At 35.8% G+C, this 72089-nt stretch overlaps 2 protein-coding genes and 1 non-coding gene across 4 annotated transcripts; 1 reads left to right on the top strand and 2 right to left on the bottom strand.

The window, feature by feature from the left end:
• Nucleotides 1-1569: 1569 nt before the first annotated feature.
• On the bottom strand, nucleotides 1570-1676 carry LOC139869821 (small nucleolar RNA R71). The gene has a single exon (XR_011766398.1). It is a non-coding gene; the product is annotated as a small nucleolar RNA R71 (small nucleolar RNA).
• Nucleotides 1677-22645: 20969 nt separating this feature from the next.
• On the top strand, nucleotides 22646-28090 carry LOC139867367 (uncharacterized). Of its 2 annotated transcripts, XM_071855735.1 has the most exons (10): nucleotides 24603-24736; nucleotides 24819-25070; nucleotides 25153-25215; nucleotides 26043-26098; nucleotides 26264-26330; nucleotides 26414-26494; nucleotides 26594-26659; nucleotides 26738-26782; nucleotides 27279-27356; nucleotides 27834-28090. In XM_071855735.1, exons 2-9 carry the CDS (start codon nucleotides 24924-24926, stop codon nucleotides 27339-27341), a joined length of 588 nt encoding a protein of 195 aa, XP_071711836.1. In that variant the 5' UTR covers nucleotides 24603-24736; nucleotides 24819-24923; the 3' UTR covers nucleotides 27342-27356; nucleotides 27834-28090. The 2 variants fall into 2 exon arrangements, with proteins under 2 accessions (XP_071711835.1, XP_071711836.1); XM_071855734.1 differs by lacking the exons at nucleotides 25153-25215; nucleotides 26043-26098; nucleotides 26264-26330; ... (3 more) ...; nucleotides 27279-27356; nucleotides 27834-28090 and adding exons at nucleotides 22646-23048; nucleotides 23830-23979; nucleotides 24271-24433 and having other exon boundaries at nucleotides 24580-24736; nucleotides 24819-25052.
• Nucleotides 28091-28252: 162 nt separating this feature from the next.
• On the bottom strand, nucleotides 28253-34458 carry LOC139866376 (uncharacterized). The gene is made up of 26 exons (XM_071854603.1): nucleotides 34331-34458; nucleotides 34126-34197; nucleotides 33965-34036; nucleotides 33788-33859; nucleotides 33629-33700; nucleotides 33315-33386; nucleotides 33141-33212; nucleotides 32991-33062; nucleotides 32809-32877; nucleotides 32603-32674; nucleotides 32441-32512; nucleotides 32283-32354; nucleotides 32122-32193; nucleotides 31964-32035; nucleotides 31776-31847; nucleotides 31611-31682; nucleotides 31460-31531; nucleotides 31273-31344; nucleotides 31117-31188; nucleotides 30935-31006; nucleotides 30777-30848; nucleotides 30613-30686; nucleotides 30396-30527; nucleotides 29981-30319; nucleotides 28929-29299; nucleotides 28253-28773 (listed from the first exon to the last, which is right to left on the bottom strand). The coding sequence occupies exons 1-26, from the start codon at nucleotides 34456-34458 to the stop codon at nucleotides 28417-28419; spliced, it is 2838 nt and encodes a 945-aa protein (XP_071710704.1). The 3' UTR covers nucleotides 28253-28416.
• Nucleotides 34459-72089: the final 37631 nt, after the last annotated feature.

The following is a 72089-nucleotide window of genomic DNA, read 5'->3' on the forward strand; positions in this document are numbered from 1 at the left end:
TAAAATTAATAGTTTTATAAACTAAATAATATAAAAATAATATTTTTATAAAAATTGTACTTTTTATAACTTTTAGTATATTTTTATATTTTATCCCTTTTTAATTATTTTAGCGTAACTTTTGTAATTTTTGCTCGTATTTATTTTTAATTCATAGTTTTTGCCATAGTTATTTTTATTTCTAGATTTTTAGGCTTTGCCGTAAAATCCCTTAAGTGCTTTTCCTTTAGACTAAGATTTAAGTGCTTTAGAATTCTGCAACGTTTTTTTTAAATTTTAATACCTTTTTGAGATATTGCCATTTGGGATATAGTTTTTCCTGTAAGCTTTAATATTTTTAGACACCTTTTACCTATGTATCAATTATCATTCCAATTAGTAATCTCAATTTGCGATTATAATTTTAAGTTAGTGATAGTAATAAGGTTGGGTTAGTCGAGTTTTTTTTTAAAGTTTTATAGTCATTTTTTTTCTTTCTTATTTTTCGACGCCTTTTATTTTTTGATCTTTACTTTTTCGACCTTTTTCGACGCGCTCTTTTTCTTTCTTATTTCTCGTCATTCTAGTTTTTAGGACTTAGAATTTTTTTCTACTTCTTATCTATACTTCTTAAAATTACGAAAATTTATTTTAAGTGGTTAAATTGATAGACATCAAAATTTTCTGGTTCGTAGTAATAGTTGGATTTGTACGTGGACCGGGTTATTGGAGCCAAACAGTCCTCAATTATATTGAGACTAAACAAATCCTGCCCCTCTGCTGCATCTTTTGGCTATTCGAAACGTGGGCAAAATCAGAAAAGTCTATTAATTGGATAACTTATATAATTTTTTCTTTCCTTTTAAAAACTAATAGGATATTCAGTGAATGCACCGAGCAAGACGTTCACCACCTTTTGTACGTTCACCACCTGTAACTAGATCAAGACATCTAGCAAATATTATCGCCGTTGATTTTCGTTTAGAATCATCATCCAGTCGACCAAGTACTCCAATTCAAATTTCCGATAATCCATTTTTTGAACCCGACCTCACAATTGAGAATCCGGATAATATTCAGGGACAATTCATAGATCCTGAACCATTAAATTTTCCTCCGGAACCACCAATCATTCAAACAGAGATTGTTGAGGAACGAACCATTAAATCAGAATCCTCTAGTGATTCGGATTCAACAAATTCAATCATGGAAAATCTGGAACCTTTAAGTATGGAAGACCGAATGAGAGCTAAACGCACTGGCCAAGGTCATGCAATTACTCATCCAGACATTAATGCGCCAGATTATGAAATCAAAGGACAAATTCTACATACGGTGACTAATCAATGCCAATTAAGTGGTGCGCCGAAGGAAGATCCAAATGAACATCTTCGTACCTTTAATAGGATCTGCACACTATTTAAAATAAGAGAAGTTGAGGATGAACAGATATATCTCATGTTATTTCCCTGGACTTTAAAGGGAGAAGCCAAAGATTGGTTGGAATCGTTACCTGAAGGGGCGATCGATACATGGGACGTTTTATTTGAAAAATTTCTTAAACAATTCTTTCCGGCATCTAAAGCCTTAAGACTTCAAGGAGAAATTGTTAAGTTCACACAGAAGCCAAATGAAACTCTATATGAGGCGTGGACAAGATTTGAAAAGTTATTAAGAGGATGTCCGCAACATGGTTTAGATACCTGTCAAATAGTACAAATATTCTACCAAGGATGCGACATCACTACAAGGAAAGACATAGATATTGCAGCTGGTGGTTCCATTATGAAGAAAACCGAAACTGATGCTTACAAAATTATTGATAACACGGCTTCCCACTCACATGAGTGGCACCAAGAAAAAGATATCGTTAGATCATCTAAAGCAGCTAGAGCCGATTCTAGCCATGACTTAGATTCCATTTCTGCAAAGATAGATGCTGTCGAGAGACGAATGGAAAAGATGACTAAAGATATCCACTCAATACGAATTAGTTGTGAGCAGTGTGGAGGACCACATTTGACAAAATATTGTCTTAGTATTGAATTAACAATGGAACAAAGAGAGAATATTTCATACATAAACCAAAGGCCTGGAAATAATTATCAGAATAATTATCAACCGCCAAGACCGATTTACAATCAAAATCAGAATTATAACCGAAATATTCCATACAACAACCAACAAGGTCCTAACAATCAACAAGTATCCAATAATACTTACAATCAGCAAAGACCTAATTTTCAAAACAAACCACCACAACCCGATGATAAAAAGCCGAATTTAGAAGATATGATGACGAAGCTAGTTGAAACTCAAACGTAGTTTTTCACATCTCAAAAACAAACCAATGAACAAAATGCTCAAGCATTTAGAAATCAACAAGCTTCTATTCAAAACTTGGAACAAGAAGTAATTAACCTAGCAATGTTAATAGGTGAAAGAAAACCGGGAAGTTTACCTAGTGATACAAATGCTAACCCCCAGAATGAAACAGCTAAAGCCATTACCACAAGAAGTGGTACAACACTTAAACCATCTGAAATACCTGTAACTTCTGATGGAGCTATTCCTACTATAAAAGAACCACAACCTGAACAAGATAAGGAAAAAGAACCGGTAGTTGAAAAGGTTAATGAAGATAACACAGCTAAGGATAAACCTTATGTTAAACCATACCAACCACCACTTCCTTACCCAAGTAAAATGAAAAAAGAGAAACTTGAAGCCGAGCAATCCAAATTCTTGGATATGTTTAAACAGATAAATGTAAATCTTCCTTTCATTGATGTGATTTCAGGAATGCCTAGATATGCTAAATTTCTGAAAGATCTAATCTCGAATAGAAAGAAAATGGAAGAACTCTCGGCTGTTACTATGAATGCTAATTGTTCAGCAGTGCTGTTGAATAAGATACCAGAAAAACTATCTGATCCAGGAAGTTTCACAATTCCATATTTTCTGGGTAGTCTTAGTTCAATAGAAGCATTGGCAGACTTAGGTGCTAGTATAAATTTAATGCCGTTTTCACTATACACTAAACTAGACCTTGGAGAATTGAAACCAACAAGAATAAGCATACAACTAGCCAATCGATCAATAAAATATCCTAGAGGGATAATGGAGAATATGCTAGTTAAAGTTGGTACTTTAGTATTTCCAGTAGATTTTGTTGTTCTGGACATGGAAGAAGATTCTCAAGTTCCTCTCATATTAGGAAGACCATTCTTAAACACGGCTAAAGCAATGATAGACGTGTTTGGTAAGAAATTGACCCTAAGTATAGAGGATGAGAGTGTTACATTTTCAGTTGATAGAGCAATGCAACAACTGCAATCTGCAGATAATACATGTTATTATATTCAAACTATAGATTCACATGCAGAATTGTTAGAAGAATTTCCAGAATTACAAGGAACAGGAGAATGTTCTTTAGGAGAAGGAACTGAACCAATTGATGAAGCTGAAATATTAGCTACACTAATGGCTAATGGATATGAACCAACAATAGATGAAATTCAAATGCTAAAAGAAGAAGACAGATATCGATATAAATCATCGATAGAAGAACCTCCGAAATTAGAGTTAAAGCCACTTCCAAACCATTTGGAATACGCTTATTTACATGGTGAATCTGAATTACCTGTAATAATATCGTCTTCTCTTACTGAAAATGAGAAATCACAACTCATTTCTGTGTTGAAAGCTCATAAACCAGCCATTGCATGGAAGATTCATGATATTAAAGGAATAAGTCCTTCGTATTGCACACATAAAATCCTTATGGAAGAAGATCATAAAACGTATGTGCAACGCCAACGAAGACTAAATCCGAATATGCAAGATATAGTTAAAAAAGAAATTATTAAACTGCTAGATGTAGGTTTAATTTATCCAATCTCTGATAGTCCATGGGTAAGCCCAGTTCAATGCGTGCCTAAGAAGGGTAGCATGACTGTCATTACAAATGAAAAAAATGAGCTTATTCCTACAAAGACTGTAACAGGATGGTGTGTATGTATTGATTATAAAAAATTAAATGACGCCACGAGAAAAGATCACTTTCCCTTACCTTTCATTGATCAAATGTTGGAAAGATTAGCCGAAAATAGTTATTATTGTTTTCTTGATGGATTTTCCGGATACTTTCAAATTCCAATAGCACCCGAAGATCAAGAGAAAACCACATTCACGTGCCCTTATGGTACTTTTTCTTACAAACGCATGTCATTTGGACTTTGCAATGCCCCTGCAACCTTTCAAAGGTGCATGATGGCGATTTTTCACGACATGATAGAAGAATGCATGGAAGTTTTCATGGATGACATTTCAGTCTTCGGTGATACATTTGAATCATGTCTAGTTAATCTGGAATGAATGCTTATTAGATGCGAACAATCAAATCTAGTACTTAATTGGGAGAAATGCCATTTCATGGTTAAAGAAGGCATCGTTCTTGGACATAAAATTTCAAAAGAAGGAATTGAAGTGGATAGAGCTAAAGTAGATGTAATTGCTAAACTTCCACATCCCACCAATGTTAGAGGAGTTAGGAGTTTTCTAGGGCATGCCGGTTTTTACCGATGTTTCATAAAAGATTTTTCTAAAATTGCCACTCCTATGAATAAACTCCTAGAAAAGGATGCTCCATTCATCTTTTCAGATGAATGTATCAAATCTTTTAAAATTATTAAAGAGAAACTCACTAATGCGCCGATCATGATAACACCAAATTGGAATCTACCGTTTGAACTAATGTGCGATGCAAGTGATTTTGCAATGGGAGCCGTTTTAGGACAAAGGATTGAAAAACGATTTCAACCTATATATTATGCTAGTAAGACGTTACAAGGAGCACAAACAAATTATACAACTACTGAAAAAGAACTCCTTGCTATTGTCGTTGCTTTTGACAAATTTCGTTCATATCTCGTTCTAGCAAAAACGGTGGTCTATACCGACCATTCTGCTCTTAGATACCTATTTTCGAAACAAGATGCCAAACCAAGATTAATCCGTTGGATCTTACTCTTACAAGAATTCGATATTGAAATCCGAGATAAAAGAGGAGCAGAAAATCTCGCCGCTGATCATCTTTCTCGTCTTGAAAATCCTGAATTAGAAGTTCTAAATGAATCGGCCAAACAAGACAACTTTCTTGATGAATATCTATTGAAGATAGATTATAATGAAATACCATGGTTTGCAGACTATGCAAACTACTTAGTATGTGGATTCCTTGAAAAAGGATTATCGTACCAAAAACGAAAGAAATTCTTCAGTGATATAAAACACTATTTTTGGGAAGATCCACATCTGTTTAAAAGTTGTCCCGATGGAATAATACGCCGATATGTATTCGGAGATGAAGCTAGTAAAATTTTAAACCATTGTCACACAGGACCAACAGGAGGGCACTATGGGCCTCACCTAACAGCAAGAAAAGTTTATGATGCTGGATTCTATTGGCCTACAATTTACAAATACGCACACCTTCTTTACAAATCCTGTGATGCTTGTCAAAGGGCCGGAAAAATAAGTCAACGTGATGAAATGCCACAAAATGTCATCCAAGTATGTGAAGTATTTGACATTTGGGGTATTGACTTTATGGGTCCATTTCCAAAATCTCATAATAATCTCTATATTCTCGTAGCCATTGATTATGTATCTAAATGGGCGGAAGCACAAGCTCTCCCAACTAACGATGCACGAGTTGTAGTCAACTTTTTAAAATGTCTTTTTGCAAGGTTTGGAACACCGAAAGCTTTAATAAGTGATCGGGGTACTCATTTCTGTAATAATCAACTTGAGAAAGTTCTCAAAAGATATGGAGTAACTCATAAAATCTCCACCGCATATCATCCACAAACAAGTGGACAAGTTGAAAATACCAACCGAGCTTTAAAACGTATTCTAGAGAAAACCGTAGGATCAAATCCAAAGGAATGGTCCATTAAATTGGAGGATGCACTCTGGGCTTTTAGAACAGCCTACAAAACTCCAATTGGAACCACACCTTTTAAACTCGTCTACGGAAAAGCATGTCATCTTCCAGTAGAAATTGAACACAAAGCATTTTGGGCTTTGAAGACATGTAATCTTGATTTACATGAAGCTGGACGTCTACGATTAAGTCAACTAAACGAATTAGAAGAATTAAGACATGAAGCATACGAAAATTCGTTAATCTATAAAGAAAGAACGAAGAAATGGCATGATAAAAGAATCAGAAGTTCAAAAGAATTTAAAGAAGGAGACAGAGTTCTTCTTTTCAATTCACGATTCAAGCTATTTCCTGGAAAATTGAAATTAAGATGGTGTGGACCATTCATAGTCAAAAGAGTTTTCCCATACGGAACGATAGAATTAATAAATTCAAATGGAATTGAATTTAAAGTTAATGGTCACAGAGTTAAACATTACATAGATAGTCCGATGGAAGTCGACAATGAAATTAATCACAATTTCGATACCACAGCTAACTAAGTGTGAGGAGAATCAAGTCTTTTAAGGATTTTATGTATTTCTGTTAGAGTTAGATTATCTGTTTTCGTGTAGTTCTCGAAAATGGAACCCGAATGGTCTTTCCCTAGCAGACCCTAAAGAACTAGTCTTCTCCCCCATTCTGAATTTTTATTTTTTTTAGGAAATGAAGACTGTCTGTGAACTAAACCATGGTCTAATGCTACACGCTTTGATCACTAAACATAATAATGACACACTTCTGAGTGAAATAGTATCAGTAATCAGAGAAAGATTGGACGGAGTAAGAAAAGAATCCAGATGCGAAGATAATAAGTTGCAATTTGGTAAAGGAAAATCAAAATCCGCAGCGAAAAGAAGAGCACGACACCTAGAAAGATGTCACAAATGCGGAAAATGGTCACATGGAGGTAAATGTTCAAATAATCAAACCTATTCAAACACCGAATTTGTTACTTTATGCAGAGACGGACCGTTCATATGTTTAGAAGAAAAAACACTGAATGCTCGAGGTTACGCCTATGTAGCTATGGAAAACCAATTAAATCGACTATCTTATGAGTGGGATAGATCGTATCACTAAGAATACTATCTCACAGGTAAGTCTGTACAGTTTTTATTTTTTTTATTTTTATTTTTAACCTTTTGATAATAAACGCTAATTTGTTCGCTATAAAGTATTAAATTGGTATTGAATAAAATTAGGTTTGGTGACCGAAATTATTGATATCATACAAAAATTTATTACATCACTGTGAAATTTAACGTTTATTCTTAAGGTATAAATATCTTTAATCAATCAACCCAAAATATTTCAAAAATTTGTCATGAGTTAAATTAGGTCATGGAACCGAAATTACTTTACCGAAAAGAGGGGCGCATATTTTTGATAATATTTGATTGATTAAAGTGGGATAAAAGCCAAAAAGATTTTTAATTTTATTTTTTTACCATGTTTTTAAAATTAATATATAAATATTAAATTAATATTTTGAACTTTGTAAAATCAATATATTTAAAATTGTGAATATTTGAAAAATTAATCTTTTTAATATAATTTTGTATGTATAAAAACAAAAATATAATATAAGTTTGGTGTGAATTTATAATATGAATTTTTATTTAAGTTTGGTGTGAATTTTTAATTTTATGCATATTTTAAATTTAAGTTTGGTGTGAATTTAAAAACAAAAATTTACTTTATTTCGCTAAGTTAAAAATATGATTTTTAAAATTCGTCGTGAGTTGAAGACTAGGTCGTTGAACCGAAATTACTTTACCCGAGGGAGGGACGAGAACTTTTATTATCATTATTTTTAATCTTATTGAATTAAAGTATGCCAAAAACATTAAAAAATCCAAAAATCTTTACTTTTAAAACCGCGCTTTGATTTGACAAATTTTAAAAATTTTGTCGAGGGACAGACTAGGACATCGATCCGAAACGCCCTCATCCTAAAAAGAAACAAATTTCTAAAATTTTATTAATTTTATGTTTTATAAAGTATAAGGTTTTATTTATTAAAAAAAAAGGCAAAACACTGTAGCCGGCACCCCATGCGATCGCATGGGGTTTGCACTTGGAACCCATGCGATCGCATGGGGACCAAATGCAGGTCAGACTCAAAACTCTCAGCGGGTCCGTCTTCTCCACACAACACACACACAAACACGAACCAACCCCAAAATCACCTCTAAAATTCGCAATTTTTCACCGTAATTCGTCATTTTTCTTGCTCTAATCATGCCTAGATTCTCATTCTTCAGCAAAATGGTAAAAATTACACTCCTAAACTCATAAATTTGCTAGTTTTTATGATAAATTCCAATTTTTTACCTAATGCAATTTTGTTAATTTCTAGTGTAATTAGTGTTAAATTGTTAGTATTTTATGCATGTATAACCTAGATTGATGCTATTTAACATGATTTGAAGCCAAAAACTTCAAAATTTTTAGAAATCTAGGGTTTGTGTTCTTGAGCAATTTGGGGCTTTTTGATATAAACAGGTTATGGCCAATTTTTGTCATGAATTATTGCTAAATTGAGTAGTGTAACATGTTTAGATAGTTAAATGATCCAAACATTGATCCTAAACATGATTTTTGGAGATTAAAGTGGACTTTTTAAGTCCAAAATTCATGAACTTGATTAATTTGATATATTTGCCATTTGAGACTTGTTTAATTATTAGTAATGAATATTTTGACATGTTATTTGAGTTAAAAGCTTATGAACTTTGTATACATTCTCATATTTGCTTATTTGAAAAGTGTAGAATTGTGAAAAATTCTGAAAATGTGTATAAGTTTAATTTTGATTTAACATGTTATAGTGATTGTTTTAAGTTGTTATTTTGCTAACACTAATGCATATTTGGATGCACAAATTTTGTGTTTAATGTGTTTTGCAGAAAGCCGATACTGGAGGTTCAGGAGCATCATCATCTAGACGACCAGCACCAGAACCAGAACCAGAAATGCAACATGAACAAGAACCACAACAGGAACAACAACAACAGCCTGATCAGCACGTACCTTATTATGATCCGGTACAGTTTGTTGATGAATTCATAGTATTCCCAATGAGGCCGCCAGTAGAATTCCCAAAGATTCCTGAGCACACTCTGCATCCTAATCTGAGATTTGATAGGAGATGGAGAGATTACGAGACATATCAAAGGAACAAATTCAAATTGGTAACAAAAAATGTAGAGGTGCCAAGGGTAATCGATTGGGCCCCTTTGGAAACGGTCCATCAAGCTGACCGTGTTAGACAGCTTTTAGTTCAAAGGTATGGCAGTTCTTCTTTTACAGATTGGGAACGTCTTTTCACCATTCGTAGATCTATATATAAGGAATGGTGTGTTGAGTTGATGAGTACTGTATCACTTGATACAAATATAGTTAGAATAGATGATAGAAGATTTCTTAGGTTTATCCTTGGCGGTAGGATGTACAGAATGTCCATGCTGGACATGGCCAGGGCCTTACAGATATATACTCCTGGTGAGTTGCTATTACCCAATTGTACAAATTTGATTCATTATGGTGAAAGGGTAGATAGTAACTTTGACGCTGACGCCATTTGGAGGCGTATGTCACATTTTGATGTTTTTACATGAGCAGGAGGACACTCCTATACACATATTGACAGAGCCGAGCTTCGTATTATTCATAGATTTTTGGCTAACTCGATTACACAGAGAGGTCATAATAAAGAAAAAATTACCTTACATGATTTATTCTACCTAAAGTGTATTCGGGATCCTAAAAGCTTTGTCAATATCCCTTACTGTGTTGCTTTTTATTTATCTAAAATGGTAGAGGGAATGCAGGACGGGAGTATAATAGGAGGAGGTATTTTTGTTACTCTCATTGGAGAGTATTTAGGTGTTGATAGGAATCAAGGGGGTCCATTACAGCTTTGTAGAGAACAGGTTGAGCCCTTAGGATTGAAAGTTTATGTGGGTGCTAAGGTATTGAAAAGTAGACGTAACCAGGCAGTACCCTATGAGGGATCTCATCCTCAGGTAGAGAGAGGCTCAGACGAGGAAATGGAGGAGGCGGAAGACATTAGAGATGTCTTTCGAGATGCTATTCTTGACGTCCAAGTTCGTATAGATGAGGAAGCAATGACGAACGCGGCCAGACATAGTATGTATGAGCAGTGGAACTCCGAGCGAGTATACGAGGATTATAGGCAATGCCAACACGATAGCTGGTTAGTTCATCAGCACCAAATCATGAGCCAGCTATCATATCAGGTACCAAATAATTACGTACCTACTCGACCTGCTCATTTTCCGCCACACAGCCCCGATATCCGACCACCCTTTAACCGGTATGACTATAATCAAGCCTATCAGAACACCTATAACCAACAATGGAACCCACCTGACGAGATGAACTGGAACCCATATCCAGACTGATTTAGTTCCATTTGGTTATTTATATGATTTTTATGTTTTTATCTTTTTACTTATTCATGTTTAAACTTATGTTATTGAATATACTTATGTAATCTTTATCATTTTTATTATTATTGTGTACTAATATTTCACATTTAGGATTTGAAAGTGGGATATTAAGTCTCATTTCAAATTGCCATGCATGTTTATATTTATATGTATGTATATGGTAAATTGTACAAAATAGGGTAAAACAGCCCATTTTCAAAGATTGGCATTAAGTTCAGCAAAAGGTACTAATTTTGACGACAAGATAAATGTGATGTAACAACAGACGGAATGGACAAATGATATGTACCATTTATCATTCAGCAAACAAACGCCAATATGTTTGGAAACTTTGGTAAAATTTAATCATTTCTACGCTAATCACCCTCAATAATTTAAATTGTTACTGATTTCTTGCAAATGAGGGCATTGCAAGATCTTAAGTGTGGGAAGGGGTTAAATTCTTTCGGATTTTTTAAATTTTTTTACTTTAAACACTTGGTTACCATTAGAAATACTAGTAAAGTAGTAGTTGTATTAGAATCTAGTGCTCTCTGATAATAAAGAACAGCACTAGTCTTATATACTGACTACCCAATTCTAGTAAAATTTTTCAAAATTTTCAATTAAATGAACTCAAAATCATGTTTATACATATTTATGAACGATAAAACTAGGTGTTAACACCGAAATTATTGTTACCTCGGAAAGGACATAAATTGATAAACAAATCAAAATGTTAAAATTCATTTAAAATGGAATAGAGGACAATAAAAAGGAAAATAAAAGCCAAGTGTGGGAAATTTTCACCGAGTTATTCAAAATACATATCACATATTTTTGTACAAATAATTGAAAATACTTTTGTTTTGGACGATAATTAACTGTTTTACCCGATGAAAGAAAAGAAGAGATGGATCTACACGATGAATCAATTCCATCGTTAAAAGGAAGTAAAGTCTTTCGAAAAAGACACGCGCTTCTTGATTTAGGTCATGAAGTTGTCGTCCAGACCAGCTGTAGGTTGATGAAAAATCTAGAAAAGTCATCTCTAAAATCAGCAGAAAATCCACGGACCTCAGCATAAAACAGGGTTACCCAGTGGTCAGATTTATCCTAACCATGAGAAAGATTTATCTCGTACAATGGGGGGCACCGTGCAAATTAGCTTGATAAGACTAATAAATCAGATCCCCAGAAAGGATAATCTCCTTAAAAGATCAAAAATCAGCTTTTAAGCCTGATATTACTCAATCCTAGAGATTGACCTTAAAGATTGAGAATTCAAACTCATGGAATTCAATGATATCTAAACTCAAGCTTGAACGAGAAAATATTTTGATCAAATTATAAACCGATTTGTTTTCTGAAAACCCATTTTCAATGCGTTCATTACCATTGAACGTAAAATCCTAGGAATTCACCTGGAATTCATTAGGTCATCTGAACCAAATCGGGTGTCAACCGTAAGAAAGGTGTTTGCATAGCATGGTCGAAGACAGGACCTTGTGCCAGACCGAAAAATCATAAGGGTGAGCTTTACTATTGCTCCTACAAAGGATAGTAATTGCGTCCGACACGTTATAGACCATAATTAAAAGCATGTCAGGGGACATTGCCTTAACAGTTGCTTGTTCAACGCTTTCTTTTATAACCGGACGGTAGTTTACCGAAAGGTAATATACGGAGCAAGTATACTGTATGTGTTGCTTTCCTAATACAAGGTTAGCAAGTGGGTGACACAAAACCACAAGTTTTGAGCTAAAATTTTCAAATCTGAAACCCACCAAGCCCACAAAAATATTTTGCAAACACCGGTGAAGGGTTATTCCGGAAAACTTATCTAGGGTAAAAATTAGATTTAATTTTCAAAAGATCAAATGTTTTCATAAAGATCCAATTTCCTTAATGGATCTAAATTTTATAGTCATGTGGGACTGTAAACCACATCGTTACTACCATTGTTTATACCGCCGTAAAGAAATCACTGATGTACAAAGTGTGAAGAATAAAGAAGTGATTCTAGTATTTCAAGACTATATTGCTTGAGGACAAGCAACGCTCAAGTGTGGGAATATTTGATAATGCTAAAAATGAACATATATTTCATAGCATTATTCCTCAAGAAAGACAAGCTTTTAGTTGCAATTGTCCTATTTACAAGTGATATTCGTTTAAATAATAAAAGGTGAAGACAAAAGACAGATTCGAAGAATTGAAGACGCAAACGACCAAAAAGCTCAAAAGTACAAAATACAATCAATGAGGTTCTAATTATTGATAAGAAACGTCTCAAAATTACAAGAGTACAAGATTCAAAACGAAAAGTACAAGACATTAAATTGTACGCAAGGACGTTCGAAAATCCGGAACCGGGACCAGAGTCAACTCTCAACGCTCGACGCAACGGACTAAAAATTACAAGTCAACTATGCATATGAATATAATATAATATATAATTAATTCTTAAAATTAATATATATATTATATTATATTTAAATAAACGTCGGCAGAAGAAAACAACCAAAAGTGGCTCTCCCCAGCTGGCCATGCGATCGCATAGCCTGGAAGGCATAAATCCATGCGATCGCATGAGCCCCTTTTCCAGATCACAGGCCTATAAAAATCGAGCTTTGGTGCACCATTTTTCCATCCATAATATCAATCTCTCTATCTATATACGTAGTATATATTTATATTTTAATTTTAATTTTAATTTTAATTCTAATAATAAGGGTATGTTAGCGAATGTTGTAAGGGTGTAAGTCGAAATTCTGTCCGTGTAACGCTACGCTATTTTTAATCATTGTAAGTTATGTTCAACCTTTTTAATTTAATGTCTCGTAGCTAAGTTATTATTATGCTTATTTAATCCGAAGTAATCATGATGTTGGGCTAAAAATAGTAAAATTGGGTAATTGGGCTTTGTACCATAATTGGGGTTTGGACAAAAGAACGACACTTATGGAAATTAGACTATGGGCTATTAATGGGCTTTATATTTGTTTAACTAAATGATAGTTTGTTAATGTTAATATAAAGATTTACAATTGGACGTCCCTATAAATAACCATATACACTCGATCGAACACGATGGGCGGGGTATTTATATGTACGAATAATCGTTCATTTAACCGGACACGGGAATGGATTAATAGCCACTAGAATTATTAAAACAGGGGTGAAATTATGTACAAGGACACTTGGCATAATTGATAACAAAGTATTAAAACCTTGGGTTACACTCAGTCGACATCCTGGTGTAATTATTAAACAAAGTATTAAAATCTTGTTACAGTTTAAGTCCCCAATTAGTTGGAATATTTAAACTTCGGGTATAAGGATAATTTGACGAGGACACTCGCACTTTATATTTATGACTGATGGACTGTTATGGACAAAAACCAGACAGACATATTAAATAATCCAGGACAAAGGACAATTAACCCATGGGCATAAAACTAAAATCAACACGTCAAACATCATGATTACGGAAAGTTTAAATAAGCATAATTCTTTTATTTCATATTTAATTTCCTTTATTTTATATTTAATTGCACTTCTAATTATCGCACTTTTATTTATTGTTATTATATTTAATTGCAATTTTAATTATCGTACTTTTTAATTATCACAAGTTTATTTTATCGCACTTTTATTTATCGCAATTTCATTATCGTTATTTACTTTACGCTTTAAATTAAGTCTTTTATTTATTTAATATTTTACATTTTGTTTTAACTGCGACTAAAGTTTTAAAATCGACAAACCGGTCATTAAACGGTAAAAACCCCCCTTTAAAATAATAATATTACTTATATATATATTCGTATTTTTATAAATTAAACTAATATAGCGTTAAGCTTTGATTAAAAGATTTTCCCTGTGGAACGAACCGGACTTACTAAAAACTACACTACTGTACGATTAGGTACACTGCCTATAAGTGTTGTAGCAAGGTTTAAGTATATCCATTCTATAAATAAATAAATATCTTGTGTAAAATTGTATCGTATTTAATAGTATTTCCTGCTAAAATTTAATAGTATTTTATACCCCTTAGCTTTAACCATCAGCCCGATAGATCTATCTTTAGAGTTCGCGTCAATTAGGGTGTCTGTTCCCTAATTTTTAGATTACCAGACTTAATAAAAAGAGCATATTCGATTAGATAATCCAACCATAGAATGTAGTTTCGATTACTTGTGTCTATTTCGTAAAGCATTTATAAAAGCAGCGCATGTATTCTCAGTTCCAAAAATATATATTGCAAAAGCATTTAAAAAGGGATTAATGAAACTCACCTAATGTATTTTGTAGTAAAAATACATATAACGACATTGATTATGAGTAGGGTTGACCTCAGATTCACGAACCTATATCATTTATATATATTAATACCTATAATCGTAATCAAACAAATTTATATATTATGATTTAAATTATATATATATATATATATATATATATATATATATATATATATATATATATATATAAATATATATATATATTTAAAATAGTTAATATTTATTTGTTATAATAATATTGTTAATATGAAAGTAATAATAATAATATTTTATTATATTAAAATAGACGTTAAAATTTAATGATAATACTAATTGTGATAATAATAATGTTAGTGATCATAATGATATTAGTAGTGATGATAATAATAATAATAATTAAAGTATTTATAATTTTTACTAATGTTGATAATAATAAAAAATGTTACTTTTAAATAAAATGATAGTTTCAATAATACTATTTTTCAATGAAAATGATAATTTTAATAATAATAATAATAATAATAATAATAATAATAATAATACTAATAATAATAATAATAATAATAATAATGATAATAATAATAATAATAATAATAATAATAATAATAATAATAATAATAATATACCTAATATATAAAGAATCACGCGTTATTTGTGGTTCCCAACAGAAAAACAGATCGAGATTTCAAAAGTAGATACATAGAAGAAATCACGGTCCTTTGATTCTCCAATCGATCAATTGATCAACCAACAATCATCGAGGTAAAACAGGTCATCGATTCATCATCATCATCACTATCGTTTAACCTCTATCAGTCTTCATCATCATCAATTTTGATTTTCTGTTTAAATTGATATATGCAATCAAGGATCTATGTATGTAATTCGATTTATTTATAATTAATTTGTATACTAGTGGTCGTATTAGTCTGATTAATTTGTTTATGCTAAATCTAATGTTCATAGTTATGATTTTTGTTAGTTTTTATTTTGTTGTTGAATTAAAAATTAGATTTTTATTTTAGAGATTAGTTTGGTTTTGATTGTTCACATGTTAATCAAAGTGTAGCAGGCTTCAGTTTAGTAATAACAAAAGAAACAGGTTAATAGATGTAGACTTGTTAACCTGCTTACATCATAGTTGTAGGAGGATCACGAACGGATAGTGGCAATAGCATCAAGTAATAATAACAGGAACAATATCTCCACAATTTAGGTTTCGTTCGTCAATAGTAACAACCCATGAGTTTCTTGACAACAATTACGATGGTTAGTTGTGGATATTTGGGCTGCAACAGAGGACGAGTAATAGTGCACAAGATATGAATAAGTTTAAATGGTTGATGTTGAAAAGAGAAGAAGAGTTTGATGAAATTCAGCGACGGTAATAGCAGTAGAAGTTAACTATAAGTGGTTAAGTTTTTATGTGGTTTATGACTGTAAACACAGCAGGTATGTAAACAAGAAATACATTTGCAGGTGTGTTCTAGGGTGGTGATTCGAATGGCAAGACAGCAGCTGCAGGCTCGTGATTTTACAAGGTGAACAGGAAGAGGTATAAAGAAAGACGATTGTGATTCAATGAAAAGAAATGGTAGCAGCTAGTGACCGTTTAATGATGATGATCGAATGGCAGCTGCACTTTGCAAAGAAGTCGAGTTGATGATCGGTTTCAGAGACAATTTAAGAGGATGTGATGGTATTTGTGTTTTCTTTCCTAACTGATTATGTTCATAGCATATCATTGTTGTTTGTTTCCTTGATTGTTGTCTTTATAGAGTCATTTTGGGTGGTGTTGACCTGCAACAAAAGACGGGCAATAGCTATAATAACAGAAGCAGATGTGGCGGGTTCAACAGTGAAACAGTGGTGGTTTGTTGGGTCTTCCATTAGAAATAAGAATAAGAAGAAAAACAATGGTGTTCGTGGGTGTTGGTTACTCTTGGCCGTAGCAAACAGATAGTAGTAGTGCTTTGATGGTTAACAAGTCAAAGTGGTGATGTCTTGATGTTGTTCAATGAGTAAGAAACAGAAAACCGAAGTAGATAGTAGGGTTGTTGGTGGTTCACATGGGCGATTTTTGTAGTGGGTTTGAGGTGGTGATGGAAGGTGACGAGTTAGAGTGAGGATGGTGATTCAAGTAGGAACACGAAATTGGAATGGTTGGTGATGATTGATCTTAGTGTAGCTGTAAAGAAGCCTCTTTATCTATCACATACATATACATATATTTATGTTGTAATATAATTTAATTTATTGATTATTGATATTAATAACATATCATTGAATATAACTTTCAATTTGAAAGGGACCCGTAACAGAAAGTGATCAATCATATTCAATTAGGTATAGTGATTTATGGTGATGCCAATCACTAAATTGATTGTTTGTTGATTGATCGAGTTGTATATGTATATATCTAAGCATATGTATAATGTATTAGGTAGATAGAGATATAGATTAGATTAGATGTTTAGTGGGAACATAGAAACAAAACACACACTAAAAGAATCAATAACATTATTCAATTACGTCCATTTGTGTCAATCAATAGATAATAGAATGTAATTAGATAATATTAATAATAATTAATATTAATAATGATTAATAATAAAAGAATCAACATGTGAAACAGAAAATCCAATTTTAATCACTTTTAATCCGGATAGTATACCGTGCTCAGTTGATAATTAGTGGCGGACACAAGTCTTCAGAAAAATCTCATATCAAGTTCATGTAATTATTTTAGTCATAAAATGTGCGAAAAATGATCGAGTAGGCTCGTCTACTATTTATCTTATTATACACACAAGCTCGCAACTTATTTAATATCAATCAAAATAGTGGACGTGTGTTATTATAAATTAGAAACAATATATGAATATTCGGTATACTTTACATATATATATATATGCATATAATATAATTACATTCCTATTAACTATCAGTTGTTCGTGAATCGTCGGATTTGGTCAAAGGTCAAATGGTTTCCTGTAAACTGTTCCAAAACTTTTAAAGACTCAATATTACAGACTTTGCTTATCGTGTCGGAAATATATAAAGATTAAGTTTAAATTTAGTCAAAAATTCCCGGGTCATCACAGTTATCTCATATGTTATATAGATAAATTGAATATATTTAGTTTATATATTTTATATAGCTAATATAACAATTTATTTTAGGGTTTATGCATGATAAAAATATATATTTATCTATATAATGTTAATATGTAGTTATATGAGATTTTAATATCGTTATAGTATATGTACTAAATATATTTTGTATAAAAATATTTATTTGTTAAAAATGATAGTTTTTATATTAATGAGTTACTAATAATAATAACTTCATTAACAATGATAATACTAATAATAAAAATGATATCGTTACTAATGATAATAATAATCCTATACATGTTAATAATAATAACACACATATTAGTAATGATATTAATTTTAGTAATAACAATATATATCATCATTGTAATTATAATCGTATTAATAATAAATTTTATTTACTACTTGTATTAGTAATAATAATAATAATGGTAATAATTTTAATACTTATGCAAGTGATAATAATAATACTCTTTATAACACTAATAATAACAATAATAACAACACTAACAATAATAATCATAATAATAATAATAATAATAATAATAATAATAATAATAATAATAATAATAATAATAATAATAATAATAATAATAATAATGATAATAATAAAAAGATAATAATAATAAAAATAATAAAAAGATACCTTTAAAAGCCATTTAAAAAAAAAACTGCCCAAAGCCGGACTCGAACCCAAGACCTCTCGATACCCTAACATAACCCCTAACCAGCTGCTCCGTTTTGTTTTTCTGTAATTAAACTGCCTTCTCTATAATATAACCCGTATGCATTTATCCTTCTTCTTCTTCAACATGGAAATTAACCAGAGATCGAATCCCAACTAATCACTATCTAGTTGTTGTATTTAAAAATTTAAAATCAAACAGAAACGATCCATAATTATTGTTTGAACCAATTAAATCGAATAGATACATGAAATTGTGCTGTAACAGACTTCTAATACAGTTAAGAACTCCAATTCACATTCGATATTTTAACACGTTTTAGACTATGATCACAACTTGAAAGATGTTCCAAATCTCTCCTAGAAACTATCTGGATTCTCAATTTAACTCAAAACATCAAATAGAAATCGAATTTCATGATGAACACATCAATTGACTTTTGAAAATAAAAGTTTGACTTCAAAATTAGGACTCGTTTGGAAGAATTGGAAGTTCATACTTTGCAGAAAGTTTTAGTAAATTATTCCTAACAACTTTGCATTTCCAGATTTTGAAATTCATTAATAAATCAAAATGTTTGAAAATTAAATTAAGAACAAGGGACAGACGCAGTTTTCTTTGAATACGTTTTAATTCAACTAAACAAAAATAGTTAAGAGTAATTGTGATTGATAATTTGATAATGTAAAGTTACTTAGTATTCCTTAACAACTGGATTTAACCGAGTTTTATAGCAACACTTCCTCGACAGCAAGAATAAATCAGGAGAAAAAAAATAAATAAAATAAATAACAATTTAAAAGTGGATCGTGACATTCAACTGAATTTGGATGTGTCTGTGTAATGAAATAGACTGGAAACAATATCAGAGTCGAAAGACAAAATCATATACAGTTTGATGGCTACTGGTAACAAAAACGTACGATTTATATGTCCTTTTATTCAATTTAAATTAATAATTAATATATATTAATAATAATATTATTATTAGATAACAATAATATTAATTACAGGAATAATAATAATATTTTTAGATAGAAATACTAATAATAAAAATGAAGATAATATGATAACATTAATAATAACAACAATGAAAATTTTAATAAAATAATAAGTTTAATAATAATTAATAATTATAGTAATAATAATAATAATAATGATTTTTTTTTGAAAATAATGATATAAATAATAATAATAAATATAACAAATTTGTACATGTCAAATTTCATATTTATATCATGATATTATCAATATTGTTATGTATTTTAATAATATAGTGAAAATAACAACATTATTACAACAACTATGTATATATTATTACTTATGTAATTTTTAATCATATGACATATTATATAACAAGAATATTTATTACTTATACAATTTATGTATACAACAACAACAACAATACCCAATCCCGCACATGCGAGGTATGGGGGAGGTGAGATATAGACAATCCTTCCTCTACCATAGAGTAAGAGAGAAGTCGTTTCTTTAACTATGAGTCGAGGCCCATAGGAAGAGAAAGTCATCCCCCTCTCTACTCCAGGGCAGAGAGATTGCTTCCGTGGGGACCTCCGGCTAAAAAAAAAAAGTTTAAATAAATAAAATGAAAAGAAAAAGAGACTCCATGGAAATGGTTTAATCAAATTTTCATGGATTTTAAATGCTGCCTGAAAATTAATTTAGGCTCAAAGCGGCAATCAAGACGCCACTATATCGTTATTAATAGAAATTATATATGGATTCATAATAATATCATGTATATATATATATATATATATTTATACCTATATTCATTTTAATTGTAACTTAATTATTCTAACTTTTATTTTACATTATAAATTCAAATTAATTAAGGTATACTTTATTAATTCATTTATATTTATATTTATATATATATCTATACATAATTATTTGTTCGTGAATCGTCGGAGTAGCCAAAGGTTAAATGAATTCATGTAAATAGTTCAAAATTTTGAGACTCAACATTACATACATTGATTATAGTGTCGATTTCATATAAAGATTAAGTTTAAATTTGGTCGAAAATTTTCGGGTCGTCACATAAGTACCGAGTTGATGTGGTATGAAAACTTGAGGAACAAGTAAAAGGGTTTACTTGAAAAGCAAGCAAGTAATTTGCTGGAATATTTTTATTAGGGGAAGTTTTAATTATTTGTTTTAGGAAACATAATTAGGTCTTATGTGCCTATATATAGGATATATGTTTATGTTCTTTTCATTCAATTTTTAAGGCAATAAAGTTCTGTGTTCTTGTTTACTCTTCATTCTTCTTGAAGTTTAAATTTTGGTTAACCGCATTCGCGATTAATTCCAGTTTGCAACGTAATTGTAAATGAATCCTTCCGCTGTCCTACTCCAGGTGGTATCAGACTAGCAATCGATTCTAGTTCCATCAATCTGGGTTTCTCCTAAATTGATATCTTGAGTCAATTTTATCGAAGTTGATTCTATCGAACTTCATAAATCAGGGTTTACCCCAGATTTAATACCTAACTGTTTCTGTTATTCTGGAAAAAAAAGTTACTATTCACGAGCTACTATTCATCCGGCAGCGCTATTCATCGGTGGTACTATTCATCGGCGGTAGTGTTCATCAATGGTGCACCCAAATAGACCCGTTCCAAGTAATACGAACACTGACTGAAGCAGATTTTTCGTTCTCTAATATGTACAACCGACCGAATCTGTCTTTTAAACAACTATCGCCAAGCCATATGTCTTCCCAAAACCTGATGTTCGAATCTACATCTATGGAAAGCTTAAAAGACTCAACAGGATTAAAAATGCAATTATTCGTATGCTTAGAAATGGAAATAATGTTTTTCCAAAGAGAGCCACATCCCAAAGAGTTAGCATTACCCGCAAAACCCAGCCCACCATTCCGCCCATATAAGCTTTTAATGACTTTGACCCAAAGATCATTATTTTCAATTCGAAATCTCCACCACCATTTACCAATAAGAGCCCAATTTTTCAATTTTAAAGACTCAATATTTAACCAAACAATCCCCCCCCCCCCCCCCCCCCCCCTCCCCTCCCCTCTTCCCCCCTTATTGTAAGAACTCAAAATTGAATCCCACTTTACCCATTCCATTTTAGATTCATCTCCAATCCCGCCCAAAAAAACTTACATCTCAAACCTTCGAGCAAAGATAAGGCACAAGAAGGAGCACGAAATAGGAAAAAATAGTACAACGGTAAACTAGAAAGGACTGACTTGATTAAGGTTAATCTTCCACCGAATGATAACGAACACGATTTCCAATCCGAGAATCTTTTGTGGAGCTTCTTTATAACCGGATCCCATTCATTCATCTTTGTCATTCGAGAGCCCACCGGAAATTCCAAATGAAAGAATGGAAAAGATCCCGTTTTGCATCCAATTCGAGTAGATAATCTCTCAGTAACATCACTCGAAACCCCCAACCCATAAAGACAATTCTTGGACATATTTAATTTTAAACCCGAAGCGTCTTCAAAACGTTTGAGTAGTTTCACCATGTTAGAGATGTTGCTTTTGCTCCATTCTTCCATGAAAATTATGTCGTCTGCATATTTGAGGTGCGAAAGAACCACCTTATCTTAACCAATTTACACGCCTTTGATTAAACCCCTTTCTCGTATACCGGAGGGTGGTGATGATAAAAATATTACTCGTATGCTTTTAACAATCAATTAAGTACTTAATTTTCTACACAAGTATAACAGCCTAACTCTATGAATAATAATTTAGTCATTCTAGCCATTTCACCTCCTGCCTATTTAATTTTACACGGTCGTTAGTCGTTACTCCATATTACTGTAATTAATAATTAGAGAGTAATATTATATTTTATTAATTAATATTAATATTAATATTAATATATAAATATAAATATATAATATGTAATATATATATAAGTTAAAGTTTTTTCAAAGTACGGAGCATACAACAAGAAAAAAATCAATAAAAAGTGTGTAATTATTGATAAGAAAAAGATAAATATATGGGCCCGCAAAATTTTAAAAAACCAGCAAGGATGGTAGTGTTTCTGGGCGCTACATTACACCAACGGATGCATATAAACAAAATAAATGTATGTATAGATTTTGAATCGTCACGAAAATTTCGCCGTTCATTTCGACAAAATCTCCCATTCTCTAAAATTATAGCACCTTTCTTTCTAAAATTGTCACAAGCTCAAACAATTAGGGTTTCAAATCAATCGGAGATATATCTCTCAGCTTAATTTCAATGGCTTAATCTGCATTCTTCCTCTACCGTCTCCATTGATCTCCTTTCAAATTAACCTTTAATGTTACATGAATTACGTATTTAAGGATTCAATGGACGAAGAAATGGAAAACATGAAGGATTTGGTTGCCGATGAAGCTTCGTTTTCAAATGAAATTGATTTCGAATATGAGTTTGATGCTAATCAGTTTTTTGATTTTACAGTAGATGAAACGGAATCTGAAGCTGAAGAAGCTGAAACCTGGTTCCGATTCGCTTGTGAACATCCTCCTTCTCGTAAGCTTTTTGTAGTATTCGTTTATTTGATTTTGATTTTATAGATGTTAGAGATATGAATTGATGTTTGTTTATTTATTGATAAAATAATATATAATGAGGTATCCTTTGTATAATATAAGATTATTTTTTTTAAAAAAATAGTGATTTTAATTTGATTGATATAGTATGAGCTCTAGTATTCAACAGTGCATTGATGTCTGCTCTACATGTAATTTTAATTCTGATCCTGCTTGAGCTACTTGCTAGTATTGAGATATCGAAGATTGTGATTGAGTAACTTGAAGTTTATTTATTATTGTGATTGTGATCGTATAACTAATGAGACTTCTGATTGTTGTTTCATTCATAAATCATGGAAACTTGTGTTTAGTCACGCCTTGTGCTTACCTCAATTGTTGTCCGTTTTTAAAATTAGTTGTTCAAGATCTACCAGCTGGTATTGTGTAAACTAACTTTGTATTTATCAGCTTCGCCTACTAAAGTTATAGTTTGCGTCCAAGTTCTGATTTAAATCATCCTCCAATTAGCTCATGTATTATGAGTAGAATTTTAAATCAGATGGAGTTAATTGTTCTGAATGTCAGAAATTTATAACATTAGCAATTTATTGAATTAACCGTATTATACTTGTAGTTAATTTATTTATAATTTACAAGTCTCGGTGGTTTTTGTATTTAGCTGAACCAGCCGCGTTAAATTTATAGCAATTTTATTAAACTCACACTCACTTCTGGATGTACTTTCATCTGCACAATGTAACTTGATCTGGATATTGCAGCCTTTATAGTGAAATTAAAAATGATGAAGGAAGCCAAGGCCAATAAAACCAGCTCCAGAAAAAAAGAAGCTGACAAAAAAAATAGCACATCCAGTACTTCAGATGACATAGATAATCATAAAGCTTCCTCACGCGAAGTTAAAATCAAAGGTATGGAACTATAGATTATAAAGATATATGTTTTCGGGATTCAAGTTTGCTAATAACTGTATTAGTTTTGTTATAAGTGATATATTAAGTGCATATACCTTATTGCATTTCTTCAACACAGTACACTTCTTAGTGTTTGGATACAAGTGAGTTTTCACATATTTTAGACGGAAACTGCACTTATTTCTAAGCTTGTGGAGTGGTTCTTATTTTGAATGCTAAAAGCACTCAATTTCAAGGTTTCCCTAACACCGACCCTAATAATAACTTTTCCTTGTTCATTTGAGTCAGGTGTGAAGCATCATAACCATATACCTCAAGATACAACAAAAGAGAAATCAAAGTCCACATTTAACTTATCCAAACCAAACGGTTCGTCTTTCATGAAGCCTACTGCTAGTCATTTGGCCAAGCAAACTAAAGAGTGTGATATACATTCTGGCGGTGGTGGAAGGTGTTAATTTTTGCCTTGATACTAGTTATATGCTGATATAAAGTTATATATATTCAGTTTTTTTACCAGTTGATATGATTTTGTTTTTCTACGTCTTCTATAGGGTAGAATTTTATCTTATTTTTTTTTATTTATTATTATTGTAGGTTGCAGAAGTCATTAGTTAGTGCAGTTGAAAAGTTACAATCTCCTATCAAAAGTCAAAACCAAGCCACCAAAAGACAAAAACTAGAAATTGGTTATTTGCGTAAGGCTGCACAATTGAAGCATCGAGCTTTGTTTTTGCACAAGGTTACCAAGAAGGTAAGATCCTCAGTTTTACCACACGCTATTAAACAAAAAATCTTGCATGAATTTAAGCAGACTAAATGTTTTGTTTCCACAGGCTGCACATTTAGAAGACAGATCAAAATCTAAAATTACTACTCTTCGAAAACCTGCACTGGTTACGGAAGAAAGAGCTCAGAGGCACGGGTAATGTTTTCAGCATATGAGCTACTTATATATTGTGTACAAATGTTTAATAGCAATCACTGGCTACTTTTTCTTGACATTTAGGTTACAGAACAAATCTGAATCAGTTCAACAACCAAAAGCAAATACCCATGCAAATAGAGCACGACCTTTGAACCGAAAAGTTGGTATTTGCAATTAGTTAGTGTCTCTTAAATTTTAATTCCACATGAAATTTGAATTTATCAAAACTTTATGTGTGACAGATTCTCGACCCTCCTAAATTGCCCCAACGTAAGAAGAGCATATCTCAATCAACGGAGTTTCAAGTAAGTTAACAAGCTTTTAACAGTTGCAAGTAGAGGCAGCATTCTTTGTCTCATTTACTTATTAATGGGTAATATGGGTTGTGCTTTATCTCAAACGGGTCAAATAACAAAACAAATTATCTTAAAGGGGAATTGCTCAAGTGAAAGCCCTGCAACCAACATCTCGTGAACTCTTCGGGTGGAAGTTCATTTAGTTGAATAAATGAAAATGTTCATGATTTTTAGTTTGTTTAGTTAAACGAACGAACATAAACTTATTTTTCGTGCATTCAATTACGTTCGTGAACGTCCTTTAATTTTTTAATATATATGATATATACAGAGTAATACATAATAAGTAGAAGTTGGTGAATAAGTGTTTGATTTCCGAGTTCTAAAAGATATACTTGTTACCCAATTGCCTGACCGGCCCATCTTGCCACATCTAGCTGCAAGTAACTGAACTATGAATCACATTCATATGCATTTCAAAGGATATTATATGTTTAGTGTCTCATAAAACCTTGTCATTACTAATTGTACAACATTCGTTTCACTTAAAGACCACTAATCAAGCAATGTAAGTTCAATCTGCTAATGTATGCAATCAAGTTAGGTGACTGCCATAAATAATTCGACTATTTTTTTTTTCCACAAAAGGGTCAATGGCCTAGTGGCGTCGAGTTAACCCTCCAACCATAAGGTTGTGGGATTAAGTCCAAGGCGGACGTATTCGTGGAAATTGTGTATATTTTTCTGGTGGGGTGTGTAAGTTCATTGCTGATAAAAAATTTATTTACCATTTTCTGAACTCATTACGCATCAGACGAACACATTTATTGTTGCAGGTACTTAATAATCATAACTCCACTCCTCCAGCAAATGACAATAGTCTCAGCAAGAGGTCAGAACCCCTAAGTTTGGGCTTTATATATTAATATTTGTATGTTAAAATATGAAGTGCCTTTATTCTCCAACTAATTTTTTTTTTTTTTATGTTGTCTACTCTGAAGTTACGTTATATTTTGTAACAATTGATTTCTTACTTCGAGTCAGTTATGTATTGCAGCCAAAACTCTAGATCGAAGGATAAATTCAGATCACCAATTAAGTTAAAATCTTGCAATACCGACAAGGTGCATATAACTTCACAACTTTATAAGTTATTATTCAAGTTGTTTTATATTTTGTGCTTGTAAGCCATTTAGCTTGTGTACAGGTACATCCAATAAAAGATGGTGAACTTGCATCAAGTGCAAAGCACAATACCCATCAGCCACCAATAGAATTATTTAAGAAGGTTAAAGATTAAAACTTTGAGCACTATAAATCTTAAATATTCAGTTTCTTTTAAGGCTATTGTAACTTATACTATTATCACATATCACTATGTTTTCAGCTCTCTTTGAAAACTGAATCCCAAACAAAAGTTATATCTTCATCACGACCATCTCGCGTAACTAAGGTTAGCTTAACTTTTATAAAGTTTTAGCGTATACTATATGTATTCCATTTTATTAATCCTTTGTTTTTTTCTGTTTAGGCGCTGAAGGAGAACGTGCCCAAATCTTTACAGCAGGATTTTAGGGTATATTTTTCTAAGCGTATATCTTTGGTACTTTGGTTGTAACTCCTTACGAAGGAACATGTCTTAAGCATTATTGATGTAAACGACGTCCGTTGCATCCGTTGTGATACCCGTTGCAACGTTTTGGTGACTAGCCCGTCTCGACCCCGTCCCGTCATCTAATAAGTCGGTCAACAATCAAAAGTCGGGTCAAATGTGGGAAAGGTTGGGTCAACAGCGGTCAAAAGTCAAAAATTTGGTTAAAATCGGTCAAAATTGACGTAATTGATGTAGTTTAGTGTAATTTTTTTGTATTATATTTATCATAATAGCGATTTAGGTAATAACCGGTCAACGAAGGTTTTTTGGCTTTAAGATATGTGTGTGTGGAACAAAATGGGTATAAATCAATGTCAATCAACGTCCGTCTCGACGTTTTAAGGTCCCGACCGTCTCGACTCCGTTTCGCGTCTTTTTCAACCTTGGTCTTATGTATTTGATGTTCTTTTGTGTATAGAGATGTGTGGGGAAGCCAAATCATCATGAAACAGATAGGAGGGTCACTGAAGTTAATATATAGCCCCAACAATAACAGGTACACAAAGTTATTAATTTCAAAGGGTTGGAAGTTATTAAACATGTAGTATGGACCAGGCTTATCTAGTTTGAATTTGAATAATCAATAATATAGTGGGATAACTCTACCCATCTTGCTTTTCTAGACTATGGTTCAACAGTTTGCTTTAGAATAGGTAGAGTGTGACACAATTGATTGTCCTTCTTTCTCTTGAATTTAGTCAACAAACAATGATTTTGAATATAAATAAAATCAGAAACATTTTGGCTGTGTTCAACCCATTTTCCCACAAACCTGTCAATATGGGCATCTCTACTAAGCTAATGTGTAAAGAAGATTCAGTTTAATATGATGCCTGTGTTATTGGTCAGTTGAACAAGTAACTAATGCAAGACTGATGTTTGTCAGTACTTGGAACGATGTCAAGCTTTTGGTTTTTTTTAATAATTCAAAGTTGTAGTTACTACTAATATCTTTTGTCCATTAAATTTGCAGTGTAAAGGGTTTACAAATGTATTGGGGGATGAAGATAGGCGTGCAATGTGAAGAGATTAACGTACGTTTCCATTTCATATATAAAGAAAAATCACTAACACACAGCAGAATGCATAGAGAAGCCAATTACTAAAAGCAAAAGAGATATAGAACAGGTTATCACATGTGCGCAACCATTGTTGAACTGTTGATTATCAATATATGTAACGATAAATAAATATTGTTCATTAGATCAGCAATATACCTACCACACCCAATGGGAAATAAAATTGCTCGACGAACCTAGGGTTGTTAACATGCGAGTTCCCGCAAGAAGAATCAATCGAGCATCAAATGAAACCAAAAATATCACACAAATGGTCAATAAAATTATGAGACAGACAATGCAAAAGAGTTAACTTACAACTTGTTTACCCATTTTACTACCATCTAAAAGTACAATAATTTAAAACAGAATTACATCATAGTCCCTTTCTTCCTAGGCTGAAACTTACAATAATCTAACTTCTTACAAAAGTAACCCAAAAAGATGAAGCATAACATTACATCAGTTCTGTTCCCAAAACAAGTTCTGGACTGTATTCTAAAACGTATTATTCGATACAAGTTCAGGGAACCTTAAAAACCAGTGAGCATCAGAAGAATTATCATCATCCTGCTTCTGATGCTGAGGAGAATGAAGCTCATTTCCAGTTACATATTGTGCATATTCTGTCTTCTTCTCAGGCCCCGAAGTAGTCTTTGTACCAGGTGCGGTAGACAACAATGACTGCAGAATTTCAGCAACCTCGTGCATTGTTGGTCTCTCACAAGGTAGACGCTTGGTGCATAACAACGCAAGTTGAAAAGTCTTTTTGACTTGTGATAAATCTATGCATGTAACAGTAACTTCTGGATCAACTGATTCCATAACTGTATTATCATCCGCCTTTGACAATATCTGTAACATTTCAACTCAAATTGAGCTAGTAAACATAACAACTGTATCACATTATAGATGCCCTAAAAAGTAGTGTGACCAAGGTGTGTTTAGTTAAAGCAGCAGCATTAATCACTTCATAATGATTATTACTATGAATATGTATTGGTTCTTACCAGTTGATGCAAATTGGACTCATTGTCAACAGCCTTTTTCCCGGTCAATAGCTCCAACAGGACGATACCGAAACTATAAACATCGGATTTTTCAGTTAGTCGAGAAGTCCTGGCATACTCGGGATCTATATAACCAATTGTCCCCAAAACGTAAGTTGACGCATAAGTTTTGGTAGTTGGGAGGGACTTGGCGATGCCAAAATCCGATAAATGAGCCTCGAAATTCTCGTCCAGTAATATGTTTGATGATTTCACATCCCTGTGAATAATTCTAGGGTTACAGTCATGGTGAAGATAAGCCAGTCCTTGTGCAGCTCCCACTGCTATCTTATGTCGTGTTTCCCAATCAAGTTTAACCTTCTTCGCTGGCCCTGAAACAGCCGTGTATACTTGTCATTTATATATGCTATATGACTCGTAAGTCATAACTAACTATCCATAAACTTGCAAGCTGCAACTCTGCGTAACAGAGCATGGGTCTTAATCAATGTAGAGTTGGCACTTTTGACCCTTTTTTCTTATCAAATGAGCCAGATGCTGTTTTTAAGAAACAAACTTTTTTAACTCCAAGGTTGAAAAATTCACGAGATGGAAACGAATCCTTCAGGATCTTGAAAGGTCAAGGCGGTCAAGATGGGGTACAGATGTTGACCAACATTGACTTTTAAATAAAAATATATTAAGCATAATTATTTCAAACGTAAATATTTAAATATGACCTGACAAAAAGTCAACTTTTCACCGGCATTGACCGAATTTTCGCGACTTTGACCTGACTTCTAGCGTTGACCAACTAATTAGACATTTATGGGCGAAACGAGACGGGCTGGTCACCAAATCGCCTCAACGACTGACGCCACCGTAAGTGCCGTTTGCAACCATATCTAATGCTTATATTCAAATTGCTCTTAATAATTGGCAGCACCGATCAGATAAAGAAAATCAGAAGTGTAACACTTTATGACATTGGAAAACAGCCCGTGCACGTGTTTTCCACTCATTACCCAACTCGGCAATGTTACTAATCATAAATGCAAGCGATATTTACTCACCATGAAGAAGATCCCAAAGAGAACCATTTGGCATGTAGTCATAAAAGAGAAGGTTTCCAGTCGGTGAAAGTGAGTAACCATGCAAACTCACAAGGTTCCTGTGCCTGATGCTGCCAACGGTCGCCAGCTCAGTTTCAAACTCGTGAAAGTTGTGTTGGTACTCGGTGTAAAGCCGCTTAATTGCAATAGGTCGGGAATTTTTTAACGCACATTTGTAAACCGTGCTAGAAGAACCATATCCAATAATGTATCTTTCATTGAAATTGTCAGTAATTCTCAAAATATCATCATAGGTATGAATTGCCATATCCATGTGAAGAACCACAAGTTTTGGAGGACCTGAAACAAAATTTGCCATTAGAAAATATCAACCAAAAGAATAAAGTTGCAACCTTTTGAGATGAACAAAACATACCTTGTAAGCCTTTGTTTGATTCTTTCACATATTGTCTGGGCTTGTTTGATCTTAAGATTGTTAATACCACCATGGCAACAAGTACCACAAACCCTAATGTGATGCAAATAACAGTTGTTCTTGAAAACAGAGCTGCAGGAGTAAGTAATTATTAGCGTACATCGCAGTTTCATTGTAATTTGTAATGTTAAATTGAAGCCGGGACTAAAATAGATACCTCTTTGTTTAGGTGAATATGGGTCGCATATGGAACCTAACCAGTTCCCACATAACAATGGGTTTCCAAGAAAGCTGGGAGCAGACCATACATAACAAACATCAACACAAACAGTTCGAAAATTAAGACAATAAAAAGAATAGTAACAAAAAAAATACAATTACCTATCAGATGGAAACCGCGAAAAGGTCTTGCTAGGAGGCACTACCCCAGAAATGTTGTTATACGAAATATTTCTGATTCACAGTAAAACAACTAGTTACTGGAAAGAATAGGCAATAGTAATGAGTAATTTAAATTTAATTAATGGGATTAAGCTTACAGATTAGAAAGACTGAAACAGTTGGATAATTGGGTTGGTATCTCCCCGTTAAGACTGTTGTTGTTCAAGATTCTGCAGATAAGTTTATAAAAGACATCGTCATGAAAGGAAACTATTTCATTTGTGTAAGAACTACTAATTATAAAAAAATAAAAATAAATAAATAAATAAAACAGCCTCACAGAGAGATGATGTTTTGCAATTGGCCCATCTCTACTGGTATGGCATCATTAAGCTTGTTGAATGACATATCACTACAAGAAAAACGATAATACTCAGAGCAACGTTCTGGAAAAAATACATTCAACTAACTAAAAAGGTAGTATCAAGAAACTTACATAATCTGGACACTTCTAAGATTCCCAAATTCCTCAGGTATTGGACCGTTGAGGTGATTATGGCTCAGATTTCTACAAGCATATAAAGAAAAAAAAGTCAAAAAGTCAACCAAGTCGGTGAAAATCCTAAGGTACTGGACACACTTTTTCAACAAAAAAAGTATTTAAGACGAAACACATTGCTTACAGTGTTAGAAGATGTTCTAGATCGCCAATAGATGCAGGGACAGGTCCAGAGAAATGATTGCTTGAAAGATCCCTAAGAATAATAGTAATAATACTTGTTACGTTGCTGTATACAAATATATATGTACAACGTACTTGACACGTGAACTTACAATGTATCTAGGTTGATTATTCTCCCCAATTGAAATGGTATTGATCCCTTAAAGTTATTTGCTGATAGATTCCTGCAGCAGTTGAAATGGCAATTTTTGAGACTGATAATAATAAAAAATTTCCAGATGCAAGTTAATACAAAATGTAAACAAAGTAGGGCATACAGATAAGTTAAGCTCTCGAGATTACGAAACCCTGACGGAATGGAACCATTGAGAAAATTTCCATGCACGTTGCTGCAAAGTTTGTGACCAGATAAGTACAATATTTGATCCATAATAACATCAAAGTAAACAAGGAATTATAATATTATATATTATATACATATGGAAGCAAATAATAAAAGAATTACAGCTGATTCAAGGCGGTGCAAGAACTGATCTGTTCAGGAATAGGCCCTTCAAGATTATTGAGTGCAAGGTTCCTAAGAAGCCAGCCAATTTAAAACAATTTTGTAAACACAAGTATGAAATTGTATATTTATTTACATATTTGGATATGAGAACTCACAATTCAAAAAGCTGATCAAGATTCCCTAATTCAGTAGGAATTCCACCACTGAATTGGTTATTATTCAACTGCCTGAAAAATCAACACTGTAATTTAATATTTGATGTGTAAAAAGAAAAAGAAAAAAATTTAACATTTAAAAGGCCAAAAGTTGATCTTACAAGTAGCTAAGCTTTGTCATGTTACCAAGCTCTGGCGGTATTGGTCCTGTGAGTCGATTCCCATGAAGATACCTGTAACATTAAACAAATGTGTACACATAATTAAAAAGATTAAATTCTTTTTTTTTTTAATCACTCAGGCACAAGGCAGTACTTACAGTTTTCCTGTGAAGGATAGGTTACCAAAGATTGGCGGAATTGGTCCCACTAATTCATTTTCGCTTAAATCCCTGTTGTAAGGGAAGTAAATAAATAATTATTCGTCGTTATTCACAAAACATAAGTTGCTCTTCAATAATAATTTAGATTTAGATTCTTACAAAACAGCCAGCGCTTGCATAAGACCAATTACTTCTGGTATTTTTCCTGTTAACTTGTTACCTTGAAGAGACCTGAATAATAATCATAAGAGTATTATTTTATTGTCATCAATCAATATATTCAACAGAATAATTTGTAAACATATTTAAAAATCTTGCCCTAGTACGAAACATAAAGATAAAGATAACTAGAACAAGAAACATACAAGGTAGCAACTTGAAGAAAACCAATATTGTATGGGATTTCACCAGTGATCTGATTATAAGAAATGTCTCTGCAAATTAAATTAATTAGTTCATTGGACAAGTAAGCAACATTATTTATGTGTGTGATTGTGTGTTTATACTTACATTTATATAAACGATAATGATAAATGATGATACTTACAATATCTCAAAACTTGTGCAGTTACCAATACTATCTGGAATTGTTCCAGTCAAATTATTCCCCCGTACGTCGCTAAACAAATAACAAGAATCTATTACCAGATACTATAAAGGAAATGTAAAGAGGATTCTATTAAAAAAGAAGACTTACAAATACCAAAGGCCGGTCAACTGGCACATATCATCAGACAGCGTCCCCGTTAATGAGTTTCCTCGTAGGCCACTATATAGAAAACACTCAAAGAACATTTTAGAGAGAACTGTAAAAATGAAAAATAAAGAGACATAAACGAACATTACAACTTGTTAGGTTTTTAGAACTTACAGATACTGCAGTACTTCGTTCCAGTATATCAATCTGGGTATCTCACCGGTCAGCTGGTTTTCAGCCAGATCACTAACCAAGATAAAATTAACAAAAAAAAATAAAAAATCTTATGCGTATATCATTATTGCAAATAGTAAACATAAAACATACGTAAAACGCAAAACATAGAAGAGCATCTTTTGTGAAGTTGAGAGGGTGGGGACCCTGGGTTTGTTAGCTCAGGCTCACAAGTAGTTAGGCCATGTAGCTACAATATTACCTAAATAAACGATAACTTTTTAAAAAAAGGGAAAAGGGCTTAACCAACTTACAGAGTCTTAAGATTTGGAATTTGAGTTAGGGTTGAGGGGATGGGTCCCGAAATCTGGTTGTTCTTCAAAATCCTGGTTTCATTGACATTACAACAATTTTAGTTCAACCATAAATTAGTTATTTCATTATTTTTCAGATAATAGACAGGCTGCACTCACAATGATTCAAGCAACTTCAGCTTAGAGATCGCGAAAGGTATGTCACCATACAACATATTGTCAGATAAATCCCTGCAAATACACATACACAAAATGATTAAAATGAAAAAGAATTTTAACACATAAAAATTTGATTAATTATAATTTATTACTGTAGTAAGAAAGTAAATGGCTTACAGCATAACCAGGTTAATACATCTACCAATTTCATCTGGTATTTGTCCTGTCAGCTTATTTCCTTGCAAATCGCTGTTTCCATTTAAAGCCATGAGAACAATTTTAACCAGAAGCTAAACATTTCTAAAATTACAGAAATACAAAAAAAAACAATTACGCACATCGACTGCAGATTCCTCAAGTCCCCAATTGCAGGTGAAATTTCACCACCAAGGTTGAAATTTGACAGATTCCTAAATTCAAGCAAAGTTTAAACAGATATTTGTTACTTCATTGGTGAAATAAAACTAAATGTAACAAAATTAATACATCAACAAAAATATATAAATTTAGTATGATTATAGTAACAATGTTACAGTAACATACAAAGCAACCACAGTTGTGCTGAAATTGTCGCATAAAACCCCTCTCCATGAACACAAGTCATCATTCTGATCTACATCCCAATCCAGTAGCACATTCACAACATTGCTAAATGAAGCCTTGATAGTCATTAATGCTTTACCTGCTCATATCATTTCAACACGTTAATAAAACTCACGTGTTCAAAATTGGTTGAATAAAATCACACTGAATCACAAACAGGATAAAAATAAAAAATAATACTCATGCCAAAAAAAAAAAAAAAAAAAAAAAAAAAATATGCTAAACCAAAAACGTGAAAACCTAGCAATATATACTAACAGGAAAATTTAATGCTAAACAAAGTGACAAACCTAAAACGTGAAAAACAGAGCAGCATATACTAAACTGAATATTTTAAAAATAATTAGCAACAATTTTAAAAAAGTGTTTAGCAAAATATTAAAAAAAGACCGAAACAAAAATCCTTCAAATTCTGTCGTTTTCTGCTCGTTTGACTAAAATAGTTTTTGAAATTTCCTATAGCTTATTGCCTACAGTAAAACCGCATATTTCACCCATCCGTTTACTTAGCAAATCAACTTTCAGCTTTCCAATTCCAAAAAAGATAATAACACCACCAAAAACTCGGTCTCCGATACAACACACATAAAGCAATATATACTGTATATATGTTTACTCTCAATTTTTTTAACTTTATCTAGCAAATGAGAAGAAGCATACAATCACCCAAACGAGCCAACGAAACTAGAAACCAAAACACAACTAACAAAGGAAACTTAGACACATTAAATAATACAAAATTAATAGGAGTAATATAGTAAAATAATATAATATAAATAAAATTAATAAACTTAAAATTTAAAATTAATTAAAATAAAATAACATAAGAAACAATATAGTAGTATATATACTGTTTATTAGGCTTTTATAAAACATTTATATTTTATTGTTTTTTTTTAAAAAAAAGAAACAATATCTACATGTCTAACACGATATACATGTCTACACCAACCTCAAATACAGAGATAAAACTACAAAAAAAAAAAAAAAAAATCAAACGAGCTACCTTCGTCATTTAGAGACGTCGTGTACGGACACATAATCACTAAAACCGCCATAATTACACAAATTGCAAGCTCCTTCTCCATAATCAACGAAAACAAAACGCAATTTCTTCTTTGCGATGACAATTTGATCAATATCTCAGAATATTATCTGAAATTCAGTCATATATTTAGTTACAGTAACTGTAGGTAGCACCGAACATTACAGCAACAGTCATTGTATTACCACAACTACTGACTGAAGAATGTGTGTGTGTGTGTGAGTGTGAGTGTGTGTGTGTGTGTGCGCGAGTGTTTTAGAGAGAGAAAGTAGGGAAACAGAGGATGAAATGAAAACAGGCGTTTGGCGTGAAGTTGTGTTAATGGTGGTATTGTTATGAAGAGAGAGAAAATGTAAAAAGTTTGTTTGTTGTGTAAAAGAAAAATTAGGGTTTTCTCTCCGGAAAAAGGGCGATTTACGGCGCTCATCTATTGTTTCATTTTTTTTCTTCCAATCTCATGCAATAATCGATCATCTGCTAGTGTGGATCCCTATTTAGGCAACCTGGAATATGGGAAAACATTCGGGGGGAAAGAAAAAACCCAATATTGTTAATACGGAGCGTGTTTTACGAAATCGCAAGATTGGTGGGGAGTCTACGGAGACTTCTAATGCAACTGGAGAAGAAAACGAACTCGATCAATCGAACACTGAGGTACAATCAACTACTATTAATCTGGATCTTGATGATAAAGTTAGTGTGCACTCAGCTGAGGAATTTTCTGAGGACAATTCATATGATGAGAATGTAAAGTTTGATAATTCTATTCCTGATTATGAATTTCCGAAGTTAGGGGTTTCAGTTAACTTAAAAACTCCTGTTGTAAATTCTAGTCATAAAGTAGATGAGCAGGTACATGGTGAGAAGGTGCATGAGAGCAAACAGAATGCTGGACAACAGGAGGGTACTCAAAAAAAGTCGTATGTGGATATGGTGAGTGGGCAATCAATAAAACGCAAAGCTAATTTCCGTTTTATTGAGAAACCGATGGATCTTGATGAGAATGTTGACGTTGAGATTCCGTTGAGTGCTGTGAAAGAAGCAGCAGATCGGTATAGTTATACACTATATGGATATTTCATTGGGAAAAGGATAGCTTACCCGGTTGTCCAGAACTACGTAATGAATACATGGAAGAAATTTGGTATTGAAAAATCGATGATGAACGCGAAAGGTTTTTTCTTTTTCAAGTTTAGCTCGGAGAAGGGTATGTTGGATGTCTTAGAACATGGGCCATGGATAATTCGCACGGTCCCAATAATTTTGAATAAATGGTCGCCAAACGTGTCTCTCACTAAAGAAGACATTACCAAAGTACCAGTTTGGATTAAGCTGCATGATATTCCGTTGGCTGGGTTTACGGAGGATGGATTGAGCTACATTGCATCGCAGGTGGGTGTTCCAATTATGCTAGACTCTTATACTAGTACCATGTGTATGGAGTCATGGGGTAGGCCTAATTATGCGAGGGCGTTGGTCGAAATTTCTGCTGAAAAGTCTCTAAAGAACAGCTTGAAGGTTGCCATCCCCTCGCTGGAAGGGGGTGGGAAGACTATCAATGAGGTTCGGGTGGAATATGAATGGCGTCCACCACATTGCGAATATTGCAAGGTCTTTGGTCATAAAGAATCCCAATGCCCCAAAGTTATCCCAGTTGCAAAGGTTAATCGTGTGGATGAAGATGGTTTCGTGGCAGTTTCAAAGAAGACTAATGGTATTGTTATTGGAAAGAAACAGAATGATGGGAATAAGAATAATACCGGGTTTGTTGTTGGGAGAGCAAAACAAAAGTTGGTGTATCGTCCGATTCGTAAAGACGTTATTCTAGATGAGGGTACAGGTACAAGTAAAACCAAAGACTCTGAACAGGTTAATACTTCTAATGTTTTTAATGTTCTTGCTGACTTAAATGAAGAAAACACTCAACATGTGGACATCAATAAAGGATTGATTGATGAGGAAAGTGACTTAGAAATTGATGATGAAAATGTGGGACGGAAACAAAAAGTAGATAAGCAATCTGAGGGGGCAAGCACTCCCGGTAAAGAAGTTTCCAATGATTAGTTTTGCTACATGGAATATTCGAGGGTTGAACCGAGTCCCCAAGCAAAACGAGGTTCGTGAGGTAATTATGGAAAATAAATTATGTATATGTGCCATCCTCGAATCGCATGTAAATATCACTAAGTTAAATGGGATATGCAACTATGTGTTTCCAAATTGGTGTTGGTCATCTAACAACAATGTTAGTATAAGGGGTACACGAATAATACTAGGATGGGATCCTGGTATTGTTAATGTAATGGTGCTTGGTACAAGTGAACAGGTGATGCATTGCCAAGTTAAAGTCATTAGGAGTAATACCCACATGTTTATGTCGTTCGTATATGCAGCAAATCGATATGTTCAAAGAAGAAGTTTGTGGAGTGAGTTGTGTATGCACCATAGGCTCGTGGGGATTCACCCATGGGTTATTATGGGTGACTTCAATGCCTCTCTGAGTGAAGATGATTCTTCGGTGGGCTGCTCACGCATCACGATTGCAATGAGGGAATTTAAAGAATGTGTTGACACCATCGAAATTTCGGATGTGAACCAAACTGGTTTACGCTTTACATGGAACCAAAGACCTAATGCTATGGAGGGAATACTGAAAAAGATTGATCGTGTCATGGCTAATGCAGCCTTTATTGAACAGTTCACTAACGCTTATACTATTTTTCAACCATACAGAATATCGGATCATAGCCCAGCTGTGCTAAAAATTCCTACGCAAGAGGGTGTAAAACCGAAGCCTTTTCGATTTTGCAATTATTTGGTGTATAAAGATAAATTTCGAGAATGTGTGGCAGCAGGTTGGGAGGTAAATGTCAATGGCCATAAGATGTATCAGTTGCTAAAAAAATTGAAATTTTTAAAGAAGCCTCTAAGGAAACTTATGTGGGAGAAAGGTAACTTGCATACTTGTGTAGAAAAATTACGAAAAGAGTTAGATTCGGCTCAACGATTGCTTGATCAAAACCCTCACTCCGATTACTTGCGAAGAGAAGAAAGTGCCAAATTGAAAGCATTTAATGAAGCTTTACTTGATGAAGAGCGCTTTTTGAAACAAAAATCGAAGGTAGAATGGTTGCGTGCCGGGGATGGTAACAATAGTTACTTTCATAAAGTTGTTAAGGGAAAGCAGAACAGGAGTCGCATAGAGGCTGTTTTGGATAGTAACGGAACAATGGTGGAAGGAAGAGTAGTCCCTGATGTTTTTCTTAAGCATTATGAAAACTTTTTAGGGTCGTCTGTTCCTTGTACTCCTATACCAGATCCGGGTTCTTTGTTTACTAGACGACTACCGAGTGATATAGCTGCTACTATGATATGCCCTATTACAGATAGCGAAATTAAGGCTGCTATTTTTGATATCGGAGATGGTAAATCGCCAGGCCCCGATGGTTATACGGCTGTGTTCTTTAAAAATGCATGGGATATTGTGGGGCAAGAAGTGATAGAGGCGATTAGGGAATTTTTCCATAATAGTCAAATGCTAAAAGAGATAAATCATACAGTTATTGCTCTCTTGCCGAAGGTTCAGACTCCATCTAAAGTGAATGATTACCGTCCGATCTCTTGTTGTAATGTTCTTTACAAATGTATTAGTAAAATAATTACCGCAAGAATGAAAGTTGGTTTGGACTTAATTATTAGTGAGAATCAATCAGCGTTTATTCCAGAGAGACGTATTTCAGATAACATCCTCATAACTCAGGAAATTATGAAGAATTATCATCTTGCTAGTGGTCCGCCTCGGTGTGCATTTAAGGTTGATATTCAGAAGGCGTATGATACTGTCGATTGGAATTTTTTGGAGGTGATCTTACATCAATTTGGTTTTCATGGAACCATGGTAAAATGGATAATGACGTGTGTTTCCACCACATCATTCTCTATAAATATTAATGGGGATATGCATGGTTTTTTCAAGGGTAGAAGAGGATTGAGACAAGGTGATCCTTTGTCTCCCTATCTTTTTACTATGGTGATGGAAACTCTTACATTGATGTTACAACGAAATATTCGAAACTCGGATGACTTTCGGTTCCATCCTAGATGCGAAAGACAACAAATTATTAATGTTTGCTTCGCCGATGACTTATTCATGTTCTCATACGCAAATAAAGGTTCGGTTAAAGTTATCTCTGATGCATTGGAAAGTTTTAAAATGTGTTCGGGGTTGGTTCCAAGTCTTCCTAAGAGCACAGCGTTTTTTGGGAATGTGAATCAAGCCGTAAAGAATGAGATTCTTGCTCTCCTCCCTTTTGAGGAGGGAACGTTGCCCGTTAGATACTTGGGAGTCCCGTTAATTTCTTCTCGGTTGATGTACAAAGATTGTAAAACTTTGGTGGAAAGAGTGAAAAATAAAATAAATGATTGGAAAAATAAATCCCTTTCTTTCGCGGGTAGGGTTCAATTGATCTCGTCTGTGTTAACATCGCTTCAGGTATACTGGTCATCGGTTTTTCTTCTGCCTGATAAGATTCTCAAGGATATAGAGAAACTCATTCGGGGATTTTTATGGTGTCAAGGCGATCTCAAGAAAGGCAAAGCTAAAGTCAGGTGGGATGAAGTGTGTTTGCCTAAACACGAGGGAGGTCTTGGAATTAAACGATTGAAATATTGGAACATGGCGCTTATGTCATATCATGTGTGGAGCATTATTACGCGAAAGCAATCCCTGTGGGTTAAGTGGATTCACTCGTATCGTCTACGAAGAAACAATTTCTGGCTTGTGAAACCTGCTGCTGATTCAAGTTGGGGATGGCGAAAGATTCTTAGTATTCGTAACACTATTCGTCCACATATTATCCACCAAGTCGGTGATGGCAGAAACACGTCAGTTTTATATGACATTTGGTGTGATTATGGTCCTTTGGTGGAGATTCTAACAAATAGAGAAACACATAGGGCTGCTATCTCTATTGATTCAAATGTTTCTCAGTTTGTTAATGACTCGGGATGGTCGTGGCCAGATGTATTGTCTACAAAATATCCTCTTTTGTTATCTACTGATCCTCCTGATATTGGAAAAGATGATGTTGTTCGCTGGAGGGATGTGGATGGGGTTCTACACTGTTTCTCGGTATCGAAGGTCTGGGATACCATTCGGTATCGTCAGCCTAAAGTCCTGTGGTATTCTGTGATTTGGTTTGCGCAAAATATTCCTCGGCACGCGTTTATTGCTTGGCTACTTATGAAGCAAAAGCTGAAAACTCAAGATATGCTCAAACCATGGGACATGAATTTGAATGGGAATGGAGGTGTTGCTGTGTGTACTCTTTGTCAACTACAACCTGACTCTAACACCCATTTGTTCTTTGAATGTATGTATGCAAGTAGAGTTTGGGATCAAGTTAAGCAATTGATTCAAATTCCTATTAGTGGTAACTGTTGGCAAGTTTTCGTGCAGTTGTTGGCTCCGATCGCGCATCGGAGAGTGTCTCGGGTGGTTGTTGCCAAGCTTCTGTTTGCAGCTTCTATTTATTTTATTTGGCAAGAACGGAATGCTCGGTTGTTTAGTAACAAATCGAGAACAAGTGACCTACTGTTTCAAAACATTTTTTCTACGGTTCGTTACAAGCTTTTGTCCTTGAGGTTTAAGGATTCGGTGCAAGTTCGTCAATTGAAGATGTTATGGAAGATCACATAAAATTGGGGGTTTTTGTATGTTTTTTTGTTGCGTCTAGCTCGTCTATTTTTGCGAGTTGGTTATGTCTAGTTTTTGCTAGGTTTGGTGCTTTTGGTTTGTTCTTGGACTACAGGGCACTCTTGTAGACTTGTGATCTGTATTGTATCATTTTTTTGTTGAATGAATTTTGCCGGGTGATTACCCTTTACCCAAAAAAAAAAAAAAAAAAAAAAAAAAAAATGTTGGGTTGCAGAAGAAGGTAGAGAGAGTGTAAACGGCGGTGAATAGACGTTAGTAAATACTAAGGTGTAGGGAAAAAGTAGAAAAGTGACAGCGGCCGTCACTAACCCCGTACTGCTGTTTCCCTAAGCTGGTTACATTTTGGAGCCACACACAGACATTATGTTTCTTCTACGTATTACCCACGCGCCCATTTTGTAGTAATTCAGGAACGCTACGTCTTCGGCGTCTTACCACACTCTGTGGTTGTCGCAAGCATCCTTTCGGTGTTTAAAATTCAAAATTCTTAATAGTTTGGCTTCGATATCACGCGTGTCCCGATCCGAAATGATAGACGCTGAAACGCGGTGTCTTGATATCACCTTTTTAATGAACATTTTCGCAAGTGCCTCCGAAGTAATTGCTTCTTTAATAGGAAGAAACAAGGTACTTTTCGTCAATTTATCAACGATCACCCAAATAGTATCAAATTGGGTTATTGCCGTTTTTGGCAACTTTGTGATAAAGTCCATGGTAATATGCTCCCACTTTCACATCGGGATTTCTAACGGTTGCAACTTACCTTACGGCTTTTGATGTTCGGCTTTTACTGGCAAACACGTGACGCATTGTTCAACATACTTAACAACATTACGTTTCATGTCCGGCCACCAATACTCTTTTCTCAAATCAAGGTACATCTTTGTCGCACTCGGATGAATGGAGTACTTAGACTTGTGCGCTTCATCGAGAAGCACATTTCGGAAGTCCCCCATCTATGGCACTCACACTCTATTTTGAAAGGACAATAACCCGTGAGGGCCTAATTGAATAGACTCTGTTTGCCCCACAATTCGCTCTTCATGTTTGTTATTAACAAAAGCTTCAATTTGAGTTTCACCAAGCTTTACAAGAAAATCGTTAGTAATTGTCATGCGTAACGATCCTACTCGTATCGCCGGATGTTGACTCTTTCGACTCAACGCATCCACGACCACATTCGCCTTTCCCGGATGATAAAGTATCTCACAATCATAATCCTTTACCACATCCATCCATCTACGTTGACGATAATTCAAGTCCCTTTGATCAAAAAGATGTTTCAAACTCTTGTGATCCGAATAGTTCGTGCATTTGACACCATACAAGTAGTGGCGCCAAATTTTTAAGGCATGAACCACCGCCGCCAATTCAAGATCGTGAGTCGGGTATCTCTTTTCGTGTTTCTTCAACTGTCGAGAGGCATAGGCGATGACTTTACCCCGTTGCATTAGAACACACCCGAGCCCATTTAATGATTCATCACAATACACCGTCAAATTTTCTACACCTTCCGGTAACACCAAGATTGGAGCCTGACACAATTTTTCTTTTAACAATTGAAAAGAAGTTACTTGCTCGTTCTCCCAATTAAATCCCACGTTCTTCCTTGTCAACTTTGTCAATGGAGAAGCAATTTTAGAAAAGTCTTGGATGAACCGACGATAATAACCGGCCAATCCGAGAAAACTTCGGACTTCCGTAGGCGTAGTCGGTTGTCCCCAACTCTTCACCGTCTCTATCTTTGCCGGATCTACTTGAATGCCTTCTTTATTCACAATGTGGCCAAGGAATTGCACTTCCCTTAGCCAAAATTCGCACTTTGAGAACTTAGCATACAACTTCTCCTTCCGCAACGTTTTCAATATTTCACGCAAATGACGTTCACGTTCTTGCATGTCCTTCGAATAGACAAGAATATCGTCGATGAACACAATTACCGACTTGTCCAACATAGGTTGGCACACTCGGTTCATAAGATCCATGAATGCCGCCGGTGCATTCGTAAGACCAAAAGGCATAACTACAAATTCAAAATGCCCGTAACGAGTTCGAAAGGCCGTCTTCTCAATATCTTCCTCACGGACCCGCATTTGGTGATAACCGGACCGTAAGTCAATTTTAGAAAAGTAAGTCGCACCTTGAAGTTGGTCAAACAAATCGTCGATCCTAGGCAATGGATAACGATTATTGATCGTCACTTTGTTCAACTCCCGATAATCGATGCACATCCGCATACTACCATCCTTCTTCTTCACGAATAAAACCGGAGCGCCCCACGGCTAAGCACTCGGTCGGATAAAACCCTTTTCAAGTAACTCTTGGGTTTGATTCAACAATTCTTGCATCTCCGTTGGTGCTAAACGATAAGGAGTTTTAGCAATGGGGGTAGCCCCGGGAACCAACTCGATGCGAAATTCAACTTGTCTTTCCGCCGGAACCCCCGGTAAATCGTCCGAAAAAACGTCTTCAAATTCACTAACCACCGGAATTTCATGAATGGATGGTGGCTCTTCACGAGTATCAACCACATGGGCAAGAAAAGCCATGCCACCACTAACAAGGAAACGACGTGCTCGTGCATAAGTGCATAATGGCACAAGTCTTCTATGTTTCTCGCCATGAATAATTAACTCTCCCCCACTTGGGGTCTTCACACGAATGAAGTTTTCATGGCATGCAATATCGGCTCTATAACGATTAAGCCAATCCATACCAATAACGATATCAAACTCACCCAAAGTCATCGGGATAAGATCGATTTTAAAGGATTCGGTACCAAACACAACATCACAATATTTACACACATCGACCCCTAGCACCGTCTTACCGTCTGCTATTTCGACTTCTACCGGATGGCTTAACTTAGCTAGTGGTTTATCAAGTTTAGACACAAATCGTGGAGTCACAAACGATAAGTTAGCACCGCTATCAAATAGTATCCTTGCCGGATTAGAGTTAACCATGAAAGTACCTGAGACAACTTCGTTGGATTGTTTAGCCTCATCGTTGGTCATCAAGTAGTTTCTTCCCCTTGCAATACCCGCCGCCTTCTCTAGCCTCTTAACTTGATCATTTTGAAGATCGGGGCACTCCGTCTTTCGGTGCCCTTCCTTTTGACAATTATAACACGTGATTATATTAACACGTGATTTTGGACAATCACGAGAGAAGTGGCCTTTTTGCCCACAATTGTTGCATGTGGTCACGTGTCCGCCCGAAGTACTCTTCTTCACACTACCGACACTCTCGGTCGCACCCCTACTCTTCTTGTTCGAATAATTAGAAGCTTCAAATTTTCTTTTGCTCGACCCATTACTAACCGGACTCGGAGCTTGCGCTTCAAACCCCTTCGCCACCGTCAAAAGCTTAGCAAACGTTTCAACATGACCAATACTAATTTTACCCTTCAAATCATCTATAAGGGTTGCGTGAAAATCCTCCATTAACAATTGATCATTCCCCACATACTCGGGATAAAAGCGCGCATTGGCGAGAAAGTTGGTTTTGAGAGTGTTTAGGTCCAAAGACCCTTGACGCATGTTTCTTAACTCTTTGCGCAATTTAGAAAGATCCGCTTGCGTACGATACTCAAGGAAAAACTCTTTCTTGAACTCCTCCCAAGACAATCCTACAAACGCTGTTTCACCTACCATGTCAAGTTTACCATCAAGCCAATTTTTAGCATTGCCCCTCATTAAACTAGTGGCAAGCCTTGTCTTCTTTTCGGGTGGGCACTCGCTAGTGCGAAAACAACCTTCCATATCGGATATCCAAGCCGTACTCTTCATGGGGTCGGGATCCCCGTAAAAGAGTGGAGGCTTAGTCGCCATAAAGTTCTTGTAGCTAAAAACCATCTCTCCCCCATGTTGAGGTCTAGGAAACCTCCTTTCAACTTCTTCCTTCACGACATCGGCCATTTGTTCTCGAATCAAATCGACCACATGTTCTAGAAACCGACTCTTTGAATATTTGCTTAACCTCTTGAGAGAAAACCGATACATAGTTCTCTAGAGCAGCCTCTATCTTGGTAGTCATTTCATCTTCCTCCACATGAGAGGGACCACCACCGTTATTTGTATCCGTTCCGTTTCTCATCTTCATTCTAAAAATTAAAATGGATTAGACTTCACGTCAAAACAATAAGGATATATATATATATATATATACATATGACCGCACGCAGACCACACCTAGCTCAATACTTGTCGCATGTCCTTGCTTGACTTGACTTGCAACCGTAATAGTGGTCGCTACTCACTATTACGCTTGCATGCCGTGCCATGCTCAAACGTATCACAACCATCTTGCTTCGATGTTCAAAACAATAACGCATGATTAGTAATATCATAAAATAGCATAGTTAGTCCACCTATGCTCCAAGGCACTAATCAAATCCCATACCGACCCGTAATCCTACAAGTCCCGCATATAACTCAACAACACAATAGTCTAAGTCTAGGCGCCTATCTCAAGTCACCTAAATCCCTTAGACCATGCTCTGATACCACTTGTAACGACCCAACCCTCATTAATCCAAAAACACGACATAAAAAAAATTCATGAACCAGTATATCTGGACGGCGTCCAGTTATCTGGACGGCGTCCAGAGTTGAAAGACAGGACGGCGTCTAAGGACCTTGGACGGCGTCCAAATGAACTAAAACTTTCTGACCCAGCGGCCCAACTTACCCGAGCGGAAAAGCCGCTTCCCGACATTTTTAAACGAAACCGATTGTCATAAAACATCCATATAAGTAAAACTAAGAGATTTCCACATTCAAAACAAGTTTTACAACACCGGGCCCACAACGACCCGACTTACAAATTTCGTTCAAAAATAAAAGTTTCGACCAGTTGAGTTTAATTTCCAAACGACACTAGAGCATGGTTTTTGGGGTTAAACTACCCAAATCTTGGCCGAACTTCCAAAAGCTAAACCCTCGAGAGCCACTACTAGTCCAAATGAATACCTTTGCCCTTATCCACGCCGGATCCTAAAAAGGTAAACAACGAGAGGGTAAGCTAAAGCTTAGTGAATGCAATAATTATACACATGCATATATAATATACCTACTTGCAAACACTTACACAAATACCTCATACACGCTAGCAATTTATATAGCATACCATCGCAATCATAAAGCTAAAACCTTCAAGACCACAAGCTAGCACAACAATAGCATATATAACTCGAATAATATAATATGCTACACTACAACACGTAACCATGGTTAACCAATAGTACAAGGGAATGGTACTCGAATTTCCCATCGGTGTTCATAACAACCATTAGTGTACAACGACATATATCACTAACCCCGGAGTGGTTTGGTCAACGCATATCCATCAAAGTAACCGTTAGTGTACAACAACATATATCACTAACTCTTGGGTGGTTTGGACAATGCATATCCGTTTATGGCAATCGTTAGCGTACAACGACATATATCACTAACTCTTGGATGGTTTGGACAACGCATACCCGATCCTACCCCCCGCCCCACAAATAAATGCATTATATACATACACGTATAAACATTCCACTCACCTTGTCGTCTTGGTGAGATTTCCAACAATACTTGTAACCTTTAATGCGAATCACCTAATACAATTAAATGCCCAATTAATTCACCCACCAAGCTCACTAGTGTATTTATGACCCCTTTGCACTAGAATCACACAATCAAGGTCCAAATCCCCAACAAATCACTAAAAGCTAGTGATTTAGGTTCTAATACTCCCATCAATACATATCTAGGGTGTTTTCATACCCAATTTATCCCGCTAGGTCAAACTTAACCATTTGACCCATTTCAAGTCCACTATGAACCCTGGAAACACTTTTCACTCACAACACAAATGAGCTAGTGATTTAACTAACCCTTTATGTGATGACCCGAGAAATTCTGACCAAATTTAAACTTGAATCTTATTTGATTTCGACACGATAAGCAAAATCTGTAATGTGGAGTCTCAAAAACTTTGAACTATTTATATGGAATCATTTGACCTTTGACTATTCCCGACGATTCACGAACTTTACTTTGTAAATAAATAGGTACATGTAAATATAAATATATGGACATATATAATCCATAATGTATACTTTAAACCTTACTTTACTTTGTAAATAAATAGGTACATGTAAATATAAATATATGGACATATATAATCCATAATGTATACTTTAAACCTTAGGAATTAAAAATGTAAAATAATAAATAGAATAAATAAATTACCATTTTACATATATAATATTATGAGTCTATATGAATTCTAATAATAATTATTTAATATATTGTGATATATAATATTTAATAAATATTATTATATAATATAGTGTAAAGTTAATATATTATTTGTAATTACAAGTTTGAAGCTAAGTGATATATTAATATCATTATCATTAATTTCAGCATTTTTATTATTGTTAATATTCATGTTAATATTTATATTAGTAATAATATTACTTCTAAAATAAAATATATATATAATTTGTGTTATTATTATTAATGTTAGTATTATCATTAATAATATAAATATAACTAATATTATTATTAGTTATTATTAAATGTATTAATATTATCATATCTGTATTATTATTAATATTTATTTGATATTATTATTATTATTATTAATTTAATATTAATTATATCTCGATAGTAATATTAATAAATTATTAGTTTTATTATTAGTATTAATATTTTATAACATTACCAATAATAAAATTTATGAATTACATATATATACACAAAAATATAAACAGATATATATATATAATTACATATATATATATATACACATAATACAGATATTTGTTTATAAATGAATACGTATACAGATTTTATTTATATAATTATATGTATATATATATATATATAAATAAAAATTACAATTTAATATATAAATAAATGCAAAGAATCACGCTTTCTGTTCAAATCACTTTCAAGCCCGTGGAAGATTGTTTTCTGTCTCCAATTAGTACCAATCAGTGAAAAAGTATTTGAATGAATCCAAATTCTGTTGCAGGTCGTAATCTTTGTGATTACTTTTTATTATTATTATTTTTTTATATATATATTTTTTTCTGATTAATTGTCCTAGACGAATCAATTGTCTATAAAACAAAGAAATTACACTGTGATATTACTCTTTTTAATCACCATTACATCTTCAATATCAATTACCAACCCATGCAACTTTTATTTAGTGGAATTAAATCAAAAGGAACGAAGAAAACAGGCACTGCCCTGTTCTTGTTTCAATTTTCAAATAGATCAATTTTTTTTAAGAATTTCAAAAATGAGAAATGCAAGATTGTTGTTAATCTATTATGTAAACTATCTGGAAAGTTTAGAGGTCCAAATCATTCTATCAAATTTTAATTTTGGGGTCAAAGTTGATTTTAAAAAAGTCAAACGGCTGTTCCTTCGTGAAATTTATGAATGTGCTTAGGTTTTAAGTCAAATTGAGAGGTTAGAAAGTTTCTAAGAATGAATTTGAACTTATTTCATTCAGGAATCGGGGTCTAAAACTTCCTAAATTTACGAGAGTGATTTAGAGTTCTTGAAGAACTTAACGAGCTGTTACAGCTCTTTTATTTTTTGTTTATGTTGTTTTAATTAATTCAAACAAACCCCTAATTGATTCTGTGTCGTTTATGGATCCTAAATTCTATATGAAACTCATTACAAAATTGGATTGATCTCTGATTGAATTTACGAAAGTTAAAGAAGATGATAACTGAAAAAGTCGATTTAAATATTAATGAGTTATGCATTAAATCAAAAAAATGGTTACATCGGGTTGGTTAAGAGAGGTGACGGGTTAGCGAGGGGTCTCGGATTCGATCCTCAATTGGTGCATTCTTTTTACTTAAGGCTTCTAAAGGTAGATTTAAATACCAAGAATTTTTATTATTATTATCATTATCATTTTCATTATTGTTATTAATATTATCATTATTAATGTTGTGATTATTATTATTGTTATTATTATTAGATATTATTAATACTATTAGTATTATAATTATTAAATGTATTATAGCTAAGTATTATTAACATAGTTATATGTATTATTAGTTATCATTATTATTATTATTATGATAGTTATAAATAAGTATATTGTTATTATTATCATGGTTATTATTATATTTGTTTTAACAACTAATATATGTATTAACATGAGTACATAAATACTATGATTAAAATTGTTATTGGTAACCTTATTATTCACATTATTATCATTATAGTTACTAGTAAAAATAGTAGTATTATTATTATTGCTAATAAAATCACTATTTTTATAGTTATTATTATTATTAGTATACATTACTATTAAAAGTATTACTTTGATAAAAATAATCATTTTATAACTATGATTATTATTATATTAGGATGAAAAAATTATTATTTTTTATTTATTAATAACAACACTATTTTATCAAAACAACTATTAGTTATATAACTCTATATTTACTACGTATAACATAACTATATTATTATTTTTGTAATAAATATTATTAAATGTAATTAATTAGATTATAAATGAAGAACATAGTTAAAATAACAATTAATTCAAGAGTAATAATATATATGTTCGATTATAATTATATATGTATTAATGAATACACAAATGGTATAGGTTCGTGAATCCAAGGCCAACCCTGCATGGTTCAATTTTGTCATATGTATTTTTACTACAAAATACATTAGGTGAGTTTCATTAATCCCTTTTTAAATGCTTTTGCAATATATATTTTTGGGACTGAGAATACATGCGCTGTTTTTATAACTGTTTTAGGAAATAGACACAAGTAATCGAAACTACATTCTATGGTTGGATTATCTAATCGAATATGCCCTTTTTATTAAGTCTGGTAATCTAAGAATTAGGGAACAGACACCCTAATTGACGCGAACTCTAAAGATAGATCTATCGAGCCCAACAAGCCCCATCCAAAGTACCGGATGCTTTAGTACTTCGAAATTTATATCATGTCCGAAGGAGGATCCCGGAATGATGGGGATATTCTTATATGTATATTATGAATGTCGGTTACCAGGTGTTCAATCCATATGAATGATATTTTTGTCTCTATGCATGGGACGTATATTTATGAGAAATGGAAATATGAAATCTTGTGGTCTATTAAAATTATGAAAAGATTATTTATGTTAAACTAATGAACTCACCAACCTTTTGGTTGACACTTGAAAGCATGTTTATTCTCAGGTATGAAAGAAATCTTCCGCTGTGCATTTGCTCATTTTAGAGTTATTACTTGGAGTCATTCATGACATATTTCAAAAGACATTGCATTCGGGTCGTTGAGTTCATCAAGATTATTGATTAGTCAATTATAGTTTGATATATTATGAAATAGTATGCATGCCGTCAACTTTCGATGTAAATGAAAGTTTGTCTTTTAAAAATAAATGCAATGTCTGTAAAATGTATCATATAGAGGTCAAGTACCTCGTGATGTAATCAACTGTTGTGAATCGTTTATAATCGATATGGACTTCGTCCGGATGGATTAGGACGGGTCCTTTCACTTTAAGTGTAAGACCTAAATATTTATGGTACATAATGTATTTATGGTGTACGATGCGTGTATGAGGTGTACGAAGCATGTACGTGTCACTTGCTCGAACGTCGAAGGAAACTGGACGTTGTCTGAAGTAACAAGGTGTGCGCGTATCTTTTCAACCCCAAATAAAGTTTGTGTTGATGTTTCAAAGCCTTACCATTGGAAAGAAAATCTTATTACGTTTCCAACAATATTTGATTCATCGAAAACGGAGCTACGGTCAAAAAGTTATGGCCAAAACAAGTTTCTGAAAACTGACCTGCAGGTTGGAGCGGCGCTCCACCATTTGGCGCGGCGCGCCGATTGCTACTGATGCAATTTTCAGCCTTTTTAAAAGGTATAAATGAGGGGTACTTTGGTCTTTTCACTTAGGGTCGGTTTGGGGTCATCAAAACTGATCCATTGGTCATTTTGGATCACATTTCACTCATCAAACACCCTTATCAAACCCTAGTGAGAGAAACCCACTTTTAGTGAGAGAGAGCTTGATTTGGAGAAGAAGGAGTTGGATTCTCACCAAAGCTCGGGTTTTAAAGTTGCTCTACTCGTCAACGGCATCATTTTGGTAGTATTGGTAAGTTCTAACTCCGAATTTCATTTGTTAGATTTGATATTCAAGTTAGGGTTTGAGATTGTTAGTTTTAAAACCCATTTGGTTGATGAAGAGGGTTTATGGAAACTTGCTATTTTGATATTTGGCGGGTTTTAGGTTGGTTAATGATTTAACCATATTTAAGACTTGTAAATAGTGTATAATCACTGGTGTTAGTGATTATTGGTGTTTTAGAAATCATTAGGGTTCTTATGGTTGACTAATTTTGACTAGAGTCAAAATTAGGGTTTGTTGATGATTATGACTCAATTGATGATTTAATAAGGTTTATAAACTTAAAATGGATTAAGTTGAAACATAGAACCGAGTTAAATATGTTTTGGTGTCAAAACTTGCGAATGACGTGATATTGACTTCTTATGGGTCAAATTAAGGTTTAAGTGTCATTTTGGGCAAGATAGGTGTTTAACGCCTATGATTGGGTTTGATTGGCATATTAGGACCATTCTCACTTGTGTTAGTGATTATTGGTTAGTTTGGGCGCGGTTTATGCTTGAAAGTGCAAATGGGTCGAAATTGCACTTATTGGTGTTTTGGGCATAAGCTAGAGTGTTTAGCTTCTTTGTTTGTGAATTACTTAGGTAAATTGCATTTGGACGATTAGGAGCTCAAGCGGGATTGCTTTTCAAGTAATCAAGGTGAGTGGAATATTTATACGCTTATGTATATAATTTGGTTGCTTGTGTGCGATGTGGTAAGTGACATCCTTTAGGATTCACTTTTCGTGGACCACATTTGAGTTGGGAAAAATATAGTGAGTGATATCTGTGTGGATAGCTCTTCGTTGGCTATAATCGTTTTGTGTATGTGGCGAGTGATAAACGTATGACCTATCACTCTTTGTCGGCCACCTGTGTATATATATGGTGTTTGGAATGTGGTGAGTTATATCCGAAAGGAATGACTCTTTATTGACCACGATTGGAGGTAAGCATGTGACGAGTGATTAATGTTCGACCTATCACTCTTCGTCGGACACATGTGTGTGTTTGGGCATGTAGCGAGTGATTAACGTTTGACCTATCACTCTTCGTCGGCTACATGTGTATGTTTAGATATGTGGTGAGTGATTAATGTTTGACCTATCGCTCTTCGTCGGCCGCATATGTGTGTTGGGGTAAGTGGTGAGTGTATCCGTTTGGGGATCCGCTCTTCGTTGGCAACTTATCGTGGGATGGTAAGCGGTTTCGCTTTTCGTCGGCCATCCTTGTGATTGAGGTAAGTGTTAACGTTTCGGTTGCAATTTTCGTCGGCTTCATGGTGTGTAGTGGTGAGTAGTTAACGATTTTGACCTACTACTCTTCGTCGGCCACGTACGCGTGCGATGGGTGGTGAGTAGTTAACGATTTTGACCTACTACTCTTCGTCGGCCACCATCGAGTCGAATGTCGACATTGGGTATATTGGGATGTGTAATTTTATTAGCATTGTACGTAATTGTATTTGGCGTGTACTATTGTTGAGATCTCTATGCTAATGATGTTGACTGGTTGTACGTACGATTATTCGTTTATTCGACATTGCAGTTTGCTAATGTTATTGTGTTGTTGTGTAGGTGTATGCAAGTAATTGGATTATGTATGTATGCGTATAAGTATTGCATTCACTAAGCATTAGCTTACCCTCTCGTTGTTTACATTTTTAGGTTCGGAGGATGACGTGGCAAGGGTATGCGGGATTTAGACGATTTCCCTTTTGGGTTGCTTGATTGGATTACTTGTGGATTCGGCCTAGGATTTGGGTAGTTTATCCCCAAACATCATGCTCGTAGTTTGTTTGGAAATTAAACTAATGTGGTCGAAACTCAAACTTTTGTATGAAACTCGTAAAACGGCCGATGTGGGCTCCACTTTGTAAAACTTATTTTATGTTTGAATCGTGTTAGTTTTACATATTTGAAGATGTGGTTAAAGCGTTTCGTCTAAATATGTCGGGAAGTGGCCAATCTTTTTCACGTTTAAAGACTTTTTGGACAGACCAGTTTGGCGCGTCGCGCGGCCATATGGCTCGCCGCGCCATTTGCTGAACAAACAATTTTTTTTTTATTTTTGCATATTTCGGTTGCATAAGGGTTGGGTTGTTACAAGTGGTATCAGAGCATGATCTAAGGGATTTAGGTGACTTGAGATAGGCGCCTAGACTTAGACTTTTTGTGCGTGCTTATTTGTTGAGGGACTTGTAGGATTTCGGGTTGGTTCAGGTTTTAGCTAGTGCCTTTGATTGTAGGTGAACTAGCTATGTATTGATTATGTGTTACTAATCATTTTGCTTTGTGTTGAACGTCTAGCGAGATGGTTGTTGTATTCATGAGCTCGGCATGGCTTGAGAGCGTAATAATGCTTCGCGACCATTATTACGGTTGCAAGCCAAGTCATGCAAGTGATGTACAACAAGTATTGGACTAGATGGGATGCACGAACGTTGGCATACTTATATGATTGTGATTATTGTTCGCGACGGTGTATATAATTTATTCGTGTTGCGTTCCTAACCGAGTTCACTTCTTAGAATGAAGACGAGGAACGGACATGATAATGGTGATCAAGGCGAGGACTCCGAGTTCACGGCTAAGGTAGAGGCCATCTTCGAACGTCAAAAGGCGGAGTTTCTAGAGGACGTTAAAAAGATGTTCTTAGATACGATTGACGAGCAAGTAGTCAATCTAGTCAAGGAAAAAGTTAAGATTGTTCTTCATGAGGATAATGTGAGAAGGCGGGACTTCTACTACAAAAATTTCAAGGATTCTCAACCTCCCACTTTTGATGGTGAACGAGACCCACTTAAGAGTGCTCGTTGGATCTCCGATATGGAGGGGGCTTTTCGTACTAGTGAGTGCCCTCTCGACAAGAAGACGAGGTATGATATTAGTATGCTAAGGGGTGACGCCAAGTTGTGGTGGGATGCGAAAATCCAACTATACGGTGAGGAACAATGTATGGACTTCACATGGGACGAGTTTAAGACGGAATTTTTCAATGAGTATCGAACTTCGGCCGATCTTTCTAGGCTTAAGGACGAGTTGCGTGCTTTGAGGCAAGGGTCAATGGATTTAAACACTCTCAAATCTGTTTTCTTATCAAAGACCCAATTTTGCCCAGAGTATGTCGATAATGATAAAATGTTGAAGGAAGACTTCTATTGAATCTTGAACGATGGTTATCAAGAAAAGATTAGCGTAAACATGGTGAAAACTTTTGACGAGTTGTTTGACATGGCGAAGGGTTTTGAGGCGCTTGTCCTTAGGAAAAGTGTTTCCGATGTTAGTAAGCGGAAGTCCGAGACTACGATGCATTCGAACAAGAAAAGTAAGAGCACTTCCGAGGGTGGCGGAAGTGTGAAGAAGAGTGGCACCAGTGGTTTTGTGCCCACGTGTTATAATTGCGGGGAACGGGGTCATTTGTCGCGTGAATGTACGAATGCGAAGACTAACAAGGTTACTTGTTTTAATTGTCGAAAAGAGGGACACCGAAAGTCGGCGTGCCCGGATCTAGTTGTTGATGCATGAGAACCTGACGACGGTGTTCAGGTACTTTTCGACTATCTTATTGAAACGTACTTATGATATTGTCTAATGCATTTTGTGTTAGTGCGTAGTGTAATGAGGGGTAGCGTTCCTTATGGAATTACCCTATGTTGATGGTCCGGTTGTCGGGCGAAGGGCGTAAGACTTTGTGCAACCAAGCATTCCTTGATATTTGAGAAATGTTTATACCAAGCCATATGGGTGAAACCCTTGAGATCAAGTGTTTTGAGTCTCGATGTATGATTTGTGAAGGAGTCTACACGACGCGATGTTAGGTGCCTCTTTCATACCTACAAGTGTAGTGTTCAACTCCGATGGTGATACGGTTATAATGTACTTAGGGTACCGGAGAAACCCTTAGGTACATGAGTGACCAAGTGGAATTTGACAAGCCATAGCAATTGGATGATTGCGAGAGTAAAGTTGTGTAACTTGTGGTAAACTCTTTGTTCGAAGTGTTTAAGGATTGATTGAAATCCTTCGTGTGCTCATGGTTGGAGCAAGATGGGGTGATGGGTCGTGTGAACCCAATTGTTAGTAAAGTCTACCTTTGGTAGCATTGTACGGTTGTGCAAAATGCGGTTATGGAACGCAGTTTCAAGTGGGGGAGTTACACTCCCACACGAGGAGGTTTTTAGTGTGAGATTTCGGATGATGCTCATAGTGGATCTGAAAATTTGTGTCGAGACCTAGATTTGGTCGATTTGCGGTAGAGTACAATTTCGGTTAAAATTGCACTTATGATTTTGGACTTAAAATTATCACCGAGGTGGTAATGTGGGAAATCTCGTTGAGAGATAATGGACGTGTTTGATGAGCAAGGAAATCCCTCGGTTAAGGGATGTGCGTGTTGAATTCTCTTTTAGGGAATTATTGTTTTGCGCCTATGTGCGATATAGGTGGTTCTTGCTCGATTGTGATGGCGATATTCGCGCGTGCGGATATTTCGTGTGCGGAAATTCCTGGATGTGTAGAATGATTCTAAGTATGCGCATATACTTAATTTGTTTGTATGTATTGTGGCAAGTGCTATCCATTTGTAAGGATTCACTTTTCGTTGGCCACGGTTGAGGTGTGATAAGTAGTAAGTGTTATCCGCGGTGATACACTTTTCGTCGGCTACTTATTGTTGTGCGGAGTGCGATTTTCAGTTAGGAATCGCACTTGTTTGGCCATATGCGAGGAGAGGTAAGTGTGATCCGTAAGGATGCGCTTTTCGTCGGCCTCTTGTTACGTAGTGGTAAGTGGTTAATGTTTGATCTACCGCTTTTCGTCGGCCACGTACGCGTGAGAATATGGGACAAGTGGTATCTAATCGTGAGGATTCACTTTTTGTCGGCTCCATTGTAATGTTTGTTGACCATGTTATCGATGTGTTGTTACTTTAGCGATGTACATGAAAAGGGTACGCTAAAGGGATTGCCAACTTGGTACGGGATTTGGAATGTTAACTTGTTTATGTCATGCGGTCGAGGCATGAGTTCGTTCCGGTTTAGGAATGAAGCAAGACTTAGTGCTCGGTTTGGTAGATTTGGTAAATCAAGGATGATGATTTAAATCGGAAGGGTAACTTTGTGTAAAGTCCCTTAAGGGAATTGTGTGAATCTTCAAAGTTGTGGAAATTGTTGAGGACATCGAATTTGGACGGATGTCGGAGGACCATGAATTGTGGTTCCTGTTTGTTAGAATGGCAAGGATCACGAGGACGTGATCGAGTTTAAGTGGGGGAGAGTTGTAAGACTCAAATATTTAAGGTACATAATGTATTTATGGTGTACGATGCGTGTATGAGGTGTACGAAGCATGTACGTCTCACTTGCTCGAACGTCGAAGGAAACTGGACGTTGTCTGAAGTAACAAGGTGTGCGCGTATCTTTTCAACCCCAAATAAAGTTTGTGTTGATGTTTCAAAGCCTTACCATTGGAAAGAAAATCTTATTACGTTTCCAACGATATTTGATTCATCGAAAACGGAGCTACGGTCAAAAAGTTATGGCCAAAACAAGTTTCTGAAAACTGACCTGCAGGTTGGAGCGGCACTCCACCATTTGGCGCGGCGCGCCGATTGCTGCTGATGCAATTTTCAGCCTTTTTAAAAGGTATATATGAGGGGTACTTTGGTCTTTTCACTTGGGGTCAGTTTGGGGTCATCAAAACTGATCCATTGGTCATTTTGGATCACATTTCACTCATCAAACACCCTTATCAAACCCTAGTGAGAGAAACCCACTTTTAGTGAGAGAGAGCTTGATTTGGAGAAGAAGGAGTTGGATTCTCACCAAAGCTCGGGTTTTAAAGTTGCTCTACTCGTCAACGGCATCATTTTGGTAGTATTGGTAAGTTCTAACTCCGAATTTCATTTGTTAGATTTGATATTCAAGTTAGGGTTTGAGATTGTTAGTTGTAAAACCCATTTGGTTGATGAAGAGGGTTTATGGAAACTTTCTATTTTGATATTTGGCGGGTTTTGGGTTGGTTAATGATTTAACCATGTTTAAAACTTGTAAATGGTGTATAATCACTAGTGTTAGTGATTATTGGTGTTTTGGAAACCATTAGGGTTCTTATGGTTGGCTAACTTTGACTAGAGTCAAAATTAAGGTTTGTTGATGATTATGACTCAATTGCCGATTTAATAAGGTTTATAAACTTAAAATGGATTAAGTTGAAACATAGAACCGAGTTAAATATGTTTTGGTGTCAAAACTTGCGAATGGCGTGATATTGACTTCTTATGGGTCAAATTAAGGTTTAAGTGTTATTTTGGGCAAGATAGGTGTTTAACACCTATGATTGGGTTTGATTGGCATATTAGGACCATTCTCACTTGTGTTAGTGATTATTGGTTAGTTTGGGCGCGGTTTGTGCTTGAAAGTGCAAATGGGTCGAAATTGCACTTATTGGTGTTTTGGGCATAAGCTAGAGTGTTTAGCTTCTTTGTTTGTGAATTACTTAGGTAAATTGCATTTGGACGATTAGGAGCTCAAGCGAGATTGCTTTTCAAGTAATCAAGGTGAGTGGAATATTTATACGCTTATGTATATAATTTGGTTGCTTGTGTGCGATGTGGTAAGTGACATCCGTTAGGATTCACTTTTTGTGGACCACATTTAAGTTGGGAAAAATATAGTGAGTGATATCCGTGTGGATAGCTCTTCGTTGGCTATAATCGTTTTGTGTATGTGGCGAGTGATAAACGTATGACCTATCACTCTTTGTCGGCCACGTGTGTATATATATGGTGTTTGGAATGTGGTGAGTTATATCCGAAAGGAATGACTCTTTATTGACCACGATTGGAGGTAAGCATGTGACGAGTGATTAATGTTCGACCTATCACTCTTCGTCGGACACATGTGTGTGTTTGGGCATGTAGCGAGTGATTAACGTTTGACCTATCACTCTTTGTCGACTACATGTGTATGTTTAGATATGTGGTGAGTGATTAATGTTTGACCTATCGCTCTTCGTCGGCCGCATATGTGTGTTGGGGTAAGTGGTGAGTGTATCCGTTTGGGGATCCGCTCTTCGTTGGCCACTTATCGTGGGATGGTAAGCGGTTTCGCTTTTCGTCGGCCATCCTTGTGATTGAAGTAAGTGTTAACGTTTCGGTTGCACTTTTCGTCGGCCTCATGGTGCGTAGTGGTGAGTAGTTAACGATTTTGACCTACTACTCTTCGTCGGCCACGTACGCGTGCGATGGGTGGTGAGTAGTTAACGATTTTGACCTACTACTCTTCGTCGGCCACCATCGAGTCGAATGTCGACATTGGGTATATTGGGATGTGTAATTTTATTAGCGTTGTACGTAATTGTATTTGGCGTGTACTATTGTTGAGATCTCTATGCTAATGATGTTGACTGGTTGTACGTACGATTATTCGTTTATTCGACATTGCGGTTTGCTAATGTTATTGTGTTGTTGTGTAGGTGTATGCAAGTAATTGGATTATGTATGTATGCCTACAAGTATTGCATTCACTAAGCATTAGCTTACCCTCTCGTTGTTTACATTTTTAGGTTCGGAGGCGGACGTGGCAAGGGTATGCGGGATTTAGATGATTTCCCTTTTGGGTTGCTTGCTTGGATTACTTGTGGATTCGGCCTAGGATTTGGGTAGTTTATCCCCAAACATCATGCTCGTAGTTTGTTTGGAAATTAAACTAATGTGGTCGAAACTCAAACTTTTGTATGAAACTCGTAAAATGGCCGATGTGGGCCCCACTTTGTAAAACTTATTTTATGTTTGAATCGTGTTAGTTTTACATATTTGAAGATGTGGGTAAAAGCGTTTCGTCTAAATATGTCGGGAAGTGGCCAATTTTTTTCACGTTTAAAGACTTTTTGGACAGACCAGTTTGGCGCGCCGCGCCATTTGCTGAACAAACAATTTTTTTTTATTTTTACATATTTCGGTTGCATAAGGGTTGGGTTGTTATGTAGTGACCCGAACTTTTCCATGTTTATATATATTAATTAAGATTGATATTTACATGATTAAATGTTTCCAACATGTTAAGCAATCAAACTTGTTAAGACTTGATTAATTGAAATATGTTTCATATAGACAATTGACCACCCAAGTTGATCGGTGATTCACGAACGTTAAAACTTGTAAAAACTATATGATGACATATATATGGATATATATATATAGTTAATATGATACTATGATAAGAAAACATATCATAAAGTATATTAACAATGAACTACATATGTAAAAACAAGACTACTAACTTAATGATTTTTAAACGAGACATATATGTAACGATTATCGTTGTAAAGACATTTAATGTATATATATCATATTAAGAGATATTCATACATGATAATATCATGATAATATAATAATTTAAAATCTCATTTGATATTATAAACATTGGGTTAACAACATTTAACAAGATCGTTAACCTAAAGGTTTCAAAACAACACTTACATGTAACGACTAACGATGACTTAACGACTCAGTTAAAATGTATATACATGTAGTGTTTTAATATGTATTTGTACACTTTTGAAAGACTTCAATACACTTATCAAAATACTTCTACTTAACAAAAATGCTTACAATTACATCCTCGTTCAGTTTCATCAACAATTCTACTCGTATGCACCCGTATTCGTACTCGTACAATACACAGCTTTTAGATGTATGTACTATTGGTATATTGATATCGCATATTTCATATGCATTTTCCTTAGCGATATCGGTTACATTTTGGTCCTTATGGATACGATTTGGAGTTATTTCGGTTAAAGTTGTGAAAGTTTGAGTTCCAAGACCAAGAAGGTTAAATTTGATGTTATTTGATGGTTTTGGACGTGTTTCGTTGTTTACAAGTGAAAAGGTTTGATTCGGTTCGAGTTTGGGTGTTAATGTTGAGTTTTCAGCTTCGTTTCAGCATTTGTTACATGGAGCGCCGCTCCAAAAGGGCGCGCGCCGCGCCATTTAACTACAAAAACAGTTCGAGCATATCAGAAAACAAAGTGTCAGTTTCCAGTTAATCGGCGCGCCGCGCGGTATAATGGCGCGCCGCGCGGGGTTGTGCCCGGGTTCAGAACTTCCTCCTATAAAAGCCCGAATTATACCCTAATTTATCATAATCGTATCCTGACGAATTCCAGCCACTTTTTGACGAACTTAGGTGATTTTTGGAGATCTTCAAGGTCATTCTAAGGTATTAATCATTCCGGGAACAAGTCTCGATTCGTGTATCATTCAGATTTCAATCTTTAATTAGTTTTATTCTTTTGTTATCAACAATGAATTATTCTATGTCTTTGATTGTTATTTTGATTTCAGCCATGATTGTAGGCTAAACTCTTAATGTTTGTCTAGATTGAATATTTGCAAGTGTTTGGATGATACTTTAATGTTTTATTAATTGATGCATGATTAATTATGAGTTTTGATTAAAGAACCATTCTTGTGGGTGTTAATTATTGTTACTAGGTTGATTAGTGAATCTTGTTTGAACAAAGGGAACCCTGTTTCAATTTAGTGATCTAATTCCCAATTGATTTGTCTTAACCGATTGGGTGCTTACTGGACCAAGGGGGTAAACCGGGTAACGTAATTAACCAAAATAGGGGTGAATTGTGTGGAGCGAACGCGTAACCAATTGAATCTTAATCTTATAATTAGCTAGTTACTAAGTCACAAACAAAAGATGGTATTTGGTAAAAGGGAACCCTAAGCCAATTAATCCTAGTTTGACGTGTTTGCTAAAAGAGAACTCTGGGTAAACCGACTCTGTAATTGCGTGCATTGATTAATATAACTAGTGCTTAAAAACAAATCATCCAACACTGCGAATAGGATATCTAGGCGAACATTCTTTTATCCATTGAATTCAAATATCTTTATTTTTCTGTCGAGTCTGCATTTCCTTTATTTAAACTTAAAAACCAAAAATATTGTCTTTTATTTTCAAAGCTATCTTGATTTGGCTAATCGTTAAATAGCCGCAAAACAAACTATCTCGTACTTTCGATTTTCATAGTTTAACTTAGTTTACTTTTATTTACAAACTTAATTCTCACGTTAATACTGTCCTTGGAACGATCTTGGAATTACCATTTTTATACTATTGCACGATCGGGTACACTGCCCGTTAGTGTGTAGTAATCTTTAAACCAGGCATATTTCCAGTGATAAATTTATACACTAGATTTCACACATCAAGTTTTTGGCGCCGCTGCCGGGGACAGTTGTGTTGAAAATTAAGTTTGATAATTAAGTTTGTTTTTAGTTTAATTTTAACTGTTTAGTTTAATTTAATTCTAATTGAGTCGGTGCGTTTAATCGGTTTGTTAGCTGTGTTCTTGCAGTTACAGGTAGTGCATGCAACATACGCGTTCTTCAGATTCTCCAATTGTTAAACCATTTGACGAGCCTGAAAGAGAGTTGTTTAAAGCTTTAAGTCAGAAGCAAAAGTTAACAGTGGATTCATCAGTTTCATCGGGTGATACTTACGTTAATTTGGGAAGTACTTCTGAGACTGTGGTGCCCGAGACACCACCTGAAATTTTTAACGAAGAAGACTCTTACGCTTCGTCTGATACTACAGAAACTGAAGAAATGGCCGAAGAACCACCCCGTCCTCAGACTATGGCTGAAAAGTTAAAGGCCACCCGAGGAGGCCAAGGCAATTCGATTACTCAACCGAATATTACTCAGCCTTTTCAAATTACAGGGCCGATCCTGAATTTGATTTCTTCTGATTGCCGATTCTATGGCAAAGATACCGAGGATGCTAACGAGCATCTTCGTAATTTTAATGATGTTTGTAACTTGTTTAAGCTACATGAGGTTGCCGACACTTCAATTAAGACAAGACTTTTCCCTTGGACTCTTAAGGGAGAAGCTAAGAGATGGTTAGATAAGCAACCCGAGGGTACGATTAGATCTTGGGAGACTTTGGAGGATAAGTTTTTGTCGAAGTTTTTCCCTGCATCTCGAGCTGCTCGACTTCAAGCAGATATTTCTCAATTTAGACAAAAGAGCAGTGAGACATTGTTTGATGCTTGGGACCGTTTTGCTACTTTGTTACGCTCGTGCCCGCAACACGGGTTGAATGATTTACAGAAGGTTCAGATTTTCTACAAAGGTTGTGATATTCCTACGCGTCAGTGTATTGATCAAGCTGCAGGTGGTACGTTAATGGATAAGACTGAAGAAGAGGCGTTAGAAATCATTGAAAAGCAAGCTGCTTATTCTCATGAGTGGCATCAGGATCATGAGTCTTTCCATTCTGCTTCAGTTAAGAGAACAGAGACTACAGGTACAGGTGCTTATGATGATTTTGGGTCTATCAGTGCTAAGTTGGATTCGTTTGGTAGGAATTTGGAGAAGATGAACAAGGATATTCATGGTATGAAGGTTGGTTGTGAATACTGTGGAGGTTTGCATCTGGGCAAAGATTGTGATGCGGGTTTGACTATGAATCAGAAAGAAGAGGTCAACTATATTAGTCAGCAGAATAACAATCAGTTTCAGGGACGTGCTCAGTTTAATAGGAATTTCAATAATCCTTATAATCCGCAAGGTAATCAGGGTTCGAGGTTCCAACCGGGTTCTAGTGGAGGTTTTCAGCAGCAAGCTCCCGGTTATTTTCAGAAACCACAGGTCGAAGAGAAAAAGTCCAACCTTGAGGCTATGATCGAGAAGTTAGTGATATCTCAGACTCAACTTGTCACTACCGTTACTCAGAATAATGAAAAGAATGACCAAATGTTTCGAAATCAACAAGCAGCTATTCATAATCTTGAACAGCAGATTGGTCAACTTGCTAATAAGAGTAGTGAGAGGAAACCGGGAGAGTTACCTAGCAAGACGGATACTAACCCGAAAAACGGGCATGTTAATGCTATCACCACCCGAAGTGGTTTAGCGTATCATCCACCGAGGAAGCCCGACGAGTATGACTTGAGGGTACCGTTAGTTAATGATAGTGAGCCGGTTGTTGAAAGTGAACCGGCAAAGGAAAAGGAGCCGGAACAGGTGGCTGAAAAAGTTGTTAAGGAACCAGTTACTGTTGCTGCTAAACCGGTAGTTAGAGAGTATCAACCACCGCTCCCATTCCCGAGGAAACAGCGATTGGAGAAGCTAGAGGCCGAAAAGTCCAAGTTCATGGACTTGATTAAAAAAGTTAACATAAATATGCCTTTTATTGATGTTATTGCAGGTATACCTAAGTATGCGAGGTTTCTTAAGGATTTGCTGACTAACAGGCGGAAACTGGAGAACGTGTCTTCAGTCAGGTTGAATGCCGCATGCTCAGCGGTTGTTGCAAACAAGCTTCCCGAGAAGCTTGAAGATCCTGGAAGTTTTACCATTCCTTGTTTACTTGGTAATCTAGACTGTATGAGGGCTTTGGCGGATTTGGGGGCTAGCATTAACTTAATGCCTTATTCTATTTATCTTAAGCTAGACCCCGGGGAGTTAAAACCCACGCGTATGGCTGTGCAGCTAGCCGACCGCTCTATTAAATTCCCTCGTGGAATCATAGAGAATATGCTAGTGAAGACCGGGTCGTTAGTTTTTCCGGCGGATTTTGTGGTTTTGGATATGGAAGTGGATGAAAGGATTCCACTAATTTTGGGTCGGCCATTCTTAAATACTGCTAGGTGTATGATTGATGTGTATGGCCAAAAGCTGACCCTTAGGATAGATGATTTGAGTGCAACATTCTCAATCGACCATGCTTTGAAATACCCTGGTTACACTGATGATACATGTTATTTTCTTAACACTGTGAATGTCCAGTCTGAGTTGTTGCAGGAATTCCCAGAGTTACAGGGTTCAGGAGAATGCTCATTGGTTGAGATTGATGAGGATGTGCAGGTTGAGGAGGTGGATATTTTAACCACCTTGATGGAAAACGGCTATGAGCCGACTGAAGAGGAGTTCAAAGAACTCGAACGTGATTCAAATTACCGGAGCAAGTCTTCAATTGAAGAACCTCCCGAGCTTGAATTGAAGCCACTTCCAGATCATTTGGAATACGCTTACTTGCATGAGGAATCTAAGCTTCCGGTAATTATTTCTTCTTCTCTTTCAGCAGGTCAGAAAACTGAGCTTGTAATCATGCTAAAGGCCCATAAACCGGCCATTGCATGGAAGATTCACGACATTAAGGGTATTAGTCCCTCCTATTGCACCCACAGGATTCTAATGGAGGATAACTCCAAACCCGTGGTGCAACGCCAAAGGAGGTTGAACCCGCACATGCAAGATGTCGTGAAGAAAGAGATCATAAAGCTCCTTGATGCAGGTCTGATTTACCCGATTTCTGACAGTCCATGGATTAGCCCGGTACACTGTGTACCTAAGAAAGGTGGTATGACTGTTACCACCAATGATAAAAATGAGTTAATTTCCACGCGGACTGTCACGGGGTGGCGTGTTTGTATCGACTACCGTAAGTTGAACGACGCCACACGTAAAGACCACTTCCCGCTACCTTTCATGGATCAAATGCTAGAGAGGTTGGCGGGAAACAGTTTCTATTGCTTTCTCGATGGTTTCTCGGGCTATTTTCAAATTCCTATCTCGCCCGAGGACCAAGAGAAGACTACTTTCACGTGCCCGTATGGCACGTTCTCTTATCGACGCATGCCCTTTGGCCTTTGCAATGCTCCGGCCACTTTTCAAAGGTGCATGATGGCCATATTCCATGACATGATCGAAGATTGCATGGAGGTGTTCATGGATGACTTCTCGGTTTTCGGTGACACTTTCGATTCATGCCTTCTTAATTTAGAACGGATGTTGGTCAGGTGTGAAAAATCTAATCTTGTGCTCAACTGGGAGAAGTGCCATTTCATGGTTCAAGGGGGCATCGTTCTCGGGCACAAGATTTCTAAAAACGGTATAGAGGTGGATCCCGCAAAGGTTACCGCTATTAAGAACCTTCCACCCCCTACCGATGTTAAGGGTGTTAGGAGTTTTCTCGGGCACGCCGGTTTTTACCGGCGATTCATTAAAGATTTTTCTAAGATTGCCAACCCGATGAATAAACTCCTTGAAAAGGACACCCCGTGGAACTTCTCCGACGAATGCCAAAAGGCATTCGAGCTTTTGAAGGAGAAACTCATCAATGCGCCAATCATAATTGCTCCGAATTGGTCCTTACCGTTCGAGCTTATGTGCGATGCATCTGATTTCGCTGTTGGCTCAGTTTTGGGTCAAAGGGTCGAGAAGCATTTCCGACCCATCTACTATGCAAGCAAGACCTTGCAAGGAGCACAATTAAATTATACTACCACTGAAAAAGAGCTCCTTGCGGTGGTCTTTTCGTTTGATAAGTTCCGGTCCTACTTAGTCTTATCTAAGACTATTGTCTTTACAGACCATTCTGCTCTAAAGTACCTTTTTGCTAAACCGGATGCAAAACCACGACTTCTTAGATGGATCTTGCTTTTGCAAGAATTTGATGTGGAGATCCGGGATAAAAAGGGTGCTGAAAACTTGGCGGCCGATCACCTTTCCCGTCTTGAGAACCCCTCCCGTGAGGTTCTCGATGAGACTACCATTCGTGATGATTTTCCCGGCGAATATCTCATGAAAGTGGATAGGGTTGATGAGCCGTGGTACGTGGACATAGCTAATTATCTCGTTGGGAGATTCTTGGAGAAAGGGTGGTCACATCAAAAGAGGAAGAAATTCTTCAGTGACCTTAAGTACTATTTCTGGGAGGATCCCTATCTTTTTCGTTGTTGTCCCGATGGTATTATCCGCCGGTGTGTTTCCGGTGATGAGTGTATGCGGATTTTAACCGAGTGCCATAGTGGGCCTACCGGTGGACATTTTGGACCCCAAATTACGGGGCGTAAAGTCTATGATGCCGGCTTTTATTGGCCGACAATCTTCAGAGATGCCCACCTGGTTTGTAAGTCATGTGATTCGTGCCAAAGGGCCGGTAAAGTCACCAAACGTGATGAGATGCCTCAACAAAGCATCCAAGTTTGCGAAGTATTTGACGTTTGGGGAATTGACTTTATGGGGCCATTTCCGAAATCTCAGAATTTTAGTTACATACTCGTTGCCATCGACTACGTGTCCAAATGGGCTGAAGCGCAAGCTTTACCCACAAATGATGCACGAGTTGTGATTTCGTTCCTTAAGCGTTTATTCTCTCGATTTGGAACTCCTAAAGCTTTAATTAGCGATAGGGGTACTCATTTTTGTAACGCTCAAATGGAGAAGGTATTGAAGCGATATGGAGTTGTCCATAAAGTTTCTACTTCATACCATCCCCAAACGAGCGGACAAGTTGAGAATACCAATCGAGCTCTTAAAAGTATTCTTGAGAAAACTGTGGGGTCGAATCCGAAGGAGTGGGCAAATAAGCTCGATGAAGCTTTGTGGGCGTTTAGAACCGCCTTCAAAACGCCACTTGGAACCACTCCTTATCGGTTGGTTTATGGGAAAGCGTGCCATCTTCCATTGGAGATTGAGCATAAAGCTATGTGGGCACTTCAAAAGTGCAATTTAGATTTGAAGGAAGCCGGACGCCTAAGGGCGGGGCAATTGAATGAGCTTGGTGAGTTACGCCTTGATGCGTACGAGAATTCATTGATTTATAAAGAAAAGACCAAGCAATGGCATGATAGGAAGTTAAAGGGTCCAAAAGAGTTTAACGAAGGCGATCGAGTGCTTTTGTTTAACTCAAGGTTAAAGCTTTTACCGGGAAAACTTAAGTCCCGGTGGACGGGACCATTTGAGGTTGTTAAGGTGTACCCATATGGTACGATCGAGTTGAAAAATGCGAATGGTATCACCTTTAAGGTTAACGGACATCGTGTGAAGAAGTATGTTGATGGTCCGTTAGTGATTGATGATGAGGTTCACGTTGAACCCGATCCCAACGCCACTTGAAGTTGGGGACGAGTCGTGTGAACGACTCGTTAAATAAGGTTCACATTGTTGTAAAGTTTGTATATTTTTGTGCTTGTTTGATAATATGTGCAACATGATCGTGCTTGGATTGTTATTGGGGATGGTTTGGTTGTTTTATGGCGAGAAAATTGGGTTTAGAGGCTTTAAAATACGAATTTTTGATGTTTCTGGAGGTGGAGCGCCGCTCCATTTATGGGCGCGCCGCGCCACTGTGTAGTATCTGAAGTACCAGTTTTTGAAAACAGCTCGGCACGAATTTTTAGTTATTCGGCGCGCCGCGCAACACTTTGGCGCGCCGCGCGATAAAACTGCGCGCCGCGCGATCTACTGGAGCGCCGCGCCACCCTGTCAGCCAGCTGTTTTTGGGTTTTTAATCAAAATCACACCCGAATTTTCTCAACCACATATATTAGAAACGGGATACCAGCTGTTTTTATACCCTTTCACTTCAATTATTTTCATTCTTACATCTCTTAAACACCTACAAATCCTTTGATCTTTCAAAACCCTAATTCTACAAAGTTTAATTTCTTGTTTCAAGTAACCTTAATCTTTCAAGAATGGCACCTAAGAAGGTCCGAATTTGTTCCTTTCTTTACTAATTTCATCTTATTATATGTTAATTGCTTGTTTAATTCTTAATTGTCTTGATGAATTAGTGTGGGGTTGCTTTAATTTGGGTTATATGATTCAATTAGTCATGGGTTTTTGTTAGATATTGTTTATATGCTTTGATTTTATGGTAAAGTTGGTGTTTTTAGAAGTTAAACATGAACCTAAGGTTTGTAGGGTTAAAGGTCCGAATTTTGTAAGTAAAAAGGGGTTTATTGCTTGAAAGTGTGATGTTCTTTGAATTGTTCATATGTTTTTGAACTAGTGTGGGGTAGTGTCCATATGGGCGGGTCACTTTGCTTTGAATGACTTATGCTACATTGTTCCAATTATGTGATATGCCATGCTAGTGATGATTAAACATATGATTTTAATTGAGATAAAGCTTTTGTTTAATGGTTGTTGAATTGGATAAAAGTTGCTAACATGATGAAGTTGATTGGATTTTTGGAATTTAAAGGAGTTATAAGTAATCATGTTGGTCGTGTTTTGGTTATGAATTATTTGTTTATGGATAATGTGATTTGGTTGAGAGTTAGTTTTTGAAAAGTTTTCAAAAGAGTTATTGGTTTAAATGGTTATTGTATTTGAAAGTGATTTAGCATGAAACAAGGATTGATTGTAAAGGTGTTTGGTGCTTATTATGATGACTAACACTAACTTTTGAGTTTTGTGTTTGTTTTCTTTACTTGTTTCATGAATGCAGAGAACAAGAGGTAACCCACCACAACAACCACCGAACAACCCTGAATTGTGGTTGTCCCAAGTTGGTAATATTGAGGATTTGGAACAAAGGTTTAACATCAATCTTGCTCGTCCGATTGAGCAAACCTACTACTTGGATTGGACGCCACTTCGAAATGAATGTGTTCAAGCTTATCGAGAATTGCGCGGATACTTATGGGTTACGTATAGCGGTACTGAGTTGAGACCGTATGAGCGTTTGTTTCAGATTAACGAAGATGTGTATGAGCAATTGACTGTCGAGTTCTTTTCGACTGTAAGTTGTCGGCCCCGAGTTGCTCCTCGTGATTCGGACTTTTTGATATTTAGGCTTGGCGGGGCGGACCGTCAAATGAGTAAAGTTGAGTTAGCTCGGGCGTTGGGTTTGTACCCCGAGTTAAATGATGACATCGATCTAGGGTACCATTTGTTGGGGTGCAGGGTATTCGGTGACGGCGATTTTAGTGAAAGTGAGTATTGGCCGACGATTATTAATCCGGGGGTTAGGGCTTTCAGTTCTAGTAGAAGCATTCAGTCTAATCTTCGACGTCCGGTGGACCGTATTCTGTTTAAAATGATTGCTACTATGTTCATGGCCCGGAGAAATGCCAACAAAATCAAACGGAAGGATCTTTGGATCCTCCAGCAGATAAAAGCAAGAGAGGCAATTGATGTGCCGACTATGTTGGGGTCCTGGTTTCAGGAAATCGGTGAAGATAATCGTCCCGAGCGCCCGTTGTTAGGGGGCCATTTTGTGACACGTATAGCTGAGGCATTTTCTGTGCCTACTGATAGGTGTACTATCGCGGGGGTCGAAGCAATGGTAACAAACATTTTGTTTTTCGCTAAAGCCGATTTTATTAGGCGAGGACCGAACGGTTGGGTTTTGGTAGAGGATGAAGAACAACCACAGGGTCAAGGTCAACAGCAACAGCAACAGCAAGGTCGAGGTCACGGTAGAGGACGTGGTATTGGGTCCACGTATGAAGCAGGGAGTTCTAGTGGTAATGTTCGGGGAGGATGGGCTCCCGATGAGGAAGCTTTTAATGGGTTGGTGAATAGTGTTGACGGGCTGCATCTCGAGTTCCAAGATAGTCGTACATTTTATAATGATCAGGTTGCGCATAATCAGCGTATGTATGACGAGCAGCGCCGTCATAATGAGGAGTTGATGACGTGGCACCAGGGTAACTATGGGTCGCTTAACACGAGTTTGGGTCAGGTTCGGACAGAGGTTGGTAATTTGGGCGACCGTGTTGACAGGATAGAGTATGATGTTCGAGGGATTCGGGCCCACAATCAGTGGGAAATTCATCAGAGGCAGCTCCAACGGCAGATGCGTCATGTGCCGGATGCGTACATTCCTACGCAAACCACTATTCCGGACTACACCGCCGTGACGCCTCCGAGACCGGATCCGTATTATGACCCGTATCAAGCTTGCCAAGATACTTATGGCGTGACTTGGGACCCGTTGAGAGATTTTTGGCCGGGAAGCGATTGATGTGTTGCACGTATTATTGTTGTATTTGTTTAAACTATTTCCGTTTCGATTTGGTTGTACTTGACTATTTTTATTTTTCGTATGATGTACTTTGAGACCTATTTGGGGCAAGGCGTTTTGGTACCGGGTGGTACCACCTTGCCCATTTATGTATTTGGTGTGTTTTTCTTTTTGTTAGGTGTGTTGGTGAAACGGTTTTTCAAGTCTGGCATTAAGTTCAGCAAAACTACTTTAATGATGGTATTGGTGTGAGGATCGGGAATGGACGATGTTCTTATGCTGGCAGTCAGTTCAGCGCCATCTGTCACTGTCATTCCACGATCTGTGGTTAAGCTCGATAAGTTTTTTATTTTTCTTACCCTTTTGATTTTAATCCATTTTTGATCTCAAGTGATGGGGACATTACTTGATCTCAAGTGTGGGGTGGGGGATGTAAAATCTCTCGGGTTGGTTATTAATAGAATCATCATAAGTTTGGTTTTGATGTTTAAAAGACTTGACGTTTCACGGGATTTTGGTCGTAAAAAAAATTTGAAAAATTAGGGGAAAATATAAAAAAAAATTGGAAAAATTAGTTAGTTAAAAAAAGAAAAAAAAAAATATATAAAAGTAGTTAAAAAATTCGACCAAAACCTTTGTTTAAGTATGGCTTGGAATTTATATTTCATGATGTTTAAAGAAGCCAAAGTTCTACATGTTCATTACCATTGAACATGAAATCCTACGAGTTCGGGGAACTCAATAGTAGGTCACCTGTACCAAAACGGGTGTAAACCGTGAGAGAGCGGTGATTGCATAGCGTGATTGTGACCGAATTACGTGCCAGATCAAAAACTTTTGGTTACTTGGTATAGCATACTTCCGAAACTATATCATTTTATTATTGCATCATTTAATGATGTGATACTGTGGGAAGAGGAGCCTTGAGCTTCACCAGTGCTGTCCTTTTCAGGAGCAATAGCTACGTGCTTGTGTTTGCTTAGACAACACAACCCATAGCCAAAAGCTATGGAACCCGAAGGTTTTCGGGATTTTTCAAAACCGGTGTCAAGTGAAACAGATTGGCACTTCCGAGTGACTCAGATCCACTCAATTAAGGAAGTAAAGTCTTCCGATCGTCCTACTTGGTACGTATACCTCTTACGCGTGCCATTTCATTACCCATCATTTCACGATGAGGTACTGTTAGAGGAGAAAGTCTTGAACTTTCAAAACACGTTCATTATTTTGAATGTGAAATCCTACATGAACATTCAGTTCATACGTAGGTCATTTGTACTAAAACGGGTGTCAACCGTATGAACGGTGATTGGATCGTGTGGTCGAAGCCGGGCCACACGCTAGATCGAAAACTTTATAGGGCGGTCTTCATTGTTTCTCCTAACAAGGACAATGTATGCGCTCGCCACCTTTTATGACCATACAGGATGTATCCACTCCATCCTAAAGGGAGTCAAGTCTCCCGAACGACACACTTGCTGAATTATTTCAGAAGTTGTAGTCCAGACCAGTCGTAGGGTGACGAAAAACCTTGAAAAGTCATTGCTAAAATCGACTGGAAATCTACCAGGCCTCAACATCAAACAGGGAAACTGGTAGTCGAAGCTTATCTCAATGAGGGAGATTTGCTAGCTTAATGGGAAGCGCACCATGATACACAAAATGTCAGTGATTGATCAGATTCCCAGTGGATAACCTCCGGAAAGGTAAGATATCAGCTTTTAAGCCTGATGAACCTCAATCTTTATGGTTGAAATAACGGATTAGACGGTTACCTCATAACCATCGATGATATCCGGACGTAATGTGTATCCTCCTAAGCACATTATTTTCTACCGACATCTCGCGATGTTAGGTACTGTGGGAGGCTTGGCTTGACCAATTGCGGGGTAGCCCGTACGTTCTCTTGGCACACATGGTTCGATTGTTACATCTTTGGTGCTTGGTTCCCACTTGATTCCCGGT

Source organism: Rutidosis leptorrhynchoides, chromosome 9 (assembly GCF_046630445.1).
Source record: "Rutidosis leptorrhynchoides isolate AG116_Rl617_1_P2 chromosome 9, CSIRO_AGI_Rlap_v1, whole genome shotgun sequence".
Taxonomy (NCBI): Eukaryota; Viridiplantae; Streptophyta; class Magnoliopsida; order Asterales; family Asteraceae; genus Rutidosis; species Rutidosis leptorrhynchoides.

Bases quoted from the DNA above. Each gene is read 5' to 3' on its own strand.
- LOC139866376 (XM_071854603.1), bottom strand. From the start codon at position 34,458: ATGACTATCAAGGCTTCATTTAGCAATGTTGTGAATGTGCTACTGGAT. The intron at 33,063-33,140 runs GTAAGTCTTCTT...TTATTTGTTTAG, and splicing joins TTGACCGGCCTTTGGTATTT to CGACGTACGGGGGAATAATT. The intron at 31,848-31,963 runs GTAATTCTTTTA...CAAACTTTGCAG, and splicing joins TGCACCGCCTTGAATCAGCT to CAACGTGCATGGAAATTTTC.
- LOC139867367 (XM_071855734.1), top strand. From the start codon at position 22,841: ATGAATTACGTATTTAAGGATTCAATGGACGAAGAAATGGAAAACATG. The intron at 23,049-23,829 runs GTAAGCTTTTTG...TGGATATTGCAG, and splicing joins TTGTGAACATCCTCCTTCTC to CCTTTATAGTGAAATTAAAA. The intron at 24,737-24,818 runs GTAAGATCCTCA...TTGTTTCCACAG, and splicing joins TGCACAAGGTTACCAAGAAG to GCTGCACATTTAGAAGACAG.